Source organism: Rhipicephalus microplus, chromosome 2 (assembly GCF_043290135.1).
Source record: "Rhipicephalus microplus isolate Deutch F79 chromosome 2, USDA_Rmic, whole genome shotgun sequence".
NCBI classification, from domain to species: Eukaryota; Metazoa; Arthropoda; class Arachnida; order Ixodida; family Ixodidae; genus Rhipicephalus; species Rhipicephalus microplus.
Window position 1 is genome coordinate 189,279,850 of NC_134701.1, and position 72,089 is coordinate 189,351,938.

The window sequence follows — 72,089 nt, forward strand, 5'->3', positions numbered from 1 at the left end:
AATTTTTTTTTTGAAAAGCACATTACAATAAATTTACTTTCTGTGCTTTTCAATAAACATAACTGAATATAAATATCTAGAAATTTATATGTGCACCTTTGGATTTCTAAAAAAAGGTGTATGCAATACACTATCACATCTAGCAATTTTTTGTAATACAAACTTCTCATAAACAACTGAAAATTAACAAGGTTTTGTTCCTTACTTTATTGCAACTTTATTTCCGCCAAGCTATTTCAGCCTCAGCACAAGGCTCTGTGTGAATACGGGTTATAAAAAATCTGTATTGTAAAAAAAAAGACATGTATTGTATGGCATACATGGAGTACGAAAACACATTTGACACTTAGTATTGGTTGTTGGAGCTAAGCTCGTGAAAGATTAATAATTATCCTACTCAATCGTTTATGTTGTTGTTTTTTCCACAGTACCCATGCACCTATTTTATCTAATGTAGTTTCATTTTTTTATTGACATTGAGGAATCTATCTTTACAAAGCCAAGAATCAAGCCTTCAAGAACCACAATTAGCCAACTAACTTTTAACTTTGCTTACCCGTTACAGCTATGCCCATTGCATTTCTGGGCTAAGCCACAACTTATACTTCTAAGTAATTTGGAAATGCTGCACCTAAACATTTCCCCTTTTTCTTGTTTTCTTTTTTTTTTTAACCAGGCACCACACCGAATGCAAGCTCAAGGCCCACACAGTGATGTTCCGTGCAGGGAATTTTCTTTTTTTCAGGGAATTTTTACCTGTCATTTTGAGCCAAAAGAAAAAAGGGAATCCTTGTGATATTGCAGGGAATTTCCGTAATGGTTAAATTCTTCTATGACGACTGATAATTATTGGTCACAGTGCGCCGTCGTCTGCTGTATTCCGTTCTAATACATGCACCAGGCAAGCTAAGCTTTTGAGATTTGTTTCTGAAATTTATGTGAAGCAATGTCTATCTTAGTGTTAGACTTGAAGGCCACAATGTGCAGTGTATTAAGAGTATATGAATTAATAAAGTCATGCTTTTGTTGTGTGGCAGTGGAGGGGTTAGTCACGATTTAAAAAGTCGCTAGTACGTTAGACACGTGTAATTAAAGGCTGCGTGTGCGTGGATGGAGGCGGAAATTAGTGCTTTTGAGCAGGGAAATATGCTGGGAATTTCGTCAGCATTTGCATGGAAAAATCTCCAAAATAGATGATTTTCATCTCTCTGAATGTGAATTCTGCAGCGTAGTACGGACCATCACTGAGCCCACATTCAGATACTCTCAAGACGGCAACCAAATTTTCTATACAGATTTCTTCGAAGACCCACCTCCAACACCACTGAACACTTGCACAAGTATATATCTACAAAGGCGTACATTAACATACATAGTTTAGGCTTTTAATAGGACATCAACCTCAACCCCATTTGCTCAATGTATCGAAAATACTTTCAGAGACATTTAACTCCCAAAAACAAGGCCCAACCACAAGTAAATGCATTACGAGTGCAGCGTTTACTTTTCCAGTCTATGTTTACCATCCTTCATTACAAGGAAGCACAGGGACTCGATATTTCATGGCATTGCATTGTATTCCTATTGACCACACAAAGTTTATTCAAATGTGCCCAGTTCTAAAATATAATCATAGTCCTAAAATCAAAAAATGCACATTAACATATACTGTACTGTCTTACCCGTATCAATTAACATACACAAGGAAACTAAATTTAAGGGCTCGTTTGTCTTTGTCAAGAAAAGTATAGTGTATGTGTATTAGCAGTAATTATAAAAAAATAAATCTGAAGAAAAAATTGTGGACAAAAAGATAACTTGCTGCTGGCACGGACCAAATTTGGGACCTCTGGATTGCACGTATTTGAAGGCCACAAGTTTGGTCACTGCCAATATTTTTCACCTTCCTTTCTTCACCATTGCATTAAAATTATTACTAACATCCCCTATACTTTCTCGACAACACTTTCCACAGGTTCTCATCACTATTATATATACACTGTAACAGGAGGAAGGCACAGTTTCAAGTAGTGTGCCCTTTTCCTGTCAACGAATCAGCCAGTGACAGCTCTCATGGGAATCTGTACAATTGCTTCGGTGGCTGCCCACCACCTTCATTCACAAACGGCAACAATGGTATTTTGAAAAGAGCTTTCAATTATGCTTGTGAAATTCACAACTTGCGCACAACCAAAAATTTTTTCCGAAGTGCTCGCGAATAAGTCTTCTGTCTATAGAACAAACTTTCTTGTCAAGCCCGAGGGTTGGTTCAAAGGCCCCTCTACGATTTACTATTTCGCACTGGTCAGGATATCCGATACCCAACAATGCAGTTAGCAGCCGGTACGCATACAGCATCGTGCAACAGTAGCTCACCCCATTCAGTTGCAATATTTTCAGTCATGGAAGTTTGCTTCATGTTAGAGTCTCTAGCAACATCTACACTGCTGCGGAGAACCCCCCCCCCCCTCCACCACTTAAGGCTACACTACAATAAAGCAAAAAACTCAAGTGCTTACAGGCAGGACTTTCATAAGCAGAACTTCAGGCATGAAGGCCCGTATCACATGCATGTGGATGCTAACGGCGTTTACAGCAGCATCGCACTAAAGGAACTTGGTTCATAGAGCATCTCTGGAGCTTAAGCGCTTAAATTGCAACAAGCTGCTTACTAAGCTTCCTAAAGAGTAATAAAAGATTACTACACTAAATTCATTCCTTCCACCTTAACCATAAGGTGCTCTGCTGCCCTCTCTCCCTCAATGCAAACATCTATGCCCTATGCATGCAAATGTCCTGCGCATACCAGATGGTCTGTTCCTACGCAGTTTTTAAAAAAGGCAGACAAGGGCTCGTTTTGGATCGCAGCCAGACACACAGCCACATTTATTAAAAAAATGACAATGACTTAAACAAAAAATACAGAACCACAATAGACAGATTTCTATTAAACCCTTTCTGCATATCGTTTAGTGCTCCAGAAAGAATAAAAATATGAAAAATGAGAAACAAACACACACCCCAAAATACTCTCAATGGCACCAAAGCAGGCTCGAAGAGGCACATCCTGATGAAGAGCACTAATTACATCTTCCACAGTGAATACATGTGTGCACGCAGTGCACACCACTCATTCCACCAAGAGCGAAGCTGCCAGTACGGGTCCCGTAGAAATTGTCTGTGTGGCAGCATCCGGCAACACTGCCCGTGGCACAGCTTTACGCCACAGTGGCTGCAGCTTGATGACCAGAAGGAGGGTAGAATCTTCAATGTTGCCCACAGCACGAGCTGCAACCTTTTTCCCAACATGAAGCTCTGACCATTCATGACAAGTGGTAGCTGCGGGGTCTGCAATAAGGCTGACGGGAATGCCTCGGACATAGGATTCAAGTATTGCAACAGCAGGCGTGACGAGAGCGACAGTCGCAGGTATCGAGTACACCACATCGGGCTTGTTGCACGTGGCATTGGCAAAAGGCAGGGCTTCATCAAAGCACCACTCCAAGCGAGATACATCAGTGTCACCATGTGACACAAGCACATTATCACCTGATGCAAGGTGGTAACCTTCAGACTTCACAGACTGCGTTCTTGGCGAGCTACTCGGGGAGGTTTCGTAGTCTGTCTCCAGCTCAGACTCAGACAGCTCAGATCCAGAGCTGTCATCAGCAGACAGCTCTGGATCTATGTCGCTTGAAGCTACTTGGCTGCTGCTAGTGCTGCTTTCATCACTATAGGCTGTTTTCACTGTGCATGCCTCGCGATAGAACCTGCTACCACTCTTAGGGTCTTCATGCATACTGGAATCTGTGAACGGGCCAGTGAAAGGGAATGTGGATTTCACCGAGGCAGGCGGCAATGTAGATGTTGCACTCGTCACATTCTTTTCTGGAACCTTTTGGGTGTTGAAATCTTCCGCTTTTTTTTCTTTCAGTTTTGTGTTTTCATTGGCTGGTGGGGGCCTAGGCATTTGCTGCAGCTCTTTTGAAGCTGCTGGGAGTGGTTCAATATCCCAAATTCCAGTTCCAGCCCACGCAGTCAGGCTCTCCTTGGGTGCGTCATTCCTGGCAGCATTACTCTGAATGGTAGCAGGTTCAGCAATCGCTGGTAATGTCGTACACTGCACATTATTGTTCTTTTTAGGCATGACTGCATCAAGCACATGCTGTGGTGCATGGTGTGCCATTGATGAGATTTCGGTCAGCCCAAGTACACCTTGTGGATTCTTCTCCTCAGATTTGTCACACTTGATAGTTTTTTCACACAGCTCAGATGCTTCTGTCTTTGGGATAAGGGTCAAGTCCATTGTTCTCCGATCATATGGAGTGTCCCATTCGAACGCATCATAACCATTGTCAACAATGGTAACGTCAGCACTGTCCTGCAAAGCACTTTCCTGAATTAATGCATCTTCATTTTGAACTATTTCTTTAGAAGTCACATCTTTGAATTTGGGAGATTTCGCCTTTTCTGTATTGCGGTCACTAGATGGTGGAGCTGCCACCTTCACCAGTTCGGAGTCTGAGGCACTGGAGTAGAATATGCAGTCATCCCCATTGACGGATGCATTGCCTTCACTTGCAGTGTCAGACAAGTCCATGTGAAGCTTCCCACCACTGCTAGGGTGAGCTCGTTCACCCTCTTTACTGCGTCCCTTCTCCTCTTCACCACTAGGTGTACTGCCAGCACTTTTCAATTCTACGATTACCCACTCAGATTCACCATCGTCTTTGACGGCAATGAATTCCACTTCCTGACCAACTATCAGTTCATTGTAATTGGTCGATGTGGCACTGAGAGCATCTCTCTTGAATGAAACTTCAGCATAATCATCAGAGCTACCAAAGGTAGCGGCGAGCAGTCCACTTACTCCATCTAAGCTAATTATCCAGCCCATGCCAGTGACTGGTGTACAGTTTGTCTTCTTTGGCTTCATAGCTTTCCCAGTGTCTCCAGAACCCATGTCACCATGGTCACCAGAACTGCACTTCCCAAAGCTTTTCTTCTGCTCTTCAATGAGAAGCAAAATATTATCACAAATTTTAAACCTGTCCTTGCGCATAAGAATGGCCTTGAGAACAGTGCTGCTACTGAAATGATGATCGAATCCTTCATCTTTTAAGTTTTCAAGGACAGACAAAAGTGGTGCCTTTTTGTCTGCACACTTCAGCAACTCTTTCACCAACATCTGTGAAATTTCTTCAGTATACTCAGGCTCCAACAACTTGGGAACAACAATAAAGTGTGCCTTATCTAGAACAAAGAATTCCTCCTTGTGGTGAAAGAACTCCAGCAATGCTTTGATATCGGGAACGAGACACTGGAACAGCCTTTCAGTGTTACGCCGTAATGTGCCATGAAAGTTGCACACTTCCACAATATCTTCACCCGCTAGCTTCACACAAACTTCAGCCAATGCATCTTCCAGGGCAGAAAGCAGAGAGCTGGCATATTTGAGAGGCCACGACAAAATGGTATTGTCCTTAACAATCTTAAACATGTCAAAGCAATTGCTAACTAACGAGCAAAGCTTTTCAGTTTTGCTCTTTCCTGGCTGTTTGTTAAGTTCTTGGCTGTACTGGTCTTTGACTATGTTCAGATGCCCAAGAATTGTTGAGAATGGCTTGGGACTTTTCACCAGTAATGCAGCTGCAACGACACCAACCACCAACCTGAATGAGATGGGCATGGTGTCAAGAGGGCACACTTCATTGTCAAGATCAGAAGCATTTCCTCCATCAATTTTTGTAAGCCATACGACATTAATTGGCCGTAGCACATAAAAAAAGCCATCATACTTTAAGAAAAAGTTGATGAACTTCTCTTGTGGGTAGACATCTTCAAAATATTCCTTCACAAATGATGAAGCCTTGTGAAGGTGCTCTTGCAGCATACCTATGGGCACAGGATAGGTGTTCACACGGAGAGATTTGATAAGATCAACAAAATGCTCTAGTGCAGAAGCTTCATGTGTATTTTCAGAGGCACCCTCAAAGTCGTATTCATCCACATCACTGGAATCCCATTTTGAACACACACTGCCAGAAGCAAGGTAGATATTCTTATTCTTGGACATTGCAAACTTGGTTGGAGCCTTGAGAAAAAATGACGTGAAGTTATCTTTTGTGTAGACTTTGCATAAGCAGCCTTGCACTTTCGGTGGAGTCAGGGGAAGAAAGCTCCAAAGAACTTCTGGAGAGATGGCCTTGACTTGATGGGCCTCCAAAAGCTGTATCAAAGCAACATAAAACTCAACAGCCAATACACTTGGTTGCTTTTTCGCTGTTGTTGTGTCCGTGCTCAAGTCCTTTTCAACAGCAAGACATATGTTGCCGTTTTTGCTCACCCTGAAACGGCTCTGGTGATGCTGAAAGAATTCCACCACGTTTTTGCCATAGTTGTCAGCCAGGTAGCCAGTAAGTCTGCGATTGAGACATGACGAAATCTCCAGAGCAGTTTCTGGTTTTACTACACGCACACCATAGCTGTAAGCCAAGTGGAAGAGATCAGCAAAATATTTCTCAAGCAGCTTTTCGATTTGCACATTCTTTGCATGCAACGTGCCTGCATTGTCCTCACAGCCAGAGACCCTTCCTTCTGAGGTGCTACTGGCGGAACTAGGCTGGACCAGTTCATAACTCTCTGCATTGGATGCTCGTCCCTTGGCTGCTGAAGCAAGCATAACTACCCCCTTGCTCTCAAGGGTAAAGTGGTCAGGGTGATCCAAGAAAAATGTATCAAATTTACCGTAAGGGTACTCATCACTGAAGTATGAAAATACGATCAGAGGTGCCTCAGCTAGGAGCTCCCGCAGCTTGTAAACATGCATCAACTCATTGTCTTGCGTTCTTATGACGTCCTCGAAGTACTTGATCGCAGCTGCCTCTGGATCGGTGGGACTGCCGTTGTCAGGCGAAGTCTCCCAGGCATTCCCTGAAGACTTCTCCGGGTAAGCACTTTCTTGAGTTTGCAATGGAGGAAACTCCTCTTCTTCAGACCCTTCATCATCGTTTCTATCAAGCCTTTCCGGCGGAGTGCTGCCAGTGGCTACTGAAAACTCCGCCTTGTGCGCCCTGAAGAAGTCCAGAAAGTTAACCTCTGTGTAATTACTTTTAATAAAATGCTGAACATTATCAGGAGCCTCACAAACTTGTGCAAACAGAGAGTCCACACTGCAACTCGCAAGCTCAATTCCAGGACTGTTGAGAACATGGCGAAAGAAGCGCACAGCATCAGCTTCGTCCCGCGATATCTCGACATCCAGACAGCTGGTATCAGATAACCAGCGATTTCGGAAATCGCCATCATCCAAAGCTCTCCGTGCCTCCCCTAAAAGGTACACGTTGCCAGAGTGTGAAACACCAAATATGTCGGAGTAGGCCTGCAACAGGCGCTTCATGTCCTTTGCCGGATAGTTTCTGGCCATCAATGCTTGAACACCAAGTGGTGCTTCCCCAAGGCATTTCCGAAGAGCCCTCAAGGGCACAGGAGAGAAATGGTAGGCATTCATGTCCTTCAGCTTGTTTTTGAGGAAATCAACGGCCATCTTTTCAAGCTCGTCAACTCCATACTTCTTCATGATGTCCGAGGTCAGGTAGACATGTGTAGTTCCTCCAAGTTGAAACATTTCTGGAAAACACTTGAAGAATTCAACCAAGTCACCACCGTAGACACTCTTGATGTGCCTCCGTATATTCACCTGGGCACTTGACAAATAGCTTCCCAGATTGGCAATACTGACAGGAGACAGTTCCGTCTGTTTTTCCCCTTGGATGGCATTGGTGAAGTAAACAAGGCACTGATTTTCGATGTTGGTCATGGTGAGCGGTTCTTGATCACCACCTTAAAGAAAAAAAAAAGAGGGGAGTGGAGGAGGGTGTGTAAACTTGAGTCGGCAACTCACCAATAGGCTGAGAAACACTTCAATTTGTTTCACTGTACGAAAATATTCTAAATGCAAAGCGTGCCAATAATGTCAACGAAGTGTGAAATCGCACCTACTTGATTGTTGTCCTGGTCTCAGTTTTTTTTTTTATTCTTTCCCTCTCAAGAGCATTAGTTTAACGGCAAGGCCTAACGACGTTTCCCCTCTAAGGAAAGCTGCGGTCCAGCTGTCGTGCAAGAGCGGGATTTCATTCCACGCGATTACAATTCCACACGATTCCACGCGTCATTACAATTTTGCTCCAACAATGTTATAATGCAGTCAGTTGAACACACGACTATGTTACATTCTTGATTTTGTCAGAGCTGTGCCTTCGGTCAGAGCCAATGTTCCGCTGTCACTTGAGAAAAGGGGGCCCCACCGGTTACATCATGGTTTCAGTTTTCCGGAACACTACGCCAATCACACGTGAACACAACCAGAAGAACGAACGCGTTACCCTGAATGCGGCTGTTCGTTGCACAGGACAGAAAAAAAAATATACTTGTAGTTCAGGCTCACCTGCAGTGCTGATTATGTTGCAACTGCCAAACGTAGCCGAACATGAGAACGTTCGAAAGCAGTAGCGCGCGTCGGAGCATTCTCCTAACACACTCTCTACAGGAATATGTGCGATATCACAGACAGCTGAACAACTCACATTGTGGGCTTAGCGCAGCGTGAAATTCCGAAACTTTGAGGCCTCCGCACTCTGTTTAGGGCGACGACGACAGCAAGAACGACGTCCGAGCAAACGCTGAGCGCTGCACTACATCTTCGAATGTTTCGAAGAAGAAGTGACAAGCGCCGCTGTTGCCGCTTTTTCTTTCGTCGGTAACCGCCGCATACTGTAGGAGAGCGCTGCAGGCATGAGCGATAGGGCGTACATTCGCCTCTCAGCAGCATTCAGATGTTCGATGAAAAAAAAATGGACGATTTCTCAAACGCATATTCACAACCTTCAGCCACATGAGAGCGTTCTCGGTCGCTGTTCATTCGATCTTCCAAACTAAATAGACCAAATCGTGGAAGACTGGTGTCTCACGTGCAATTTTTTTTTTTTTTTTTTTTGCAGAATCAGATCAGATTTCACGATCCAAATTAACACGCATGGAGCTTAACGAAGGCGTCACTCAAATCTCTGTCAAGCCTGATTGCTATTTAAATTGACCGGTGCACCACCGTGCACCTAATATGCGGATATAACCCAGGTGTAACGTGTAGCGTTAACTCTATGGTGTAACGACCGCTATCAAAATTTCCCACGTGACACCTGCAGTCAGGTGTCTGACTGTGCATTTTCAATCGCGATGAAGCTAAAATGGAAGTGTGGGGCGGTCGGAGACTGCCATTTGTTCCGCGTGGGCAGCATTTCTTTGCAGAAAAAAAAAACATTTTTGGAAAGTCGAATAAATCCTTCTATTCTATCACTCTTCCCTCACTGGTGTTTAATTTATTATATTTTTTAAATGGCTGTATGGCTTTTAAACATTTGAAATACACTTTTAAGGGTGTACAAATAAACCACTGACGGTTAATATTTATTAAACACAGTTTCAAAATATTCATTTCATAAAAAAAACTGCTCAGTGTAAAAAAATAATCTGTGGCATGATTTTCAATTCTTCACTTGTACTTATACTGCGTTGCTACAGTACATGCTACACTCGGCAGGTCGTCTTTAGTTGGCTTTTTAATATGGCAGTGCAACGACCAAGCAATTGGACTGTAGAGCTACACACATTATTAGGAATTCCATGAAATTGTTAAACAGTAACTGATTAGGCATACCCAAACAGAGGTCGTCAAAATGCTTGAGGTCATATAGGGTGCCATCGTGAGAACTTGAATGTGGTGTTGGTAGCCATTTGTCATATTTCTTTTTTTTTTTTGCTAAGTAAATTTAAGTTAATGTGGTGAATCTTAAGTTATCGCGGAAATAAGTCTGATTGTTACACTAGGTAGTGCTTTTTTGTTTCTCTTTAAGGGAGCTTTATATACAAGCAAGAGACCAATGCAAAATACACGCGCATCCTGTTTATTATCGGTTAATGTCGCAAAGTCCATCACACATGTGCTGGGGATATTTGTTCCAAATCTAGCTTTAACTATCACATGCCTTTGTCTTAGATGGAGACATTAGCTAACTTTGGCAATGGCATACAAGATGCAAGGAGCAGTCTGTGTCTAAAAAAAAATCACCATGGTATTTCCTACAAGCACAACAAAATGCACAGAATATTCCAGCGTTACAAGACAGTCTCTCTCCAAACAGACAACATATAAAGGTCTGTGCACACACAATGAGAGCTGCCCATACATATACTACTTTGACTGTCCATGAGCCAGAACCTTCACAAAAATGCTCATTGCCACAATATATTACAGAAGGGAAATACAGAACTTTTTGTTGCAATACAAACAGTCGGCCCTACACAAGTCCAGACAATTTCAAAAATCATTTCCATACTGCCGGGTTCTGCATACTGCAGCCACAGGTCTTTTTTTGTGTGTGTGCATGTGTTGTGTAAGCAGTGGGAGTTTGTAGTAACCACTAAGCGAATTAAATTTGGACACTATTGCCATGATTCTTTTGACGGTGGAATTTTTTACAAGTACCGTCAGTTAGCAAGAAAACAAAATGTCAAGGCTTGTATGCTTTATCATATTGCAAAATCTGAGCAATATGTGTTATAGCCCTAATGAAATCTGTCATACCGTATGGTCTCACATGCGCTCATGGTCTCACATGCACTATTGGGTGCATATCATACACATGCACTTAATAGCTTGCATATAAAGCAACAACAGCACTCCCTTTCAGGGATTTGCTCACTTGTCCTTATGTCACCATAACATACTATGTCCTTCTAAGGCCGATGAAACTTTCTGGAGTATGGAGTTTAACCTTAAAACACTTGCCGAAACATCAGTTTTGGCTGCTTTTCGTATGGCATGCATATTTTTTTATGTTATTGACCACTAATTACCAGTGCATTGCACTAGGAAACAGCAGGGAAGTTCCACAGGAAGAACAGTTAAACCTCAATATAAAGAATGTGGCCGAATTACCAATTTACTTCTATTATATGTTAAATTAAAATCGTGGATAACCCTGCTTTGTTATATTGAGGCTAAAAATACCTGTTTTATGAGTATGAGGTTAGATAGATACATATATAGAAAACTTTATTGAGGTCTTGAAGGCATCCACCCCTGTTTTATATGGGGATGATCATGGGCCGCTCCCATATAGGGACGGGGAGGCCCAGCCACACCCGGCAGCCGTGAGTTATGTCTGAGCTGCACAAGTGCCAGCGTCGCAAGTGAGAGCTTGCACCTTGGAGTGGGTTAGCTCGTTGAGACTGGAAAGACCCTCGATCTTCGAGCTAAGATGAGCAGGGAATTAAGTTATAGTGTGGTGTGCAAGCTCCGTGAGGGAGAGAGTTCTAAAGGTTCCTTGCACACGGAACCAGAAGTGAAGTCATTTAAAAGTACATCGCTATATGAAGAATGTCTTTGTACCAAACTTTTTCATATAAAGGTTTAATCGTGTAACACACTCTCACAACTTAGTGTGACTACAAAAAAAAGGAGGGGGGCAAGTTTTTACTCCAAAGCGACAAATTAAATTATTTCAAGAACCTTATTTTTGGGGACTGTGCAAGTATTGAAAATTGAAAAAAAAAAAAGACATTTCCCTTCTCTAGTCCACCAATGTACAATGACTGACTATCATGAGAAGATTTTTCAAGTGAAAACACCTGGAATTGAGTGAACATGGCAGAAGCCACAAATCAATCCTAAGTTCTGAAAGAGTGTATGGACACACCAAGCTTAACTTAAATATTTTTATTATGCCGTAAACAGCAGGAACTTCATCAATGTGCAAGGGCTTCATGAAAGTCAGACTAAAAATGCAAGACTGTCAATAAACAACATAGGCAATGTCAACTGGTGCTTTAAACAAACACCAAGGATACAATTGTCTGCTTGCATCTGTGGTACACGCTGTTGTGCAAAAGTTACTGTTTTGACAATTGAAATTCGGCAACGAATTTCTGTTACTTGAACTGCAGTGAAGTGTTTATGAGCGACTGCTCCATTGCCAACTCGTATCCTTTGGCATGGGTGCCTGGAAACTGGTGAAGGGAGTCGCATAACGCGGCATGGTGATTCACCTTACGCTTGTGTATCCCGCAAACTCCCGCGATCAACAGTACATGCTAGACCCTCAAACATTCATACATTATTGCAGTCCAAACAAGTTTCGATATCACATAAACATGCAAGAATGTGTGAAACAAGAATGTGTGTGTCAAAAGTTAGTTTACTCCATCAGTCAATAATAGACCTATTGAACGAAAGTGAAAGAAAGCAAATAAAATGCATGGTAGCAACATTAAAATAATAAAAAAAGCAGCTCATCAGATCTATTTGCGGATCACTTCAACCAGCCTACAGTAAACATGGTTTTGCAGAAATAAATGCCATCTTTTCCAGATCTTCCTGCTACACTTGTCTCAGATAATGTGAAAATTTACACTGTGCCTAGTGCTTTAATAACCAGTGCTACATCCCACAAAAATAATTTATTCTTTTCAAAAGAAACAAGAAGTTCTCGAGGAGCCATTGTAGAAGTCATAAACAACACGGAGATATACAAAAGCAATAAGAAAGGCTTTCCCCATAGCACTGCCTCACGATGCGGCAGCAACATTAGCGAATATCAAATATTTTGTGCAACTTAATATATTAAGAGCCATATGCACAAGCCAGAGGCACAAGCAATGAAACGCCTGTCAACACTGGAAATGCAAGCTGACCACAAAGCACAGTGCATGTGTGCAAGGAAACTCAAGCCTTTTTTTTTTTTCATTGGATTTTCAGAACCCAGACATTCCACCACTAGAAATCTACACAACACAGTCAAAGCAACTGGTATATACCTTTATAAAGGGCCAGTAAACAGGCTCCGGCTTTTTTTTTACATCCCGCAAACAAGCTCGGTAATTCGTAGAGAAGACCGCAGTGATTACATTTTCTGAATATTACAAAGCTGCGCGCCACACAGAGCCTCCATTTCAAAAAACAATTTCCGCAATTCTTTCCTACACCTGGCCAGTGCTCCTTGCACACGCAGTGACGACAACTCAGCGATCAGCGACGTGACGCAGCACGCAGCTCGTCTATTGGTCTAAACCAGGTCTCAACAAACAGTAGTGAAGTCAACGACAGTTCCTGTTCCCACCACAGCTACGATAGAGCTATTCAATCATATGAGTTGCAAAACTCCCCATAGGCTCCATGCATCATAATTGGGACACTTCACTGACCCAGTTTTTGGAAGTAAGCAGATTGTCGTGCCACCTGTTGATCAGCACACCCACTATTAAGCGCATTATTTTTGTTTTTTGTGTTGCTGCTTCCAGGTGGCGCCACAGTCCACTCCCAAAAAATCAAACTCCATAAAAATCGGGCCAACTTCATGTCCAGTTTTGGAATGCAGTTTTGCTGCAAATCATTGTCGGCTGCAAATCGAATGACTGGGCTGCGAAGAAGCATCGGCACTAGGTAAACAGTAAACAACCAGGCATCACAGCAAGCGCACGTGCGACGTTGCGACTGATCAAGTTCACCAATGACGTCAATCGCTGACGTCTTGTCACATTGCCGAAGCCGACAGAGTCATGAGGATGGGCCATGCCTTCCCCTCCCTCTGAAGGAGAAGGATGGCGAGGCCGCGTGAAAATTTGAAACCAGCCGAACGCGATGTTCTAGCCCCTGTAGCTTCCTTAATATAGCACGAATTTGTGAAATTCTTGCGGCAGCATGTTCACGAAGTAAAAGTGCACATATTTCTCTTTACAACAATTTTTGGACCTTGGGGTTGTTTACTGGCCCTTTAATATGCATTTGTACATACATGTGAAAGAATGTAAAAATAGTGCAGGATGCATGACGCGAGAAAGACATTGCAAACCACTCTCCTACTGATTTCTTTGATATCACAACAAAAAATAAGAATAGCAGCCATCAAAACAGAAACGGTAGGCACACAACATGACCGATTGGGAACACTGCAAGAAATTATTATTCTAAGTGTCCTCCATTTGTTTGCGAGAATGCATGTTTTATCAACAACAGAAAAATAAAATGTTGATAGATATAAAATAAAACTATCTGAAGTTCCTTCTCATATTTACACACTCAAATAAATGTACCAATGCCATAACTGTGCATGCATGTTTTTTTTTTTCTCAATCAATTAGATCACAGCAATTCTTGGCCAAATTTCAACAACACAGGAAAGCTGCATAGCTGAACATTCAACCAAAACCTCTGCTATTAAATGACTTGTACACTAAGACAGCATTTTTATTTGGCCCAACATAAAATAATGAACATCAAGGCATACTATGCTTAAAAAGTTACCATCACAATTAAAAAAATTTGCTGCATAATTTATCAACATTCCATTGTTTAAACATGTTGCTATGCTAAAGTTTTTGAGTTTCATCGATCTTTTTCAACGAGCTATGATTGATCTCCAGGTAACACTGCTACACCATCTTTTTATGTTTACACCATTTCTGGTGCATGATAGTTATAGTCCCTATTTACAATTTTATACATGTGATGTGCTAATCCAGCACAATATTACACTTCTTACATTGTTGCAGTGAATGCTCTACCTTTTGACAACATTAAATGAAATGGTTTAACATATTAAACCTACAGAAGAAGCAAAATCCGATTGAAAAAAAGAGGGTGCTTCCCATGCAGAATTACAGCCAACATTTGTTGGAAGTTTGTTTTTGTCATCCTATTTCATGTGAAATATAGAATGAAGGCCGTACCCCATAATATAGGGTTGACATATTTCAGCAACAGTCATTCTATAGCTGCAAGTACATTGCAGTATAGTGTCATATCCTCTCCTGTGTTTCCCTAACCATAACATCCATAGTGGGAATACCGTAAACTACATGCAATCTGTTCTATGCATTACGAAGGCTGCCAATTTTATACCTAAATTTTGATGAATGTTTCAGCAACCAACATTTGCTCCATAATGCCTACTTCCACTTGCTTATCTATCAGCATCACGCCTGCCATATTTTCTTTCATCTGCCCTTCTGAATGAAATGACATAATGTCCCAGTTAAAAATGGTAATTAAAAGCTTGCTGTTACCTTCGCTCACCTATATTTTAAATAGAATAGAATTGTTGTGGAAGGCCAACAAAAACAATAATGGAAAAAGGAGGAGCAGGCAGATTAGGCTCTCAACGAAACTTATAACAGTGTCACACGGGCACTTTTAATCGTGATCAGTTGCAATCTGGATTAACCACAATCAAGATTAGGTGCTGCTACAAGTTCACATTTAATCACGATCAGACATGATCGGGATCTAGACTATCGTGATCTGCCAGAGAGATCGCGATTTTGCTGTCATCTGCACCCACTAGCCGAGCTTGTTGAAAGCACAATAAACAAGAAATCGAGGATAGTTCAATAAAAGCACATTAAAACAGCTAGATGCTCATAAAGAAAAACAAATTCTAAACTGTGTAAATTAAAATAATATCTCAAGTAATGCATATTTTAAGATTCGCATCGACCGCATGTATACATTACGAGAGAAGCAGACGACAAGCAGACGACCAGCAGTCGACCGTTGCCTTCGGCGCTTATTTCAACTCTTGCCCTGTCAAAGCTGTTGGAGCACCTAGAAGCAAACTGATTATGAGTGTGGCAAGCCTTTCGACTACATCGCAATGTACATGCACTTCGTGGTCGAATGAAGAGACCTTTAAAGTGATTGGCCGCTGGCAGGAGCGACTGGAACAGACTTGAGGAGACAGAAGTAAAACACTGGCGCGTACAACGAAGGTGAAGCTTCACTGTTACTACACGGCTACAAGCGGGGGCCATCAGAAATAAAAGCGAAGGTTAAGAATCTCACACAGCAATACAAGTAAGTGCTAAGAAAATTTTATCGAATGATGGATTTATGAAATCACATTCTAGTGGCATGCAAACGTTTTGACGTTCGAGCGGTTCTTGCACAATAGGTAACATTGCTGATAAAGGGCTCTATAGATATACAGCATGCCGAGTTTTGTCAGTGGCATGGTTTACGGCACGCAAATGCCACTTGAGGCATTTCATCTGACCCAAGCTCGAACCGGATTAGCTTGGGCCATGTAGCAGCGGTCATAAAGTTGATAGCGATCAAGAAAACTGATCCGGATCGCCCTGATCGTGATTAAAAGTGCCCGTGTGACACCGGTATTAGAGGGTTACTTGGTTCTACACCACAGTAGACTACATTCATACTATCAATGAGGTGATAGAGAAATGCGCAGAATACAACCAACCCCTATACATAGCCTTCATAGATTATGAGGTGTTTGACTCAGTTAAGACATCAGCAGTGATGCAGGCGCTACAGAATCAAGGCATCGACGAACCCTATATAAGCATACTGGAATAAATCTACAGCGGATCCACAGCCGCCATAGTTCTCCGTAAAGAAAGTGAAAGAGTCCAAATTAGCAAGGGTGTAAGGCAGGGAAACACAATCTCTCCAATACTATTCGCTGCCTGTTTACAGGAGGTCTTCAGTGCCCTATATTGGGAAGAGCTAGGGATAAGAGTTAATAGAGAGTGCCTTAACAACCTGCAATTCGCTGATGACATTGCCTTCATGAGTGACTCAGGAAGCGAATTACAGCTCATGATTAGTGAACTGGACATGGAAAGCAGAAAGATAGGTCTGAAAATCAATATGCACAAAACTAAAGTAATGTGCAACAGTCTTGGAAAAAAAATAAAAGGGCTTTGCGATAGGTGGAGAGACGCTGAAAGTTCTAAAGGAATATATCTACTTCGGACAGGTAGTAACTGTGTAGCCGAACCATGAGAGTGAAATAACTATAAGAATATGAATGGGCCGAATCACATTCATCAAGCATTTCCAAATGATGAATGACAATCTACCAGTAGTCCTTAAGAGGAAGGTATATAACAGCTGCATCTTGCCGGTACTTACCAAAGGAGCAGAAAACTGGAGGCTCACAAAGAGGGTTCAGCTTAAATTGATAACAATGCAGCGAGCGATGGAAAAGAAAATGACAGGTGTAACCTTAAGAGACAAGAAGAGAGCAGAGTGGGTCAGGGAACGAACAGGGGTTCAGGATATCATAACTGAAATCAACAAGAAGAAATGGACATGAACCGGGCAAGTAGCGCGTAGACAGGATAACCGCTGGTCATTAAGGGTAACTAACTGGATTCCCAGAGAAGACAAACGCACTGTTAGGTGAACCGATGAGATTAAAAAGTTCGCAGGTATAACGTGGCAGCGGAAAGCACAAGATCGGGTTGATTGCCGGCTCATGAGAGAGGCCTTTGCTCTGCAGTGGGTGTAGTCAGGCTGATGATGATGGTGAAATTTTAAGATGATGAAAACTTTAAGGATTAGTACCTATTTTCAAACCAAGCTGCTGGTTCAAAAAGGGGCTAAAAATGAAGCACAGCTCGATCTGTAGCATCTGCTGCAACCATTTTGAGAACATGCCAACAATGCCTGTGCTCCGTATTTACAATACAACTACTTGCACATGTGCACACACATTATCAAAATTTATGCCTTTCTAACAAGCGTCCATGCTGAACAGTCTCTGCACGTAATGTTAAAATAAAGGCTATTAAAGAAGTAACACTGAAAGAAGCCATGGTGCAGATATAATCATACGCACATAAAATAATTGCTACTTTTGCCAGAGGAAAAGAAAAAAAATGAGAATCTTCGAGGCCATTTGGGATGAGAGTATTTCACTCTACAGACAACAATGCGTGTTTTGCCAACCGACTTAGAGTTATAGCGCATAGTTGTAATCGCTCACTTGAAGCAGGTTACTCGAGCAATCACCTCTCGAGCTTCTTGAAATGCCTGCTTAGAGGTTGTACACAGTCATGCGAATAATTGTTGCTAAAAGTTATAATAACGCTGGCCTGCTCTCCTTGCAGAATAGATGTTACAAAACATAACAAAATGTGTAACACTTCAGACAACACTTAATTGCATGGTTCTATGTCAACACAAATACGGCGCTCTTTGTTTTAAATGTCAATTGCAAAACTGTCCAAGCCGTAGTTGAAACATTTCGCTTGAGTTACCTACGAATGGCATCACTGGAGATAGCTACAACCATCTGCCAGCCCCTGATATGAGTCACGTATCATGTTTTACTCATTCAATGAGGACATGCCAATTATGTGCTCTAACTGATGCCTCTCTTCCTGGTACAGAGTACAGTAGACTGCTGATTGACCACCGAAATTCAACCATAGACATGATTTTTAAATTAATACAACAATAAATCTCTACACTAAGCAAAATATATAGAATGCAAATGTGTAAACTGTTTCCAAAGTACAAAAACACGCAGCAGTGAAAGGTGACACCCGGTGGCAGACAAAGTTCACTGTAACAGTGCACACCATCGGGTCACATGTTCTATGACCTAATGACTAGTGTGACAGTCATTTAAAATTAATTACATGCATTAACGAGAGATTCTAAAAAAATGCATTGGGTATAAAAATGCAGGAGACAAAAGTGCTGACATTACTGCGGTGAAAATCCCGACAGGCAAACAGCTTTCGTGCGAAACTTTGAGAAAAGTAGAGGACGCGTGCGATAGCCACGCTACCAAGAACACTTCAGCAGTGTAAGAGATTTAACTAATGCAACGAATGCATTACTGTGCGCTCTAAAAACCGAAATGTGCTTGTGCACTTAACGAGCAAAGCTTTGAAAGCTGTTATTAGGACGAGGCCGAGGAACCCAGTGTCACGTGTATAAAGAATGTCCGTTGGTATCACAGTACATTGGCAAGAACACGATTTTCTCTCCCGCAAGAGTCGGAGAGAAAAAAAAAATCAATGAGCACCAACGAAGCAGGCCATTATCCTCATCCCCACTGTGTGGTGCAGTGATGGATACTGTCGATGTCAAGTGGATCGTGTAGCCTTCGAGCCCTCTAGTGGATCGTCATTGAGGAGTTCGTCGCTTGCAATGAGCACAGCCCCCTGGTTCTGGAAAGAGGTCACCGGCGCGTGGGCCCAGGGCTGCACTTCCGCCGTGCCGAACATCAAGAACGCCAGGCATCCCAGCATGCACACCGCGGCGGCAATGTAAAACACTGCGTTCCATCGCTCAATGGTCTCCTGCGATTTGCACAGAAAGCACGGTAACTGCAGTCATCATACTGTATTGAGCACAGCAAGACATACATACTTTTCGTAACATGTGCACGAATCATGTTTGCCAATTTTTTAATAAAGAACCGCAGGAGAGATGGTGAAAAGCGTCGCACAAGACGAGCATTTCACCTCTCATTTTTTTCCTTCATCTATGTTCTTGACAAACAGATACAATTTGTATTAGGCCAACTATCCATTCCAGCACCTGACAGTGGCTCTCGAAACTTGATGGGGCCAAACATCTGCTCTATCACCATGTATCACACTGCCCTTAAGTCTTAATTTACACTGGGTGAATGATACACTAGCCAGTACAATGCAGAAACTCTGCTGGCAGATCCCATAAAGCAAGAAAGCCTCGAAAACTTGACTTGCTTTGCAAGGTAAAGGAAAACCAGAGGGGATACAGGCTCTTTCCTGGCTCTGTTCTCGTTTCCCTTCAGCTTGGGCAGCAAGTCAAGTTTTCAAGTATGAACCAACTTGTCTGCAAAGAAATATTGCTTTGAGAAAGCCTCCTTAATAATACAGAAACAGATATCAGAACTTGACACCCTTTATCTCCCTCTCCCATTTCTTATTATGCCTCTAATAGCACCTGACATGAACTATTACTGCGAGATGTTAAAAAATGAGGGAGAGAACATCAGCCAATAAAATGCCAAGAATCACAAGGTTGTCTTCCGAGTGGCTTGAAATGAGTTAAGTTGAATGCTTGTCCGATAATATGAGCTGTACAACGAGGAATCCTTTTTGTCTCGCCCTATTTTATTATTCTACGGTGATCAACATTTACAACAAAGTACAGCAAAACCTCACTTGAGCGAAACTAAAAAAACCTCAGGAAAAAAGTCTTTAAAATGAACGTTGGCCAGCTGAAATAGCTGGTTGCAGCTTGATATCAGGAGCTAAAGATCAGTCATTGAAAAAAAGTTTGAACCCTTTTATTTGCAATGTCACTTATTTGAATGCAAATTTCTACTTATTTAGTACATTTGAAAAATCTTTTGCCGCACTTGGGCTTTCAGTGGTCATGAATTGAGCCACTGTGTCTAAGCTCTCTCATAAACCTTCACCGGCACAACACTCAATTGGGAAGCAAAAGGCTTCACTTTTTTTTCAAGTATACATCAGGGCTTCTCATCAGAACATATTCGTGCTTCCTCTACAAGGGTTAGTTCTTGCTTCTCATCGCCTTCTTCCTGAAGTAGGACACTTGCTACAATCTCTTCTGAAAACACAGTAGCACATGCGTCAATGCGAAAGTCACGGATGACATAGCCCTCAAAACATAAAGCGCTGTCTGTACCCAGTCTTTCCGACAAGTTCTGGTCAATATGATAAGATAGGCATTGGATAGTATCACAGAATATGTTTGAAGAACTGAAATGTACTCTGCACTAATTTCGTTGAACTAGAACACGTTAGCATTGCGTCCAGTGGTGCCTCGGCTGGGGACCTAAAAAAAAAGTTCATACAAGTAAGCTCTTCCCGCCAGGCAACGCTAGTCGTGGTCCATCGGCAATCCGGCATATGCCAACCTAATTTTTGGTGGTACCACTACTAATTTGTTTTCTTAGAAAAATGCTAATATAGCTAATGCTGCAGAGAACTTATAAAGTGTGGTTCGACAGTGATGTTCACGAGCGAGATCACAAGTATGACGACTGTCAGGCTAGCACCCCTTGCAGATGATGTCACGTCCTGTAAAAAACCAGCACTGGAGTTTTGGCGGTTCGGTCAGCGCCACGCTGGTGGTCAAATCGCACACTTCCCCACCTTTCCCACAGATGAAAGCAGCGACTAGTAGAGGCGGTGTGGGCGCGCATCGCTGTAACAAAACCAAAGGACGCTGGCTGTACTGCTGCGCACTTAGGAGCCACAATATATAGAAATAAGGGAGGACGTATTCGTCAGCATGGTTCTTTGTAATTCATATGAATAAGAGCATCAAGCGGTCAGGCGAAGAAACTATGTTCTGCTCTTGCTTTCCTGGCTACTGGCATCGGGCTAGTTTCTAAACTAAATTGCGCATGTCTGCTACATTTATACAATTGTCAAAACAGCCACGAGCGGAAACCAGAGCCAAACAGCCAAATTTAACCAGGGGTTTGTCGGAAATAAAACAAGTCTATTAGGCAGCATGGGGCACACATAATTTTTTTTTTTTTTTTTTTCAATATCTGACCATCACCCCCAAGCTCCTTCTGATGTCACCGCTCGCCTAAGCTGCTAAACTAGCTCTTTCAAAATACGCATGTGATGCATACTCGATGCTGAGATGTCCCCATTTAACTGAAATTGTGCTACAGAGATGGTTCTTATTACGAATAAAGCAGCGGAGTACTGAAGCGTAGCTTTCTGGAGTGAGATGATCCAGTAAAGCTTCTACCTGCATCGGCTGCCGTGCCCACACGAGTTGAGTTGAATAACTTTATTTGTCCAACGGTTGTTACTGTGCCCGGGACTAGGCTGCCAGGGACGCATCGTTTGAGAAACATCTTCCGAGGTTCTCGGCGACGGCCCACACCTGGTCTTCGAGGGCCTCACTGAGAAGGGCGGCTTGCATCGCTCAGCAAGGTGCCCCATTTCGGAAAGTCCCTCAGTTGACGTTGTCCTTTCTCGTGGCCCATCTTCATCTCTTGGGCATTGCCAAAGTATATGTGCCATATCAGCCTGTTCGTGCGCGCACCACCGGCAGCCAGGTGACGAGTGCAGCGTGGGCCATAGATTGGTGAACATGCCCATTGCAGCCTTCTTAGGTTTACCGCCTGCGACCTGTCCAGGCACACATGGGGTTGCGGAAATTTCTTCCGGTCTTTCCTATAGTGCTCAAGCACGTCGTGGTATGTAGCAGGAAATTCTTCTGCATAGCAGTTGGCGCACCTCTGTTGCCTTGCCTCTTCTGCCCCAAATTCATTTGAATTTATGCCTCGCTAAAGAATTGTCAAGTGTCTTGGGATGTTTACTCGGTGTTTAAATTGCGTAACTTAGTGTGTCAGCTTTCCCGCTAACCTGTGTCGCCTTAAGATAAAAGTGTTTGATCAACATGAATAATTGATAGGTTATTATGTGCCAAACAAGGTACCATTATGAGACACATCGTAGTGTGCGTAAATTTGACCGCTTGGTGTACATAAATGTGCGCACAAATATAAGTACACGGGTGTTCTTTGTATTTAGCCCCATTGAAATGCGGCCACCACGGCTAGGAAACCATACCACGCCCTCGCGCATAGCAGTGCAACACCATACGCGCTATGCTACCACGGTAGTTTGCTTGATTGAAGTCCGCATCATATATACCGTGCATTGAGAATACACAACACAGAGCGAAAAATTCACACAGTTCTCTTTGCCTGTATTTTTATAACTGCAGAAGTGGGAGGCGTGGTATCAATGCAGCACATTGATACTGCCTTCTGGGATACAAATCCCAGAAGGCAGTCACAAAATGTTGACGAGGGAATCGCCATCACAGCACAGCACTGTCTCTTTGGCCCCATCAGCATATATAGGTGCAGAATACTTGGCGGAACTCCTCTCCGTTTTCTAGTGATTTCCAGTGTGAACAACCTTCGGACCAATTTTTTTTTTTTAATCTACAGCACAGTATTGTAATGGCTTCTCGAGCTGTTTGTGCTAAAATCAAGCACGGGAAGAACGCGTGCGCGTGCTTCCACCGCAATACAATGCAAGTGGTGGTCGGGGCACAAGTGGCTGAATTGTGTCGCTACTCGTCATGAGGTGCTCTTTTTCGGTGTGCCACCTATTCAGCGCTGGTCTCCCATAGTTAGTTTAGCTGACATTCATTCAAGTGGGAATTCACTGTATACTGAACATCCTAAACATGCCATCATATAGACGTGCGACTGTGCTGTGTAGCAAGAAAGTAGAATTTAACTAAATTGCCCACAATCAACAATTTAATATATATATATTTTTTGATGAGATGATGTGGGTTGAACATTCAGTGAGTGACTCACAAATAAAGACGAGATCATGCATTACCAGTTACCATAAGTCACTACACAGCAAATGTGTCTCAAGCTAACAATGTTAGCCTGCACTTCACCATTAAGTCGTGAGCCACAACGTGATAATTCCAGCGAAAACACCAAATATTTGCAATAGTACACACTTTCCAGCGCTCTTCCATGTTAACAAAAAAAAAATGCACTCCTACGACCACACAAGCGAAAAATACAAGATACAACATGGTGCAATGTGGCCGTAACTGGCCAAAGTGTTACTGGAGATGCGTGTATCCCTTTCCACCTGAGCTATTCGTAGAATAAAACAAAACTTTTTTTGTGTTCTTTTCTAGCAAACAGGCTATCCAAAGCATGTAAAAAGATGAATGAGACAGTAAGTACAATGGTTTTTACAGGAGAACCATGTCAAATATACTGGGCCATAAGACTTCAACGTTTCACTTATGGTTACACACATTCTTCTTTTTTTCTTGATAGAATGTAGTGTTTTGTCCTGTGAGAAGGTTAACTGTCCCATAAACCACAGCAGCGGTTCGTTTGACCTCAAGCAAAGGTTTTGTGTGGATATCAAGGTTTTGTGTGGATATCTGTCCCTCACGATATTCAACAGCATGAAAGTTAAAGTAAAAAAAAAACTTGGGTGGGAGTGTGCCTGGCCTTCACGAACCTATTTCTCCCAAAGCACCTTTTCACGCTCTCATCATGGACCCTTTTCCTTTTCTTTAATGCCGCACGGACTCGGGGAAAAAAAACAAAAATTGACCCGCACACGTGCCTCGTGTCCTCCTCCTTCAACGTCGCTCCCTTCTTGCACTAAATGCTCTTGGCAAACTTTGCAGCTTGCTCCTGTTTCGCTTCTTTTAGGGGCGAAGCTCCTTAGGGCGTGGGCTGTGCGTCCCCTGTAGCCTGTATGTAGCCACCTCTAGTTTAGTTCTTGCAGTGTTCACTAGATGGCGGTACCGTCCCCTGTATGTAGCCACCTCTAGTTTAGTTCTTGCAGTGTTCACTAGATGGCGGTACCGTCTCCTGTATGTAGCCACCTCTCGTTTAGTTCTTGTAGTGTTTACTAGATGGTGGTACTTGTAGCTGATGATGAAAAGATGCAAGATGTTATAAACTAGAAAGCGGTACTTGTAGTTGATGAAAGACGCGAGATCTTATAAAATACGAATGATGTCACATATGGCGCGTGTCATTGGTTGAAGGCAATCGTTCGATTTAGTGCGGCGACGTACGCTAGGGGGAGCGTTGTAATAAAATCCGTTTGCTGTTGGCGTGCGCTCGGAGTCGCCGGATGGATAAGGCTGCACAGCGGAGAGAGCGCAAGGCGGCAGCAGCGCGCGCTCGCAGACAGAATCCCGATGTGCGAGCGTGCGAGGCAAGGGACATCGCAAGCCATCCATCATCTAAGAACAAATAAAAGTTGATTTGTGTATATACACACACAGCGTTTCTCACGTCTTTACATGATGATCGACTGGGCGAATTACACGGAAGATTCACAGTTTACCGATGAATCCCTCCGGAGCTTCGCCCATTCATCATCATTCACCCCGTGAATATGCCGTAATTTTTTTTTTAATGTCTGGGCTAAGAGATTGGCACGTGATGCTCCCTTCTAATTTTACTTTTTTTCTCACCATGCTTAGGATGATATCCACTAATTGCTTCCTGTTGTCCAGTACACTAGACGTGATTGCCTTCTCGCTAGGCTTGCACGAATATTTGAGCATTTTTAATATTGAAACAAATATTAAAATATTCAAGTTTAAATTATGATTCAAATTATTGAAGATTTTGAACTATTCAGAATAAACGAATTGGTGCATATCAGTCCGCATGCAAACCTCTTGTGAATGTGGTTTCACTGCAGTGAAGGCCTACTCTACCATGAATACACTTTTTCACACACAAAAAAAAAAAAGTTGGCACTATTGCAAAGCTCCACTTTTAAAGTTAAACTAACATATCACCCTCCCATTGATTCTTCTCTTTTTAAGTTTAAAATCTTGGTACGCTGGCTTGTGTGCTCCAAGTAAATTTAAATTTTTTATGTATTTTACAGATTATCACTTGAATTCTAACGAAAGCCGAATCCCACTTATATTCAAAGTTGCTTCCCCTTCTGTTGAACCAAAAAGAATTACATTTGCATGTGTCTTGCTTCAAGTTTAAAAAAAAATGGTGCTGGTTAGGTGGCTCATGACAAATGTGCTCATTTTTCTTTATAATATGTGATGTATACTATCCGAATTCGATTCAATGTTATTCAAACCAAATCACTATTCGCTTCGAATTCACTTCGAAGCTAAACTTTACTATTAGCACAAGCCTACTTATGGCATTGCAAGCAAGCATCCGATTCCAAAGGCTACCTCTTCACGATAATTTTTCAAGGAGACAAGCTAGCACATAAGATTTAGGTTATTTGAATAGTGCGATGATAAATCCTAAATCTTCGCCTCTACTTGAATGCACTGAGCACACGAGTTCGCTTGCGGATGACACCACTGCTTTGAGGCATCTCAATAAGAAAATGCAGCAGAGAGACAAAGCACATTATTGCTCGTCCCTCAGAGAAGCTGCAAAAGTGGCTTCAGTTTTTATTTTAGTTTTTCTTGCTTTCCTGCAGCGAATTTTTTTTTCCTACGTCCTCTACACTGGTCGCAGGGCCAGAAAGAGATACACTTACATTGTTTTCCGTTAGGTATCCAACCACAAGTGGCGCGAAAATGCCGGCGGTATTGGAAATGCAGTTTGCGAGCCCCATGACAGCACCTAATAAGGCAAAAAAAAAAAGAAAAGGTAAAGACAAGTAAAAATGGGCTCTTTCCAATCACTCTATATGCATATTGCCACACAACAAGTGGGGTATATGTGCATGTGCACCCCACTGCCAAAATCATTATTATTATTATTATTAGGGGTATTATATAAAGCATCTAGCGACTCTAAAAATTTACCAGACGCAGTATTGGAAGCGACATTTTACTTTTTGGAGCAGATTTTGGAGCAGAAAAAATGTAGCTTCAGAGCAGCTATTGCTGTTTTTTGAGCACATGGCGCAATATTAATAACAACTCCTGGAGTCTAAAGCATCATTTAAACATGTCGTAAATATTCATAAAGATATTGTATGTGCAATAATCATAGCCAATTGCAAGAAAACAAGTGATTAAGCAGATGAGTGGTCGCTAAACACTAAGTAAGATGAGCTTCCTATATTTAAAAGGTCAGTACTTGCGGCACGAATGACATCAAAGCGATAAAGCTGAGCACCAAATTACAAAACTATCACCAAAGTAGCAGCTTAAAATTCGTACGCATCAATTCTCACATTTCAAAAAGATAGCCAGCATAAAAAATTAAGTGAACGCTACTTATATAATACACCAGGGGTGCAATGCAGGATGGCCCGAGCTTCTCGGGCAGCAAAGCTTGCTCTGAGCACGCTTGCGGTGATCGTGGCATGAAAACAGTGCAGAGCACGTAATAGCAGCGCTTATAAAAATGGCTACACGAACATGCGTGACGTTGGAAACGCATGTGGGACATTTACAGTGGTTATCAAAGAAACACCGTGCACAAGCACGTCAGCGCCGCCGCTCACTCAACATTTTAGCAGTGCAGCGACGTCAGCGTGATTGTCGTGCTGTTTTTTCGCCAACTCAACACGCGCCTCCCACAGGTGTGTTTGTGGGCGTATGTCCTCTTTCGCACCAGTTCTTTCGTTTCACCTGCAGCATGGAAATTTCCACTTTCAAAGACCACAAGGGTGCACACGCAGCACTCTTGAGCTGCTCGTTTTGCTCCTATCAAGTATTGCGGATAAATGTACGGACAGGTGGTCACCAGGGGCGCTCGCAGCTTGTCGACAATGTGGCTGTGATTGGATACGTCCTGAGCGCGGTTAAATTGAATAGGGACGTTTAGAATAATGTTCGCAGGTGTTGCAGACGTTGCTTTAGTTGTGGCTGCCATACTAGCTTTAGAATAGCATTTGCTCCCCCTAGGGAAAAGTCTAGGGACTTTCGCCCCGACTGCAATCCCAAATGCATGAAAGCTACACACCGCACTTCGAGGGCCTCGGGGGCCGCGATTGCAGCAAGCTATTTCGGATTTTCTGCGGGCGGGCCGTGAACACAAACAGATGCGCATTGGCAGCGACCGCACCCCAAGGGCTCGCGGTGCACTGTTCTAAACCTCCCTTATAGTAGCCACATGGTGACATAACCTTTACATGCATGCGTGCATAGTTTGCGCGATAAAGCTGGTACATGAACTATGCGCTAGCTGGCTTTGCGGCGTGAGCACTGCTCCTCGGTAAGGGCAAGAGTGGTGGACAAACTCAACATTTGCCGGGGGCGTCTGTCAATCAAACTGATGGACGCATGAACTCGGATACAAACTCGTTGATTCTGAGAAGGCCCGAGTTCAACTCGTGACTGTGATGGTGCCGGTGTGACTGTTGAGCGTTTTATGCGGTGAACGCTACACGGCCACAGAGTGAGAGCACCCCTGCGCACATGCAATGCGCTTTTTATTTCCCTCTATCTGTGCACTGCGCTTCTCTTGAAACGCCAACTGCATGTCACAGCGGTCGTGTGCAGCGCGGACCGTGTGTCACTGGCACGCCGGTGCGCGTTTCTTGCAGTGCATTTTGGAGTGTTCCCATGCTCTTGTGGGACGCAGACAGCGTTCTTGTCGACGAGCACCGCTTGAGAGAGCTCAGCTGATGGGCGTCTCTTGCACTGCCAGTCCCCAGTCATGACAAGGTGCACTTCTGTCCTAAGTGGAACGACCAACAAATGAAAGAAGATGCCTCTGGTTTGAAAACACCGCCCAACTTAGTAGACCGTCCTTGACACGATGACTAGCTCCATCGTAACCAATGAAATGCAGCGCGCTGAGGGGTAGATTTGACTTTCTCGTACCGTTGGCTCGTTCATAAGGGGGTGTCGGCAGAGCTCGGGAAGATCCCGAGTTTTATGAACTCGGGTGAAACTTGGCCTATTCTGCATAGTGCCCCAGTTCTTGTGGCATTAATGAGGTAAAAGTTGATCTAATATTAAATTTAGTCGGTCACACAACAAAGTCATCACAGCAGAAGTTAGTAACCATTATTACATCAAATCATCATCATATACATTTCACCAAAATAATCTGCTTGTCAGAATCAGATATACAGCTAAATCAGACATATATAGTAGTACCATAACTTCTGGCATTGCTAGTACACTCACGTGCAGCCAGTATGCAGTTAGTAAGCAAGCTGTATACTAGGATCATGGTACCTGTATACGTCTTGTTTTGGGTTTTGTGTGAGTGTGCTGAACGATCATACAATAATTGTTCATTGTTTTCTGTTACCCGATACCATTTCGGAGCAAGTTAGGAGCAATTACTAACACTTATGACACTTCGGAGAAGCACGTAGCAGCATTTCTCTTTTGGAGCAGCTTGGAGCAATTGGAGCGGCACATTCATCGCTGCCAGATGTGCAGCCACGCAGAAGTTCATCAGAACAGTCTACTGCAGACTTGCCAAGCCACTAGACTATACTGCCATGACCATGCACGTACAGTGCTGTTCCTGCAGTTCCAGTCATTACTGGAGCTATCTCACAGTCTTATTTGAAAGAACACTCGCCTTTTATTAACTTCCTGTACTGCGAGCCCCCCACCCCCATCTCATCACCCCTCCTCACTTTCCATGCATATTCCAATGCACAGTCAATGTGACAGACATTGCTCAGATTTTTGCTGACGTTATTACTAAGCACTGCGTCAGACCACAAGGTACTGTGTCAGACCACACAATGCAATGGTGAATCAGATCAATGCAATGCAGAAAAATCAGATCCCACTATGCAACAAAGACGACACGATATTGAGATGATGCAAAAGCAACAGCTCAGCACAAAGACAAGCAAAACATGGTGTGGTTATCTGACCATGGCAGCCAGGCTTTGAGCACAGCTTAAGCGAAGAAAAGATAGGGTGTAAAGAAGCACTGCCTAGAGAACACAGTCAGAGATCAAATTTCCCGTTGACACTGAGAGGTGTTTACGGTGCAGGGGCCAAATGCGGCCGATGACTTTGAGCTACAGCAAGCGCATCTGTGACCTAGGCCGATTGTCTCTGTTTATGAGCCAAGCAGATACATTGGAACCCCAGCAGACATACCCAAGTTACGTCAGTCGACTCGTCACTGTTACCTCATTTGCCTCGCAATGTCTTTGTTTATATATACCAATTCGTATTGTAGATAGGCCTTTATTTGTGTTTACTTGTAAATTATTTTGCAAGCAATACCTGCTATGTCTACAGGTATGCCTTTGACAACGCAAAAGCAGTAAAAATATTTGTTAGCAGATCATTCCTTTCAAATGAGACATATTTAGAAAACCTTTTTGTAGTGGAAGATTCGATAACCCTTCAATTGTGGCGACATTTCACATTATACACATTATAATCACATAGGACAGATAAGAATGCCAAGCACCAAAAGCAAACACATTTTATAAGTTTAAAAGAAGCCAAATGTTTTGTTTATGTCTTTTATTGACAGAAACACCAATTCTACTTCCCTGTCATCACCACTGGTGCAGTGCTGTGTGTGGTGGTGTATTTGCGGCAATGTAAAATGTAGCGAGGCACTTCCAACAAGAGCATCTAATTAGAACTCAAGTACATTAAATGTTAATTATATTCCTTATTCTTTTCAACTGAAGAAAGACTTGTATCAGAATGATAACAATATATCCACCATATACATAGAACGCAAATAGTTTCTCATACAAAAGCGAACTGAGAAAACATTCTACTACATGATTAAATAATATTCACAGAGTAAAAAAGCGACGTGTCACTTGCCAGCAAAATCAGGTGCAAGGTCAATGGGCAAGACAGCATCACCACCATAGAGAACACCAGCACACGTGTTGGAGAGCAGAAGCATCACATAGGCCGCAACCCAATTGCACCGAGCAAACGTCAATCCAACAAGTCCGACACTAACTGCACAAAGACCTGCAAAGCAGGAAGGGTTCAGAGTGTAAAGAAAAATGAAACAATCTCGAGTTAGGCAGAAGGCATCACACTCCCGTGACAGTCACATGAGCAGGCGCTGTATTTACAGTAAAACTGCAGTTCTGTCACTGTTCTCTCAGTTTAATGCAAGCTAAAGACAAGTTTGGAGTAAGTGAGAGGGCTCGAATTGTAAAGGAAATATACAGTACTTCAAATATTGACAGGACCCATGGCCAATGAATATGCATCATTCCACTTTATTTTTACACATGCCACCCAAACACGCTCATGCCTTGATATGTATCTCGATGATTACCAATCCACGTCATAATGTGCACAATAATTAAAAGCCTACATAAACACCCAAGCACCAAAGACATTTTTGGTAGGTGCAAAGCTTCCATTTAACTGGAATACCACGTGCCAATGCACTTTGCAATAATCTTCCCAAAGTCATCATCACAGCCACCAACCATGACCATTATAATAAACAAATGAACATACATTTTAATACTGTATAATGATTTCACTTCTTTTTCATTGCACACAATTTGAATTAGGCCTGTAAAGAACTTCTAGGCCTGAATTAGGCCTGTATAGCCCATTGCTGGCTATCTTTCGGCAAGATTCTTATATGACAGTGCAAAAATCCTCTCCACCCTTAGTTTTTTATGAGATGCGAAGCAGCTCTTTGACTAGCCTGTGTAATGCTGTCTGTCCATGTCTCTGTGCCAGTGAGTCGCAGATGTTGGGGCGATGTCAAGTAGGTCACGCCTCCCCTCGCACTGCATGGTGACAGCACTCTCTCGTTCGCCTTCCAGCCCTCCCCGTGTGTCACCTCTCTCTCGCTTCACCCTTTTCACCGCTCGCAACATTTGAGTGAACATTGAGTGAACACTCTTTAGGCTTGTTTATTTACAATGAAGAGGACGACAGAAAGCGAAGCTTCTCTTCCCGCTAAAACATGCGCTGAAGCGGTTTGACCTAACCCGGCCGTGCCCGGCATTACGAGGGTTAGCAGAGCCGATCGTGTTTGTGAATTGCAACATGGCGCGAGCGAGGGAAGCCGAATGCAAGCATCGGCAGTAGAAGACGAACGACACTGACGAGGTACGAGTCAAGCACGCCGATCACGTTCGACAACGTCAGCAACATCTCAAAAGCGCCGCGCGCCCAATGGCAAAGTGCCCGCCCGCAGGCACCGGGCTCCGCCAGCCAATCGAAAGGCGACCTGGAGAGACGATCTGGAACTTCTGGAAGACACTCCTGCCCCGAGTGCATTGCCGTGCACATCGGTGACGTCGCAATCCTCACGTTGTGCCTCGCTCCCAACCTGCCGAAGGAATGAGTTCAGCGCTGTCTGGAGGAGACGCTGGCTGATTGCGGCGAGGCGTATCAACGCACACTTTTTATAGTAGCGGGAGACTTCAATATTGACGTCAGCGGAAGAGGAGGAGAATGGCTCATCGATTACATGCACGACGTGCGCTCGCTGAGGTGCGTGTCAGTGGAACGGAGACTACCCACCATGATAAGGGGAACATGCATAGATCTGGTCTTTGCCAATTTCGACATCGAATGTCTGCAGGAACCTCTCAGCGTGCACTTCACCGATCACAAGGCCGCGGTAGTCAAGGCAAAACGCGCCAGCTCCGGTCCAGCACCCATGTTCACTCTGAAGACACCAGCCATCACTTCAAACGAATCTTCCAGCACTCGCCGCAGCACCTGCATTAGGGCCGTTAAACCCGTGACGCCACCCGTGCACAACACTGCTGCTTCGCATCCCATCAGGGTTCCCTTTGGGAAGATGTCCTTCATATTTTATAGCAAGGATCTCAGATGTGAAGTAGCAGTAATAATTGCGAAACCAGGTAAATATAAACTGTTATCAACATACCTACGCCCTCAAAAGTCTTTCTTATGGCAGTTACACTGAGGACTTCTTTCTTGCGAAGCCTGTCAGCCAGACAGCCACATAGAATCCCGACAAACGCCTGGCCCAGGTATATGCTGGCATTCATATAACCATTCTAGAATGAAAAGTTGTAGCATGTAACATACTTCAAAGAAACACCAAAAGTAGAGTTGAATAGATGGATTTACTCATTTAGAAATCTACCACCTTTTTCTGTCTGCCCGTGCACAACTTTGTGGCACAGAAAATTGCCATTGAAATGCAGTAGTAAGGAAAGCCGAGCTAGTTGGTACGAACACATTGCAGAATAGTGCCAATAACAGACAAGGACACTGGTGGGAGAGTCGTCTTAATTGCCTGTGTCCCTATCTGTTATTTGTGATATTTCGCAATGCCTTTGAAAGCATGCTGCTCCTGAATTTGAGCTGGACACACAGAAATTAACAAGTTGGCGTTATCCATATGTGACCCTCATGTCGGTAGCTAGCTTTCCGTAATTGAGCCCTGACATCATGACAAACAGCACAACCCCAAAATAAATGGCCCTGCAGCAGCTCAGTTTTCAAAATCTTCCAATGATTCATATTTATGCAAGTCTTACCTCTTTATCTAGCTCAATTTATTACAATCAATGGCCAATTTTCGTATGCGCAATTTTCACAACACATCTCATAGTTAGAGTGTATTAGCAGCACAGCTGCATATTTCATGGAGCCAACGTACAAGCACATCTGAAATCTCGCACGCTAAAACCCTTCTCCACCTGATTTTTATGACTTTCCTGTTGTGACAGGAAGTCTTAAATTACATTTATCACCACCACCATCATGCTGATTATTTTGCTAATGTATGGCTAACAGTCACATGATGGAGACACTTCAATAACGACATGCATTGATGAATGTTACTTTATTGCATGATGCATGCGAGGAATCGAAAGATACGGTTAGTGGCACATACCTTTTGAATATCAAAGTGTAGCACGTTAGAAAGATAGCTCGGAAGCTCCGTGAGCAAGGTGTAAAATGTCCAGCTTGCACAAAACTTGACAAAAGCACAGAGCCACACTCCCCTCGATGTCAGTATGCTAAGCCAGGGCACAGGCTGTAATTAAAAGAAAAAACTATTCATCAACTGAAAAGAGAAAAACTGCCTGCCCTGGCCATGCACACATGATATAAAATGCAGTTGTATAAAATTAGTGCCATTGACGTACAGGGGCACAGTCACAGTTTATGCCCTTCGTATATAAAACATGACTATTTTCCATTAGTAGAATTCTCTGCTGTTGCAACACAACAATGTTGTGCATACAAGGTCTGTTAAAAAAGTATCCGACCCTTGGTGAAAAAAAAAAAAAAAAAACTGGCATAATTGGAGCTTTGGAAACCTAATTTTCCTCAAAGTAGTTCCCTTGGGACTCCACACAGTTTTCTGCCAAAAAAGTCTGAGCCAAGTGTGAGGCATATGCAGGAGTATGGTCGTGATGGGTGCGCCAGTTTCCATTTGACCACAACTCAGGTTTCTTACGTAGCACACCATCACGTAGGTGACAGAGGACATCCCTGTAGTACTCTTTAATGATTGTTTGACCCTGCAGTGGGTACTCATGGTGTACCACACCGTGGGAGTCACAGAAAGCACTCAGCATCACTTTGACGTTGCTGTGCACTTTGTGGACCTTTTTTGACCTTAGTGACATGGAATGCTTCCACTGTGAATACTGGAGTTTGGTTTCCGGGTCATACCCATACACCCAAGACTCATTACCAGTGATAATGGTGTTCATGAAGAAAGGGTCACTGCTAGTAAAATCCAGCATGTCCAGTAAGGCTTCAACACAAAGTTGCTTTCGCTCCACCGTGAGCAGTTTTGGCACGAATTTTACCGCAACTCTCTTCATGGCCAAATCTTCTATCATAATGGAATGCGCACAGAAAGTGCTTATGCCCACCTCACCCGCAATTTCCCAGATAGTCACACGACAGTCCCAACGCATCACCACAGCGTTCACTTCGGCAATGGCCTGGTCATTTCGGCATGTTGATGACCGATTGGAGCGTGGCTCGCTCCCCACGAATATGGGACCGTCTTTAACCAGATTGTACCACTTCTTAATCTGTGTGAGGCTCATAGCGTCGCCACCGAAAGTCGTCTTGATCTTTCGAATGGTTTCCACATGGCTGTTGCCCAGTTTCTGGCAAAATTTGATGCAGTAGTGCTGCTCCAGTCACTCGGTCATTTTCCTTGCAATGAAAAACCAACGAGAGCACTGCGCACTAGCTCACTCAAACGCTGCATCCCAACGACTGATGCTATTGGCAGGCGGGGAAAAATTCACGCATGCGCACAAAGGTTCAAGGTCGGCTAATGCAAGCGTGCTTGTTTCAAATCCATCAAGTACTCGCAAAAAAAAAAGGTAGATACTTTTCTAACAGGCCTCGTGTATTAGAAAAATAATAGAACTTCGCGTCCGGATCATTACATGCTAATTATGCCTCAACCAACGGGAACAATTTTCCGTCACATTTGCATTCTGGCTGTCGGCCAGGGTCCTGCAGCCATGTCACGAGCAACCTAAATTGATGCCACGAAGGTTGCTCACACTAATTAGAAGAGCCAACATTCACAGGGCAAATGGCTTGCAAGGTATGGGGTAGGTAATGGTTTCAACATCAGTGTCTCAGTAGCAGAAATTCACAGGCAACAAAACCTGTGATCTTGTAGGCCATGTAATAAGGTTATTTGCGCCGTACTTTGGCTAAATCCCCCCGTGATACCAAATTACTTTTGTATAAAACGTTGATTCGCTCTATTCAAGAATACCCATCTGTCGTTTGGTACCCTCACAAACAAGGTGACCTAAATATCCTTGATAGCGTTCAGCGTAAGGCCATCCGCTTCATATGCCGTAACTACAGCCACAACTTCTCACTAACACAGGCTCTGCAATCACTGAACATTGTACCATTACATTTTCGTTATTGCATCGAATCTTTAAAACTATTATATACAGTCATCAACTCCTCTCCTGGCATCTTTGGTCGTAACTGCATCGTATTTATGGAAGAATATTGCACCCGCAGCTCCCACATCTTGAACATAAAGCCTTTATTTGCTCATACTAACACATTCAAATTTAGTTTTTTCCCACGTACTATAGACCTCTGGAATTCCCTATCGGGCTCATCCACTCCTGCTATAACTCATCCACTCCTGCTATAGCCCTGCATTAGAGCTGCAGTATATTCAAATAAATAAAACAAATACATAATATTATTTGCAGGGGTTTAACAACCCAAAACCATGGCATTGCCGTGACTGAAAGCTGGCAGGATGGACGAGGACAAAGAAATGACGAGCACGAGCAGCAACTACGGTTCAGATCTGAGGAAGACGACGTCGAGTCTTCTGCTCTTGTTTTTCGATCTGTGATTGCATACCTTGTTTTTCCTTGTCTCACCGTGGTCCTGTCTCCTGTTATTTCCACGTTGCAACAATATGATTATGAGAGACGTAGTAGTGGAGGGATCTTGAAATTCCACCGCCTGGGGATCTTTAAAGTGCACCTAAAAAGTACGCAGGCCTCTAACATTTCGATTCCATCGATAATGTGGTCGCCGCGGCCGGAATTTGATCTCCCGATGTACGGGTGAGCAGTCGAGCACCACAAAAACTAGACCACTGTGGCGGGTGTAAGCTATTTATGAACAAGTGCACGGACAATTTGCTGTATGGAAAAAACAATGTCAAACCCATCTATAAAAACCACAACTTGAGTTTAGAACACTGAAATGTGAGGATCAAGCTATGCCAGTAGCATGCAAAACAACAGGAATTATCAAACCTTCTGGCCTCACAAAACTCCACCAGCTTTTCCAGAATGCCACACAACCGATAACTTGTTTGTGTACTTACAGCGTGAGGAAAATCAGAATGAGGAAATGGGGAGAGTGTTGCCTCTCTTCAATGTGAGCAACAACAGTACAAACACGAACGCATCGACCCATTATATATAATCTCACAGGCCATCACTACAGAACTTTCGATAATACATAGATAAACTAGTGATACACCTCTTCTCCCCCTTCTGGCCGCTACATGAGCTGCGCAATGCACCAGCTGACTGTACTGTGCATGCTTTAAGTACCGTGCACCGTAAGCAACAAATGCACACCAATCAAATACCGCAGAAACAAAAGCCTGTTTCAGATCTTGAATATCAAAAATGTCAAATACGCTAGTCGCACGGTGAAACGGCCACCAGCGAACCAGTGGTGAGGCTGAGCCAAAATACTTGTGCAGCCCACCCACAGCTGCCGCGCAGAAATGCCTCGCACTCATAACAAAACACTCGTCGCGCATTTCCTTTACCAAGCCAACGCAGTTTAGTGGCAGATCAGCATGTATGAAAACTGAGCCACCTGAAAGCCAGCATACCGTGAGCCACAAATAAAGCATGCCTGCTATTGTTGTTTGAACAGCCACTATCTTCCATATCTGCTTGCAACACTGCTGCATTCATACCTACACGAGTGTTACGAACTACACTCACGAGCATGAATTACCATCACTTCAGGCGCTCTGTCACTGCAAGTCCGAAAGCTTCATGGTGTGCACCAGGCAACGAGTTTTCGGTGCCCGTACATCCTAATTACGCTCACCTTGTGCACCGAGAAGATGGCGTCTCGAGAAGTAATTATATGGTATTTTTCCTCTGCTGAAATGAACTTGTGCTTTTCAGGACTGCCAGAGGCAAGGAGGATCCAAAATATGCACCATACTACACCTAAGAGGCCTGGAGAGAAAAAACGTTGAAGGCAAATATAAACAGGAAAGTTTGATGTGGTGACCCCCAGGCGCATTTATTTTTTCAAAAGCTGGGGTACGTTCATTATTAATAAGGCTGCTCATTTAACCTCAGTCAGGAAAATGGCCACGCAACCAGCATCAAACAGAAACGTACCAGCATCATACAGAAAATGCAGAACACACAAGTTGAATAATGGAATTTGTGGCACACAGTTAGTCCAAATGTGATTGCCACGCGTGTTACTTTGATCATACGTATTTCACCCGCAAGGAATGTTTGCAATGCTCGGAGCTCTAAACTGCAAGGTTGTTCCGGACGGCGTTACGAACTTTCACCGCTACAGCAAACAACCTGATGCCATCACACCAAGCGCCTTAAGCCATTCTATGCATGTTAATAAAACTGAGGACTTCAGTTTTGCATGCTTTATAATTGATCTTTCGTATTGCACACATTTTTATGTTCTGTTTTAAGCATCGGGGCGATGCTACTATCAGAGAGAGGCATTGCCACGCAGGTTATTTTGATGCGTATTCAGATTTCAAATGTTTGGCAAAGGCCGCCCTGCAATGTTTCAGAAGCTTCACGATCATTTAAGATCATTTTGTTAAGATAGCACACAGGACACATATGATACAGTATAGTCGAACGCTTGCACAAGCACCAGCAATATCACTGGAATGTTTGGTGGCTACTGTTTGAAATACAACGAGTTCTGCCGATGATCAGATTAGCGATGGCCGATGTCCTGTCCACCGCTGTCAGTGTAGTGTGTGTACTGCTTGTAGTTTGAGTTTCCATTTCTCGGGCTCAGGTTCACCCAAATAAAAAAAGTTTTGTCTTAAAACCAACGTCAGCTGCTTTCTACAATATTATGACCAGCGACAGTATCATAATATTATACAATTAGTCTTTTGAAAGCCAAGACTTGGTTCTAGGGTAACAAGAAGAAAAATATGTGTTTCAAGCTACATGTACAGCTGAGCATAAAAAGCTGCACATACCTGTGAGATAAAAGACAGATGGCCAGCCTCCCGCAAAACCATGCTTGCAGAGCACAGCTGCTAGGGGTAGCGTGACCACGGTACCCAGAAGGCTGCCAATGTTGCTCACGCTGGTCATCATACTTCGCTCACCAATTGGTGACCACCGGGCAAGCAAGGCGTACATGGACGGGTAGGTCACGCCCTGCACAACGATCATACCACCCCATAATAAACCCTTCAGAAAATTCAGTCAAGCAACATGGCTCTTCTGCCATATCTTGTTCACTCGTGCGAGCTGTGTGTCCCAGCGACACCGATGAGCCTTTCCTGCAGCGCACACGGACACCGCTTGCGTTCCTGCAGGACATGTATTGTGTTTGGACGGTACGCTAATGAGCACCCCTTGGGTGAACAAGACATGGCAAAAAAAAATGTGTTTTCGGCTTTGTTCGATAGATGGCGCTGGATTTCGAAAAAAGTCTGTACAGAATTAAAATACATGAAACCCTGGAGTGGGAACTTTAAATAAAAGAAAAATTCTGAGTGAAAAACAACAATGTCTTACATTTGCAAGTAAAATTAACACTGGTACAATGACCAAAGCTTTTCACTGGACAGCCTGATTGCAAGTGCCAAGCCTCGCATTTGTACAGCTTCAACATGTTTTTTATTTTTTTTATTCACAATGTATATATCTTCTTGAGTAATGCAGACTTTCAACATTTCGAATAACCATCACAAACAGGTATAGTTCAACTTGTTTATGAGAGTTAAAGTGATGACTCAGGACGATATGTAACATTTAAATCATAACTGCCATCGTCATCTACGTCCACGGCAGGACAAAGGCTATGTAGAGCCACAACATACCGTGCCATAATCTAACACATTTAACTACGTATCCACACTACGTGCGGACTACCAGGGGTGCCATAGTAAGGAAATGAATGCTACCTGCTGGAGTCATGTACAATGCACTAGAAATCCTAACACACATGCTTTCACTGTGACCTATTTACTTGCACCAAAAACAACGGAACCAATCTTTAGACAAATCTTCTCTGTTAGGTTTCTTGCATTAGTAAACATGTCTCAGCAAATTCACCCCAACAAACTAACCCACTTCATATATTGCACGTATTAGGCCAGGCACATTAAGTCAATACATTATACCTGCTAGGCTGAGCTTATTAAGCTAACCTTCAGTGGGGTAAGGAAAGCAAAGGAAAGAAATCTGTTAAGGAGGGGAGAAGGTCACAGTGTGCAACCACTGCCTCGTTCAACCAGAGCATCTGTATCAAAAATAGCCTCCAAGAATAATCTCTACAACTAAGCAAAAAAATGTGGCCCCGTTCTTTCCCAATGCTAATTATATTTACATGCCAGCTGCTTAGTGCGATTGGAACAGAAAGTTTTTTTGGCAACGCTGCTATTTATTTCACACACTCTAGATTACTGCTTATCGAGGACACTCGACGCTACATTTCGCACCTTTTGAGGGCTGCAAATGTCACAAGATGTCGGTAAAAAGGGTGGCAAGAGCCTTTGGCACATGCACAATCAACTCAATACTTTTCACAAAGCTTAAGTGACTGCTCCTATCAACAAACGGTAAAAAAACTGAGGCAGCTGTTGGTTACCTCTGCTATTCCTTCAAGAACTCGAAGGACGAGGAATGCAGCAAAGCTGGCTCGCGCAACTAAGGCTGTGGCAAGCGTGAGAAGAGAAGTGACGCCGATTCCTCCAACAAAGATCCATCCCGGATCTATAACTTCGGAGAGCCAGCCTCCAGGGATTTGAGTCACAATGTACCCATAAAAGAAGGCATTGAGCACATAGCTTTGTGTTTCTTGGTCCCAGAGGAACTCCCCAATCTAAATGCAAAAGGAGAGAGACAGAAAAAAAATTAATTTGTATTAGTGATGCTGGGGCCTAGCAAACTAAACTTATAATAAATAAAAAATACAAGAGATTTTGACGGAGATGGGACACTGATTTTACAGGGGTTTAAGCTTGTGTGTTCCCATTTATATCAAGTAAACTAACCCTCGCCAGGCTTTCACATCATATATGTGAATCAATGCAGACACCTGACTGTACGTGAAAATTTCGACATGCTGGCCCGTTTTTGTGAGGGTGCCCTTTGTCGTACTTGGCACGGCTTAAGTTCGCTTCCACAATGCTCAGGTGAAGCCATTCTATACAAAAAGATAGTGGCAGGATAACACTCAGGGCAAAAGGCAATTGCAGTAAATTGATGTACAATAATTAAACACAGAGGAGAAGCGTGTACCTCCACACACAATCGTGCTAAACTAAGATGTTTCAACAGTGTTCAAACCTCTGTCAGTTTCCCTATTACCAATCATATTGTTGCTCTTGAGCTTCGTTCTTATGATTGACTCTCACTGACAGTTCTGTAGTGAAACGCAAATGGAAAGTGAATTACTCACTTTCAATACCCCTCAAATGCTTTCTGATTCTCATGTAGCTGTGAGCTACAAATTTTACGACTTCCAAGATCTGTTCTTACTTTGTGATGCGACAAGCAATATTTCTAGGCTTTGTCGTAGCTATGACATGCCATGCATAAAAAAGGGTCAACCAAAAGGGAAGCGGTTCCCTTTTGGTTGACCACAGCGTTCACTTAAACGAATTAACATTTATTCGTACGCTTTGTACGAAATTAGAAGTTTAACATAGCCTTCAGCCATGGGTAGTCCCACGGCAAAACGCCAAAAAGACGGGTTACCACCCGCAGAAGCTTGCGAAAGACGCAATTCATCACCCCAACTTATTTAAGTGTTTGGTACTCATTTTGTAACAAGTACGCACAAACACGTAGCACAAGTGCACGAGCATTTCATGCTAGCAGGGAAACAGATAAGGATAGAGGTGGAGAAAAAATGAGCGCTATTTACAGGAATGTCGCTTTGATTGGAGAGCGAAGAGCCACTGGCAGGCGAAAGGGGACACTCAGACGTCAACACTTTGCTCTGATTGCCCTGCGTGGCTGTGGTGTTGACCATGGCAATGATGGTCACACTGAGATTCACCCTCATGGAGTAAACCAAGAAAATGCCGAAAGAGATCATGAACAGCATGAGATGACGCACTTGAAGCCCTGCAACAACGAAGTTACGCAACGCATTCAAGCATCATCAGCTGACGAAAACGCACGGCACAAGGACAGGAAGAGAGCCCAGTAACGCAACCCGTACAAATGAGTCAGTGATGCATAGAAATGAATTTAAGCTGCTCACGTCTCCGTTGTGTGAGAACAGCGATGTTAGGAACGTCTTCTTGCGATTCCATCGCTCTTCGCAGATGGCCCCAAGAACGCTGAAACGATGCTGTTTTTACCTCGGTGCTGTTCAACTGTGCTTCCCGGAACAATCGCGCGCTTACGCGGCCTTGGACGGTTGTTTGGGTCTGCGGTACACACCTAACGTTATCGCACGAATCCCTAACAAACACATGCGTGCACTGGTAGCAGCAGTGGCAAGGTTCCATTTGGCGTTGCATAAGTTTGTTGCCAGACTTTGGGGTGGCTGTTGCCAGACTGCCGCTAAATTTGGCAGAAAATTTTTCTTCTGTAGTTGTGGCTTTTTCGTAAGAGTTTGGTGCTATCCGCGGTGCACTTCTTGGCTGAAAACTTTTCTCCTGTAGTTGTGGCTTCTCCGTAAGAGTTTGGTGCTATCCGCGGTGAATTTCGCGAGTGCATGAGCGACGCTGGCCGTTTTAATTAACGGAATGGACTGAGCCTAGCAGAAGTCGAGCGCGGCGCTGCTGCGCAATTAAGAGGCCGTTTTAATTCCGTTTTAATTAACGGAATGAACCGCGCATTACAGAATTCGTTTTCTTTACGGAATATACCGCGCCTAGCAGAAGTCGAGCGCGGTGCTGCCGTGCAATTAAGAGGCCGTCTCAATTCCGTTTTAATTAACGGAAGGAACCGAGCCTAGCAAAAGTCGAGCACAGGATATCGGCGAGCGATCACCTTAATCGAAGGAAAAGGTCTTTCACGTTGAGACGTGCAACGACCAAGTACGTCTCGAGAGGGGAAAAAAAAAGGGGGAGCGTTGCCCCTGCCTACCCAGCATTGTGAGTGTCCCGCGGAGCTGGGACAGCTAGCTGTTTCCTGCAACCATTGTACCTGAAATGTGGGTCTGCTCGTTTTTTTTTTTTTTTTTCCGGGGCGATTGTACGTGACGACTTACTGCATCGTGGGTCACCATAATTAAGCCGAGGTCCTTGCGAATTCCCCATCACTCGGATGTCGGCGGCCGCTTCTGTGCTGTTCCCGACTGTCTGTCTGGCGGAGAAGCCACAACTACAGGAGAAAAATTTTCAGCCAAGAAGTGCACCGCGGATAACACCAAACTCTTGCAAAAAAGCCACAACTACAGAAAAAACATTTTCTGCCAAATTTAGCGGCAGTCTGGCAACAGCCACCCTTCCAGTCTGGCAACCACTTATGCAACGCCAAATAGAACCTTGCCAGCAGCAGTAGCAGACCCAAGCAGACGTTTAGCAGTTCACGTGACCATGCGTTGATGGTTCTTATCCCGACGTGCTGGTGGCGCTAACAAACGTGCTTAACATCTATCTACATATTTATCCAGTATCAGAAAAGCGCCAATTTCAAACGGCGATGATAGCCACCCGACACACGAGCGTAGCTGCGGTGGCTAAAACGCAGCTACATATTCGTCATTGGAACACGTAACTGTTGAAATAGTTTACACTTACCACTGAGGACTCATTATTCATCTTTACAGAAACAAAGGATGAGCCGAGATAATATATTTGTCTCCAAGTGTGATCCAAAAAAAGAAGCTTTACTCGAGATTATTCAGTCTGTTCATTTAAAAAATAGTCGAAATGTTCATTATGGCATCATATTTTACGAGCCAATGCCCAAGTATCATCATTCAAATTACTTTAATTAGCTCATTATTTACGCGTTTTTCACGCTCATATGCATTACACTGGAGACTACTCTGCCATACTGTCACCAATGTTACACTAAACATTAGTTAAAAACACTGGTACTTTTTAATCCAATTGACTAAACTAATGGCAGATAGAAAAAGCTATAGGTAATCCTAATTAAGTTAATCTATCGGTTAACAGAAAACGTGCATGTTAAAATTTGGTATACTACAATGTATAAAAGTATAAGTTACAAACACATCATTAATTCTTCATTTTACAAAAATACCTAGTGTGCTTTAGGGAAAGAATCATTCAAACAAAAATTCTTGGTAAAGTATTGTTTGCGAAATAACCCTTATTATTTCTGTATTCACTGCAGAAAACTTGGAGAGAGCCAGGATTATATATTGCTGTACATAGAGTTCGCTGTCATTTTACCAGCCAACCATCACTATCAACTATTGCAAATTAAGAGTGACCCTGTTTCACTCAGCCGACTCTTCATGACATCCTGGTGCTTTCTGCAAACAAACACTTACCCAAATCCTAGGGGCACATCACATTATTTGCATGTATATACAAATAAATGCAAGTTTTGCCAAAAAAGGGCACAGGCTCAATCACATAAACTGGGATTTCTCTCGAGCGCCCACACAGAACAAAGCATATTGTCTGATAGAGAGCAGTGGGAGACCATGCAACACAGCTTGGATCTAGATGACAGACTCGAAAGAAGTTCGGCAAGACAAATATGCCGCCAGGGCCCAAGAGCTATTGCACAAGCAGCCTTCAACTATTGAAGAAGGAGCTTTGCCTCATAATTATACTGATTCACAATAAGGTTGCCTCTCCCTTCTTCATGAGAAGTGTGTTATTGTAACTGGTGAAGGCAGGTGCATTTTCATTCTCTCATTTGTCGTATATTTACTTACAGCATTAAGATAACTTTCAAAACAGCGATACCTTTGTGAGAATGTAGGTAATGCACATTTCATTTCAAGTTCTAGAATGTATGTGAAAACGTGCATTCCACTGAAAAGTAAAAACACATGGTGAGAATAAGAATTTCAGTACAGAAATAGATTGCCTTTGGTCCACATAATACAAATATTTTTTTGAGAGTGATGTTACATAAATCACAAAGTTTATCTGGCAGATCAATAAGATAATTTTGCTTCTAAGAAACTTTAGTGCAGTGTTCACTGCAGTGTTCTGCTGTGGACACATGAGAGACATGAATTCTTTATGAGCATACACAAACTTTTATTTATCGCAAAATAAGTGTACATTCATAATTCAGAAAAGATGCACACCCCATTTAGTTTTTTTTTTTTTTACGTAAAACTCATTGTAGAAAGAACTGCATAAATGGTAAAGATGGCTCAACAAAAGCATACAATTAACAAACTCTCACCACAATTACTTTACAGCAAGGGTATACAAACGGTCACTGAAAATACAGTTAAAAATAGATGTAGCGAAACCTGATTTTACAAAGTTTCCATTCTAATGAAGAAATTTTGATTTTCCAACTGATAACCACTGAGCTCGCCATTATATTCACTCCAAACTAACGAACTAGCTTAACCAATATGCTGCTAAACTCAGTTTAACAAAGTTTTTTTCTTGAAATACATCAGCAAAAAGCAGTGATTTCCGTCCAATTTAGTGGATACAGGTCTTTCTTTGAGTGTGCGCTCTAAAGCTATCAAATCAAAATGTCCATCCTACTAACGGCCCTGCTTTTAGTTTGATGAGGCTGCGCACCACACCAATGTATGGAGCAACGGACTCAGCAGTCGGTAGCACTCCTACGTACTGGATGGTGCTACAGGTGGCGGTGGTTGGTTTTGTGGTGTCATGGCACTAATTGCCTCCTTGCCACTTTCTCTTTCGGCCTGTTTGTACATTTGCTTCATTCCTTCTCCGTGTCTCAGCACACTATATTGCTCGCCCATCATTGCTTCACGTGACCATCTTTCTGGCCAGAATAGCCTAGACATGGTGCCATCCATGCCTGGGTGACGTGGGAGGCTTCAGGTCAGGGCTGCCCTCACAGAATTTGTGATATGCACAGGAGTAGATTTGTGGCAAGAACAATGGCCTGGTGGATTTTGGTTGTGGTTACACTGGAATTTTAGGTTTTTGAAGAACCTGGAAATTTTTTTTTTCAATTTTATGAACTTCCTCATTCAACTAAATAATTGTAGCATCACAATCACTTCGTTATATCAGGTTTCAATTACATATACAAATGTAAATAGTCACAGCAAGGTAAAGAGGTAGAAAGAATTTCACTTATATTGAAAAACCATATGGCCATATTCTATGGCACGACTTGAGCTTTTCCATCTAAGCATAACTTGAATGTGCCAAACTGCTGTACAGTACCAGTAATCCAGTGATGTTTTCATGATACGCCCATACTGACAGAAATGTCTGCTTGTAATGTTAGTGTAAGCTTCATCGCAGCAACTTGCACAAACAAACCCAAGTGTAATGACAGGGATGGTTCGTAACGTTTGCCTGTGTGTGGTCAATGAAACAAACTATACGAGATGATGCAGGAGTAGTTCTCGAACAACATTTATAACAACAAGAGGCTCTATCGACTATCACAAAGACAAGCATATAAATACGGACATAAACTGCTTTAAGTCCAAGCAGCCACTGTTCTATCTACATGGCAACACGAACGCTGATGGTTTTGCTGAACCAACGTCTCAAGGAGGCAAAAGTCCATGCACAGCGACGCTCTTGTCCGTAGCGAGCTCAGGCACGCGGGTGGCACGTTTCGCGTGCAGTCTCAGCAGGAGCCAAGGCCTCCAACAGGCCTCACGTTAGTAGACGGCTTTCAGCTGTCTCACGTGGTGGCGGTGATGATGTGGAACCCGTCGTCCCTGTCATGCACGCCGACGTAGCAGGAGCCACACCCAGTGTCGGTGCCACTGCTGCACCCGGTGTCGATGCAACAGGTGCCACTGCCATACGTGCTACCTGTTGCCACGTGTCACTGGCTCGGCTTCTTGTCACCATCCTTCTCTTTCTCGGACACCCGCACAAACATTTCAAAATTCCGCCAAAGTTCACACGCACACGTGTTTACGCCACACAAAGCTCGTCCATGCATTACACCAAGGAATTAAATGAAAGTATTTAAAAATGCTCAGCAAACGTCTTGCGGCCAAGAATGTGACCTTGAGATTGTCTGTACAGCTCTAGTATGTTGAACAAGCCAGAACAGATTAATCTCGGGTTTGATTTCATGCACATTACAACTCATATACTACTGCATAAGCCTGTTATGAAAGTGCTGTAACATACCGCATCATTATAAACGCGATAGCGTTAAAGAGCTTGTTTCGCAGAAATTCCGGTGTTGGTGTCGGTGTTGGCATCCGAGTGGGGATCGAACCTGGGTTGTTTGCATGGCAAGTGGATGTTCTTCCACACGGAACCGCCTGTGCTTGTTAAACAGTGAAAAGAACTTCCTGAGCTTGGAAATGCAGTGAAAGTCGCTTTCATGCTTCACAAACACATGCGTCCTGTGCTTCACAATGCCACATGAAATATTGCAGTAATAATGCCTGGTACAAGATTCCATTTCCAATGGGCATTAGACTGATATGTGATTATCATAATGGATTCATGGTTTAAAGCCGGTCACTCACTACAGAAGGCATGCACGCTAATGCGCCTATTTTCTTAAGAGCACGTAGTCGGTGCATTGAAAATTCGAAAAGGTTTCATGCACTAAGTGTTAGAAAGGTGCACTAGGAACAAGATGTCACTATCGCGTTCAACTCCAAAAGTCGAAGCTCTAGGGTCCTCTAATTTATCTGCAGTAAAGAGAGTTAAATATATTCAAATTCAATGTACATATTAACCTGCATTGAAAAAATCGCGTGCATTTGGCCATGAACCTTGCATAAAGCTCGAACTACATTATTTTACATGAGCAAAAAGACAATAAGACTAATATTTTCCCAGGTGAAAATTGTGCAATAAGCTTTATTCACTCCTTTTTTTACTCCTATAGATATGGTATCTGTATGATACCATATCTATAGCTCCATACCATTACTGTACCACATCTGCACCTCATCTATACGTCAATACAGCAGCCGCATCTTTAGTAGTGATATCACAGATATATGTTTACACAAACTATTTGCCTTGTCAGAATCTTATTACTTGACTGGCTAAAAGTATACATAGCCACAGGACGTACTATACAACAATCTCTAAGATCATCAACAGAGAATATGTTCTAGTAAAGTGTGGCAGTTGCTGGCCTGTTGTACCATCAATGATAACAATTAAACACTGAAAACATTGGCAGTATTTCCAATAACTGCATTCGAAGTACAGAGTAAGCATCCAATAAAATAGATTTGTTTCAAGTCTGTATAAAAATAAAGCCACTTTTCAATGACAGTGAGTGCATGAGTACACTACACACTATAAAACAAACCTTATTTTGGGAGTCTTTAAAAACCTTACTTCTTCTGTAAAAAACATTACAGCAACTTGTGCTGAGTCACGAGGCTGGATCACAGCAGAGCTAGCGACCACCTTGCTGGTCCTGTCTTGGCTCAACTTTTACCCTTTCACTTCTCGGTTTTCCACCCCTTGGATATCACATATGTATACAGTACATGACTATCTTTGCTCTTCTCTTCTATCCTTCTTGGGCCTGTTTCTATTTTGTGGTGGCAACCAACAAACGAAGCAAAGAAGACGCCGTAGTTCTCCTCTCCATAACAACTAGTTCTCCCCTTGCCAACTCAGCTCACTCACCACGCCGGCAAGGATCGAAAGGCAAGAAGCGCAAAGAGACGAGAATAAAGTCAGTTGAGAGTTGGCATTCACGCTGTCCGGGTGTCTCAGCGACGTACCTGCGTCCGAACAATTCAGCGACGTACACGCGTCCGAACAATTTTTTTCCTATGTGTGTTTGTTTCTCTGTCTTTCTGTCTTTTTTTCTCTTTCTTCCCTTTCTTTCTATATCTCTACTATATCTCTTTCCCTCCTCACTCTAAAATCTGTCCTCCTAACCTTCACTTCCGCTACTCATTCTCTAGCTACACTACACTATACAAGGCTATGCTACCCTCTGCTAGCGTGCCTGGATAGCCAAATGGTTACGATGCTCGCCTTCGTATTGAGCGGATGTGGATTTGAATCTCGCTTCTTTGAGAATTTCTCTTCTCCTTTATCTTTCTTTCCAACTCTTTCTCCGTTCCCTTTTTTTCACATTTTTTTTTACATTGGACAGATCTAGGCATGTGTTCTGGGAGTTAAGCAGAAGGAAGACTATGAAGAAGAGGATTAAGAAAGCGTGTGCCGATTCATGATGATAATTTTCTATCTATGATACACGGCTAACCTCGAGAAACAGCCCGCAGCTCTGCTGTAAACAGATTTAAACGCACATAAGATGAATCTGGCCTCACATGAGTAGATCTTATGAACCCCGAACCAGTCACAGCAGTGTTATCGGGTGTAATGAAAAAATATATTACAAAAGGTGATTGATGCAAGTGATAAAATGCAGTGATAAATGGCATATTCGTTGTTTGAGTATTCACACTATGTAGTACACTATACCTAACCATCCAGCACTAATATATACGAAATATGGCATGCCAATCAACAGTTTACCAGTTCTATTTTTCATGATGCTCTAGCATGAATTCTTAAGTGAACCACAAACAGTTAATCTCATGAGATGCTCATACCCAGGCTTAAATCAGCAATATAGAAAATAGCATTAGTTTTTGGAAGAGTTCATAGGACCACATCTTTGTTAGACTGATGGATTGTGAAAATCCCAAAAGTTGAATGGAATATGATGCTTGCTAAAGTCTAGACTGGTAACTTTGTATCAGTCACCCCGTTAGATTGTGCTAATGTGAACCACACATCAACTTTACACTTGGTAAAATGACTAGTGTACATATAGATACATACTCATACAAGCAAGCTAATCTAAGTCTGCCTGTCTTCAGGCATAGAATGTTTAGAAAAACACCAAATGACTAATTTTATGCAGGCACACCCATAATAATTGGTAATTATAAAATACTATGTAAATACTACCCCATTGCTGCCTTATATGTGCGTGAAATTATGACACGCTACGTCAAACTCTGTTTTTTTCCTTCTTATTAAATTGTGTGTTGAAAGCCGAGAATTAAACCCAAAAGGTGAGAGCCAGTTAAAAGTAAATTAAGCAGTTGTAAAGGGTCTGTACCATGCAAATTTGATGCAGTGCCCTGCTTTGCATCACAGGTGTGAGACAAGTGTCAGGCACCATGACATGGCCAAGTGTTTTTTCTAACTGCAGGAAAACGACCAGGTTCTCACATCAAGTTCACTTGATCATGGCTGTGACACACAAAGCTTACCTTCAATAATGCTGCGCAGCTTGCTATGAAGCATTGTCAATGATTTCTTTGTAATTTCATCAGATTGATCAGCTAATCTAATTTATAAAATTGCAGGGAAGGAATTTAGAACAGCAGCGCTGAAGTATTTAACCTTCTTTGTAAATCTCTTGGTTTTCACCAATGAACTCAGCGACCATAAAGTCTATAGGCATACAGTGGATTACGTAACAGAGAACATCACAATAATAATCAAGATAAAGTATAATGCCTTAAATATTTTGTACACACAGAATGCTACGGTAGCTTCTGAAGTCCGAACGTTCTTAAACAGAAAAATGTCATCGAATTTGAGCTTGCTGTAGATTCTGAACACTGTAAAACGGAAAAGCATTCTTCTATACCAGGATACATCAGTTCTAAATTGGGGCATACAAAGCACATGACACAATACTTACATCTGTCAAGCAATATTTGTTATCCATATTGCACTTTATCTTTTCAGTGCTGAAACACTGCTAAAAGAGGAGGTACAAATATGTGCCTAGTGTACCACATGTACTCCATGTATATAATGAAGCACTGTATCACGTAGAATTTCTATGCTATTTTACACAGTCTTCCCAAGCACTCAGCACTGCTCCATCTATATCAATCAGCGTAGCACCATGGTTCACACGTTGGTAATTCTTGAATGATCAACAAGCAATTCTTTTTATATACAATAGATGTCATGGCTGACATGCAGCTCTATAGCCAGCTATGGCTGATTCTGTAACATTACATACAATGCCCTATCAATAATAAAAATTGCTGAGGTTTGGCTTAACAAAACCACTATATGATTTATGAGGCATGCCACAGAGGGGGACTGGATATTAATTTTGACCACCTGGCATTCTTGTGCATGCAACTCATGTGCACATAGTCAAGGCGCATGGGTGTCCAAGTTTTTTCCCCATCCAAATGTGGCTCAGCAGCATGAGCTTTAGCGGTGTGACAATCTACGTGTTATGTTACAATCGCGGGTGCAAACAGTATTATACGAGGACTAGTTACGTAGTTCCTGCACTTTTTAAGACAGAAATGCTGTCTTCTGCCTGCTCATTGGCGGGGAACAGAAGCGAGGACGAGTCGTTGATGGAGCCGCATGGCTGACGTGCCCAGGGTTCCACCTCGGCCTTGCCAAGTAGGAGGAATGATACTGCCCCAAAGACAACAACACCGGCGGATATGAAGAAGACCTTGTTCCACTGTTCGATGCTTTCCTGCAGATTTAATCCCGAGATGTTTGCAGCTTTCTATCTATTATTACATGCATACACAAAAAAATTTCATTTGGAGTTGACAAATTATCAGTGCACCACCTTCCGTCATGCCTAATGAAACATCCTCTATATCATCCCAATGAATCCGTATGAATTTTGCATAATTCTTAGAGGATACACATAGCGCAAAGAATTTCATTGAATTTCTCTAGCAACTTCACATACACCTCGTCGAATTGCAGTAAATAAATTCCTACAGAATTTTTCAATTGGGATACGAGTATGCGTATTCATGCGCTGGAAACATTGACCAGATTGTAGCTGTTCATGGTGGTGTTCAGTGCACTGCACGAATAAGTGTTTTTTTTTTTGGCAGAAAAAAATAATTCAACATAGTAGAAAACAGAGCAAGTAACGCCTGATTCAGTTCATTTATTTATTTATTTTTGTTATCCTCAATCGTCGAAGCATTACAGAGGAGAGTGGTTTACAACATAAAAAAGACAAAACAACAAAACAAAACAAAAGTAATAATATGAGGGGCTTAACATCCCAAAACCACGATATGATTATGAGAGATGCCGTAGTGAAAGGTCCCGGAAATTTCGACTACTTGGGGTTCTTTAACGTGCACCTAAATCTAAGCACATGCACCTCATGCATTTTCCCCTTCATTGGAAATGTGGCCGCCGCAGCAGGGATTTGATCCCGTGGCCTGAGGGTCAACAGCAGAGTGCCTTAGCCACTAGACCACGATGACGGGTTGTCTGGTTCACTTAATTAACACTACCTGTTATGAGCACAAAGCAGCTTATACTGTTTTACCATATAATTATGGTGCTCAAATATAATATAGCACTATTTGTTCTGATTGTTCCAGAGGAGCCATCTGAATCCTTGAAAAATTGATTCTCTAAACCTCTCGGTTTTCACCAATTCAAGGGTGCCATGTAAAACACAACGTGTCAACAAAAGGTGTGGGCAAGGTATGTGCACAACATATTAGCAAGGTGCACACAACCTAGTGCAAATGACAGAGAACAGAAGACAATTTTTTTGCAGTGTGAGATGATTCAAAATGGCCAGATAACAATGTAAACAAATTAGAAAAAAGTTTATAAACATGAAAATACTGATTCAAATCAGCCAGTCTAACCGGTTTGAAATTGTCTACAGTCTTATTCACAAAGAAAGCAAGAGCGCAGTTTCAAGTGACTGACAGCAGCAGTGGAACCCAAGCTCTAATTAAAATAAGCAGCATAATAATTCATAACTGGTATTATATAAAACACATCACTGTTTTTTTCTTAGTATTCAAACAGAAAACTACCAGTACTATAATGAAATATGCGTACACTTACACTGCTTTCCGTGAGGTAGCCAACAACAAGAGGGGTAAATATGCCAGCGCTGTTTGAAATACAATTGGCAAATCCCATAACAGCACCTGAATATTGATAAGAGAATGAGCATCGTTACACTTCTTCCTCACATGGGAAATCTACAAAATTTTAAACTAACACTGTTTCTCCTGCTCTGCAAATATTCATGCATATTATTTTGTTTTATGCCATGCACCACTTTATTTACCCTGATTATAAATAGCTAAACATAAAACTCAATCCTGCTTTCATTTTATCAGATAATTAAACCTGTTTACCAACCAGTGTATGCCTGCTAGCATGCTTCATAAAATGCAAATGAGCTAGCTTAAGGCGAGTGTGATGTAAGGTCCAAACAATCAATTAGGGTATATCTATTTTACATACTACTAGAAGCTGCTGGTGTAGGCAATGAATGGAGTAGGCAATAAGCTACAACAGTAACAAATTAATACATCTTCCTCTCATTTAGTGCAAGTTTTTTTTTACTGCTTGCTAGACATAACTAAACAAAGAAAAAGCAAGAAATCAGGAAATTGAACATGAATATATGCAAACTTACCAGCAAACTGAGCAGCAATATCTACGGGCAGCACACTTTCGCTGCCGTATAGTGCACCAGAAGACGTGGAGGCAACTAAGAGCATCGCAAAAGCCAACATCCAGTCGCAGCCCGCAAAAGTGGCGCCAATCATGCCTACAGCCTGTCCAAGCAATCCTGAATGCAAAATAAAAATGCGAACAGAGCTATCAGATGGCTGGGGTACAAAATTACGATCGACACAAAGCTTTCCAGCTGTCAGTGCCTCATTGATCACGCAGTTTAATATGCTCCAAGCATTATGCATATCTGCATTTATGAAACCTGACAGCTGTGAAATGATGAGTGTGCGAATTGTGAAACTGAATAGAATATGCATACCAAAAGAAAACATGCAGCTCTCTTAACGTTGAATTTACTATAGAATATTTTCACATTTCTGAAATGATATCAAATACAAAGCTATGCTGCAGAAACACACAGGCGGGGCTATCTATGCCACAAGGTGCACATTCAGAAACTGTCATTGCGTTCGTGGTTCTGTCTCTTGTAAACCTCCAATTATAGTGTCGTTATTCATTATTTATTAAAGAAAACAATATTTGACAACTCTGAATGATGACTTCTCAAATCAAATATGAAATTAATAAAATACAGGGCTGTTTTATTAATGCATTCAATATTTAGAATTTTCGCTTGCTTCTACGTAAGCATATTCACAGGCCAACGACGTCGTTGGTAGTTGGTAGTCAAAATATTTATTAGTGGTACGGCGACTGTTTTCAGCATTTGCTTATGGTCGCTGCACCACCATTGGCAGTTGTTGTTTATTGAAACTGCCAATGGCAGCTGTAAAAAACGCCAGAAACTTATGATAGATATATCAAATAGTGATTAGACAAACACACAAGTGGCACATACATTTGTAGAGACACGCTCCCACTCAAACTTGTTTGTATCTTTAAAAATCTTAAAAAGTGAAATTATTTATCACATTGTAATACTATATATATCAGTATTTCTCCACAGACAATTCCAAGGAGTTATTTAAGCTAAGAATTGTAGAGAATGGTTTCACTGACCTATCTCGTGCAACAAATGCCATCTTGCCAACACTTTATGTGCAGCTTTGTACAATTAACAAGAAAAAAATTGGGTTACTGAATTGCCAGAAAAAGCTGAATTAGGCTGAATGGTTCCTTCACATAGATGTTTTTCATACCTGATGTGGAAAAAAAAGGCACACACTCAGGGTAAGGGCTATTGTGGCAGAAACACAGATGAGAAAAACTCAAGGTAGAAGCATGGCACGACAGAAAAGAAAGGTATGCCACAGTTGAGGTAATTTTTTTACACAAATGGCTTTTGCAATCTCGACCCGTCATTGATAAGATGCTGTGCTCTGCAATCTTATGCATCAAGCAAATCTCACAGTACCTCTCAAATGGGCACTGCAAATTTACTCAGTATGTTTCACCGTATTATGATGTCCTATTTTGCAAATGTACAAAGAAGGTGCTATTATGTAATTGCTACAGCACTGTGGCAAGGGACAAGGCAAGTTTGGTAAATAAGAGAACTGGCTCAATGTTAGCAAAGCATTAGAAAACTCACCCACACTTTCAAAGACTTTTCTCACATTTGTCACTCCCAGAATTTCTTTCTTTCGCAAGTAATCAGCCAAGTAGCTGCTGCCAAGGCCCACGAGCAGCTGACTCAAGTAGACGCTAGCATTGAGAGATCCGTTCTGGAATTTAGAGGTGAAAGAAAGCGCGAGTGCAAAGCAGAATCCATCAATTCCATCACTCATACTTGGGAGGTATTTATAACATGAATACATAAATTACGCTAGGGATACCACAGATTGCTGTTCTCATTTCAACATCAGAGAGGGTATCTTTAACTTATTTTTGAGAGCTTAGCTTTATCTGGATGTTGTCAATATGTATGATAGCATCCCAGAATGAGCACTCTGAAAATACAGAACTTGAAAGAAATGTACTTGCAAGTTTCATAAACATGATAACAGTGGGTATAGCATGTACGAAAAGTATACTGCTTGTACGAAGTGTATACTAACACCTGTATCGGCTAACATCACACTGCCACTCATCTCGTAAGTCCGCACATTAAAGTAATCCAGCTTCTGCCACAGAATTGTGACATCTACTTTGGGAGATGTATGTTCAGTCTGTTTCTATTAAAAACTCTGCATAAGTACAGAGCGGACACTTGAGAGCAGCACAATAATTGCACGTACACTCCGGATGTTAAAGTGCAGTATGTCAGCTAGGTAGCTGGGCAGTTCGGTCAGCAGCGTGTAGAAGCTCCATGCTCCACAAAACTTGATCAGGACAATCATCCAGACAGCTCGGGATGTCACTATGCTTCCCCATGGCACAGACTAAGGGAAAGAAAAGCGAAGGATACAATGTCACTCAGAATGAGTAAGCTAAGAAGTGTACAATTTAAAAAAAATGATGCATGCACACATATCAAACTCGGTCCCATTTTTTTCTAACGAGGCAAGGAAAACAATAAAAACATAAGCATGCAGTAAACAGAACTCACTCTAAACACTGATATATATATAATGTTGGCAACTGTTTACATATATCATTGTTCACATGAACAATTAATAACTATGCCTTAGGGACTATGCCCTTAGTATGAATGAATTATAACATAAAGTAAAATGAGTGCCCTGAATGCGATGTAACCACGTGAAGGAAAGCTAATGCAACTGTTCATATGGTGCACATTTATATCCCTATGCATGCTGCTAAAACAGGAATAACAGAAAGAAATTTTCTATTAAGCTTTATACAATTTAATATTTATTGCATCTTTGTTATTCTTTTTTCTCTACATTCAAACACATGCATGAATTTACATTATATTCTAGACATTTGATGTATTGAAAAGCTGATTTACTGTATTCGACTTTATTTGTATAATGAATTTCCTTGTTTCCCTTCATATCAGCATCTCTGGCCAAAGATGCTACAAACTGCACATTTGGAATGCACTCATTGGCAGTGTATACACATATTCCTTCTGGTTCATTAAATTGGCTAGCCTGTAGAGGCCAACTTTCAAAGATATTGCAACTGAGTTTAATAGCGATGCCAAGTATTCTACACTACAGCTATCAAGAAAACACAGCTTTTAGCTAGTATGGCAATGCCATCTGAACAGTGTATGTTGTAATACATTCTTGATAATAATGCACCTTGATTAAATATGACGTTTGATGTTTGCAAGATTCTGGCTAATTCCAGCACAAATAGGCATAACTTGTTCTGGTCCGGCATGCTATCACCATAATTAAATAGCATAAATTAGCTGAAGAAGAGTATATGGCCACATAAAAGAATATACAACAGGCCAAGTTTAATTTCAATGAAACATAGAATATACAAAGCAGCATAAATGAGAAATGTGAACAGCGCAGATTGCCAATGCTTCCCAAGACATCACCAGAATAGTACTAGAGGGACACTTAACTGACTGCAAGACACTTAGAGTTTACCCAGTTTGCAAGCATGTACATTCTGGGTAGACTGAACTGTTGATATCTAATGCTGCTGATTTGATGAAGCCAGACACATGACATCCTTAAGACTTGTTTGTCGCCCTGGTGCCAGTGATGAAAAAATCTGTAAACAGGAGTTGTGTGCCCGAGCCAATGTTTCGAAAAGTGGACTTGCCTTCTTCATGGCTAAAACTGATTTCCTTAGCACTAGCCCGTACATGCTTCGTACCCTCTCCTCCATCTTAACAAGCAGGGGGAGAGGGCAACTGTGGATGCAGGGAGAGGGGGGCGCTGTGACGAATGGTGCGAGTGAAAAGGTAACTGGTCATCCGCGAATAAAAAAAAAAAAGAAGCAGAGGGGATATGGGGGTGTAGACGTTTTGCTGAATCGTGGTTGTCTGGGTTCCTGTGTAGTCTTTAGACGGTTTCCCCCGCCTTCATGACAACCTTTTTTTTCCCAAGACAAAAAGGAGGCAACCATGCACTTTCACAAGCAAACAAAACACAAACTACTACTGACGAAAAAAGACTGAATATTCTAAAAAAAATCTTTCACAAAGGTATACAAACTTGGAAATTAATTTGTGAAAAATGACAAAGCCGCAAAAGTGAGCTTTGATTCCCCTTATAAGTCTTAGGGGTCTTTTCACTGGCTGACAACCTTGAGTGCACAATGTGCAGACTATGTTCCATAACCCAACTGCCTTAGTCTTCCCTACCGCAACCACAAAAAGCTTCCAGGTGACTTCCAACGTGGGGTAACTATAATGCAACGTGAGAAAAAAAGAAAGACCAAGAAAAACAATATATTGCTGGTTTAACATGTTCTATTTAAATTTGATATCAACCACATTGTCCCATATGCCAGTCTCCACTGCCTTATCAAAAATGCTGCAGAATATCCCATAACAGTGCTGTGAAAAAAAAAAATCAGCATTTGCACTTGAGTGCAAGAACAAAAGGTACAATGCTTACTTACTTCAAATCTATGTGGAAAGAAAAATATATATAATAAGAAAATCGATAAAATGATAACCTATGGATGCCTATAATATCTGTGAGAGCTTTGGCCAAATACTAGAAATCATTTAGGGGAACGCAGCATGGGCACGTTGATGATAAACCAGTTTAAAATACTTAGTGCTGTGGTCTGCAAGCATTCCAAGTCATGTTTAACTATTGTTCTCAGAAGGCTGCAAATTAGCTCTGAAGATGACATAAAAAGAAAAGATTAGTGTGCAGCTGCAGCTGAACCCTCATCCTGTGTCCTCGTTATTTCCAGAAATATTTACCTGTAGCATTATTTATGGCTGCTGTTACTCATAGGTGTAGTAACGTGTTAGTAGTACAACTGTAAACATCAGTTAATTACAAAAAAATGCAAATGGCCAAAATCTAAACTAGTGTGGTGTTCTTTCGCAGTGTCCAATAAGAAAGCAATAGATGTAAAATGTCACTCTATGCACAGTGCTGTTAGATACAATAATCTGTGTGTTGTACTGTAAAGCAATACCTAAACTCTGAGGCAGCCCTACCTACGGTAATAGCTTTAGAGCAGCTCAAATGCAGTTTAAACCCTTTATAGGAGACATTTATATAGGAGATGAATGTAGTAAAATACACGTTCATAGGAAAATGCATAAATAGTGCCCTGCTTATAAGAGACATTTCATATAAAAGACAAAAAAATTACTGCCCAGAGCATACCTCTTATAAAGGGGTTCAACTGTACTTAATTTTCTTAATCTACAGGTGTGGTCAATCAGCGGCAAGCTGTGGCTAAAGTTCTGACTTTATCTTTTCCCACTTAAACTTTGTTCATTGTAGAAAGTGTGTTACAGCTGAGAACCATTTGGATTAGCACAAAATGAGATGTTGTCTGTGTTGTATACAGGGATTTCTTAACTCCAGCCCCAAGAAATAGCAACAAGAAAATATGTGGTGGGACCTATAAATGGCCATGTCCTTCAGTAAACAAGTAATAGCAGTGAATAATTCAGTAGATGCACCTGCGTTTACCCAAAAAAGTTCACATTGTTAATGCTTCATGTCAATATGCTCAAGTTACCACTTTTAATCTGAAGCATGTGGCATCAAAGTTTCATACGAGAGGTACAGATCAGAATATGTGTCCTGTATTCAGCAGAGGTAGCCAGAATGCAACATGATTACAAACACATAAGTTAACAAAGGCATAAATGTAAACATTAAGTAGTATTTGGTTATGCACGTATGCTATAAAGATCGACGGGGCACTTGACACCATATGTGGAGTGCTTTTTAACCATGCAAAAATGAGCAGAATTTTGAAGCAGCGTTGGATACCAGTATGGTGAAATAACTTACCTTGCGCACAGCAAATGTCGCATCACGTGATTCTATGATGTACTTTTTCTCCTCTTCAGAAATGAAGTGATGCTTTTCTGGCGTGCCAGATGCAAGAAGAACCCAAAATACAAACCACACACAGCCTAAGAGACCTGCGAAGCCAAAGTTAGGCACATCATACCAGGTAAAAATATCTATGTGTTTATGTCTGCAGTCTATTGTAATCTAGGACGAATTTTAGCTGCGAGGAAAATAAAGCCTGTATATCTCATGTCGCTACTAAATTATATTGAAGGACGCAGCTTGCTGCTATCATTACTACAGAGTGAAACTGCAGTAGACTTTTGGAATACTGTAGCACATACCAACAGCAACACAAGAAAATCACATGAAAACATTCACAATTCCAATCATGGTGCTACACATGAACACACTCAGCATGTGTTTTACATGCCATGCTTGTGTACTGGTCAATAATATTATTCCAAGATGCTCTAGAAACAAACCCACATTGCAAACAGTTGTGATGATATTTTTTAAAATGCAAGCTTACAGCAATGTTATAAGTTTATTTTATGCAGTTTAGACACACAAAAGTACTGATTGAATCTATCAAAGGCTGAAAAGGAGAACAAGAGTAGAAACTTGGTTGAGTTGGTTTTGGTTCATGATGGCTTTAGTGCATGAACATAGAAAAAAAAAGGACAGAGTAGAAAAAGAGTGTGAATAAAGTATTAGGACGATCGAGACCAGGGACTGCTTTGAACGAATACAGTTTATTAGAAGAAGCGAAGTAGCACGAGCTCGCTCCAGGCAGCAGTCTTTTTTTTTCTTCTTCTGGCATTTGATAATGATATTTTATAGGCTCCCGCCCGCCCAAGTTGAAATGTGATAAGCTCTCACGGGCTATTTGAAACAACCTTCCATAGAGTATATGTGGTTCCCCGATCTTCTTAGAAGCTCATTTTTGCCTGCGCGAAGGAGACAAGCTCTTGTTATTCCGTCTCGCCCAGGGTAGAGTTTTTCAATCCGGCACATTTTCCAAAAGGTTCTTGGAGCATTGTCCTCAACCAACACGATGTCACTCTGTGAGAGTGGTTTTGCTTGCTGCGTCTTGGCTTTGACAGTAGCTCCTATTTCCTTGATGTATTCTTGATGCCATCTTTTCCATCAAGCGCGCACGAGTTTGCGTCTGCGTCGCCATGCGTCTTCAATGTCACTGTTGTACAGTCTTGTTTGTCCGTCTTGAAGCTGTCGCCGTCTACCTATGATGCCTGACGGCGTTAGTGGCATTGGCTCGTCAGGTTCTCCATATACGTAAGTCAATGGTCGATTGTTGATTGTTCTTTCAACTTCTGCTACAATAGTGCGTAGCTCCTCTACCGAAGCTGTGCTTTTCGATATTATTTTTCGCATCGACGTCTTCAAGCTTCTTATGAGGCGCTCGTAAAATCCTCCCCACCATGGCGCGCACTCGGCTATCGTTTTCCATTGAATTTGTTGGCCACTACAGTAATTCTTTAAGACCTCGTTTTTAATTGTTTCGAGCATTCTGTTGATTTCCTTTCCAGCTTTTATAAATGTTTTGGCGTTGTCCGAGTATATTATTGCTGGTATTCCCTGTCGAGCTGTAAATCGTCGGAATGCTTGTAGAAAACTTGACGATGACAAATCGTTGGTAACTTCCAAGTGTACTCCTCTTGTTGCCGCGCAGGTGAATATCAGTACATATTGCTTCACAATCTGGTACTTGTCCTTTGCGTAAAGAGGTCCTGTGAAGTCAACTCCCGTAACTTTGAATGGCTCTGCTTCAGTGACTCTGTCTGCCGGAAGTGGAGGTATGTCTTGAGTCGCCGGTCTGGAGTTATGCCTCTTGCAGACGACAGATTTATTTAGAAGTCTTTTCGCTGCTTGTCTACCCTGCAATATCCAGAACTTGATTCGAAGTTGCACTAGCGTCACTTGCACTCCTCCGTGTGATACCATTTTATGCACGTGACGTATTAGCAGTTCCGTGAAATGCTAATCCTTTGGAATTACCATTACGTGCTTGTTGAATTCTTGGCTGCACTGCAATCGTCCCTTCTGTCTGATGATTCCATCGTCATCAAGGTAGACTTCATGTCCATTAATTTCAAATGATTGAGTGTTTGAATAGGCCTCACCCTTTGTTTGTCTCAGTGATATTTGGGTCTGTCTTATCCAGTATTTCTCTGCATTTGTTACCTCTTTTCCTGTCAACGGCCCTTTGTGATTTTCCTTTCTTGTGTTGTTTATGAATCTGAACACCCATGCTGTCACTCTTATAAGCCGTCCGTATGATGAATACTTTTCGATTTCCAAGATTGGCTCAATTTCGGCTCTTCCCATGCATTGGTGACATTGTGTTTTATGCTGGTCTTCCACGTCTGTATTTGTGCCAATTATGCTTACTAAGTTCATTTACAGTGATGTTATCCATTCTGGACCGTTCCACCATAACTTTGATGTTATCAATGCCTTTGCGCTTATTCCTCGTGTAAGTAGGTCAGCAGGGTTGTCGTCACTTTGAACGAATGACCAGCTTGCTTGAAGTGTTTTTTCTCTGACTTCTGCGATTCTGTTGGCAATAAACGAATCCCTTTTGCTTGTTCTCTTGATCCAGTGAGGCACAATCATTGAGTCCGTCCAGCAGTGTATTTCCTGAATTCTTTCGTTGAAGTGACCTTTGATGTAGTCGCATAATCTTGATGCTATCACCGCTGCCATCAGTTCATGTCGCGCCAATGTCAGCTCTTTAATTGGAGCTACGCGGCTTTTTGTTGTTACCAGCCTTGATTCTTTGCTTCCATCGTGGTATACTGCTATCAAGTATGCTGCCGCTCTGTATGCTAATGGGCTCGCGTCGGCAAATACATGCTGCTTGTATGCTTGTACTGGTTGATTCTTGCTTGCGTAGCATCGTGGGATTTCTAAAACTCGAAAGTCCTCCACTTCAGACATAAGGTTCTTCCATTTGTCGCATTCATCTTTAGGGAGCTGGTCGTCCCACGTGACGTTCATTTTCCACAGTCTCTGCAGTTCTATTTTCGCACGTACTGTGAATGGCGACAACAAGCCGAGTGGGTCAAATATCTTTGCTGTGGTTTGTAACACAGCCCTTTTTGTCAAGTACGTTGTATCTGTTAATAAATTCCACTTTTCTATAGGGAAGCAAATCATGTCCTTTGAGTGTTTCCATATCAAGCCCAGAAGCATTGTAAATCCTCTAGATCAAATATCTATGTGAGAATTGTCCCTTTCGTTTTCATCAATTATTTTGTTTAATCGCTCTTCATTGGATGTCCATTTTCTCAAATTCATCGCTGCCTCTCTGAACACTTGCTTTGCCTCTTTGTACAACTTGACTGCTTCATCAAGCGTTGCTGCTCCCAAAATGACATCATCTACGTAGATCGCTTTCTGCAGGGTCCTTATCGTATCAGAAAACTGGTCTTCCACTTGTTTCAAATGGTGTTTAATTGTAGCTGCCAGTATAAACGTGCTTGGTGTTGTTCCGAACGTTACTCTTGTCATGCGCCATGTTTGCACTTCATTCATTAACCTTCCTTCAGCATCATGCTTCCACCATAGAAATCTGATTGCATCTCTATCCTCTTCGTGTATAGAGATTTGTAGAAATGCCTTTTGAACATCTCTAACTAATGCCACCTTTTCTTTTCGGAAATTAATTAGCAGCGATAGCATGTCCTCATTCGAATTGGGTCTTGCCTCTAGGTTCTCGTTTAAAGACATGCCTTTTCGAGAATGTGATGAGGCGTCAAACACTACTCGAACCTTTGTTGTGGCTCGGTCCTCTCTAATGATCGCATGATGTGGCATGATGTGGAAAGTGCATTTGGCTGTTCTGATGGCTCTTCGACCTCCTCTGCGACTCCTAATGCTATATACTCTGATATAGCTCTGTCGTAGCGATACAGCATGTCTTCATTTTTCTGCAGCCTTTTAGTCAGTTGCTGTAGTCTTTTTATCGCATTTTCCTTGTTGCTTTCCAAGTTTACTTCCTGTTTCCATGGCAAGCTGACTTGATAGCGACCATTTTGTTGTACAATCTTGCGCTCGAATTCTTTGACCACTTCATTTCCAGTGTTATCCGAACTATTTCTTGTGATCCCCATTGACTCCAGGCTTCAGAACTTCTGTAGCTCTTGCTGGAGTTCTGTCTCCGCAGCTTCGACCTTCAGAACCATGACTGCTTGATTATGTGTTAGTTTTGTCTCGCTCTGCTCTGACGGCCCTTGCAGTACCCATCCCAGTATAGTTTCTACAGCCATCAGTCTGTCCTCGATTCTTTGAGTTATACCAGTAAAGAATTCCCAATAATAGTCTGAGCCGATCAGTAGTTCTACAGAATCTGTTGCAGTCGTCTTGGTCCTGTGATCAGCCACTTGCATATTTAGCTGTTTCATTTTCTCGTTGAGTTTTTTAGTTGGAGTGGGTAAACAACTGTGCGAGGTGAGGTCGACTTGTAACGCTTCAAACACTGTTGTCGTGCTTGTTTCTCGTGATCCTACAGTCACTTGCACCACGTTCATTAGTTTGACCTTTTCATCTCCTCCAAATGAACCAATCGTCAGCCTTTCCTGTCGCAACACCTTTGCACCTATTTTTTCGCTAATCCTGCTTCAATAAATGAACGTTGACTTCCGCTGTCTAATAACAAACGGCAATGTCGGCCACATGTTTCTCCTTCTACGCATGCTACAGCCGTCTGCAAAAGCACAAACTTATGCTTGATGTTTTTGGTTGTGTGTAGTGTAGACGTCGTCGCTTCGGCTTGCGCTGTCGAGATAAGCTCTGCTCTTGTTTTTTGCATCACCGTTCTACACACTGACGTGGCATGTCGTCCCTTGCATTGCTTGCATTTTACTTGTGCCTTGCAAATGCGTGCAGTGTGGTTTGGTCGCGTGCATCTGAAGCATGCTCTATTTTCGGTAAGCATAGCTTTCTTTTCATCCATTGGAATGCTCCTACGACAGTTTTCGGTTACGTGGGTTTTCTACTTGCAGAATAAGCATATTCTGTCTGCTGAGCTATAGAAGCTTGAAGTTGTGCGCATCTGTCCGCAGTTCTCTCTTGGTTTTGCAGTTATCCTCTCTGTTCACGTTGTGTTTCTTCACGAAAAGTCGCTTGCTCTCTTAAGAATAACATAAGCCTGCCCAGCTTTTCATCGCACGCTTTTCCCGTTGTGTTGTTTTGCTCGCCAATTTCTGAAGCTGAGCTGTTTCTCATAGCCTCTTTTGACTTGAACTGCACTGATAATTCTGGTGGAATTGCTCTTTTCAATACCGGTAACAACATCGACGCATAGCTCTTGGTTTCCACTTTTAGTGACTTGAGTGCCAATATGTTAACTTGTACTCTCTGTACTAGCCTATTTAAGTCATCGGTATCTTGAACAGACCTCACTTTCTCCAAACTCAATAGCTCATTCATGTGCATTTCAATGGTATGTTCTCGATTGCCGAACGTTTTTTGCAGTATTTTGATTGCGTCATCATAATTTTCCTCTGCCGAGTACTGAAGTTTTTCAATAGCAGCCGCCGTTTTTCCGGTTAGTGATGCTAACAAGTAATTGAACTTCTGTCCCTTGCTCATGTTCAGTCTCAGGTAAACTGCCGACTCGTACTGAGACGAAAAGCGGTTCCAATCCAAAGTTTTTCTCCCAAACTTTATCATTTCAAGCTTTGGTAGCTTAACTAGTTCCGTTGCTTCTTGTCCTGTATTTGAGGGTGTCACCTGCCTTGTCCTATCGCTTAAATCCGATTGCTCAGGCTGCCGAAGTCTGCATTCTATTGCAGATAAAATCGTCGTTAATTTCATGTTGTACTTTATGACGCTTTCGAATTCAGCTTCGGCATTGTCTTCTGTTAGAAACTTTTCCATTTGCTCGTTAGTGCTCTTGAGACTGTCGCTTATTGCTTTAATCTGCGCCTGCGTTGTAAGCAGCTGCTCCCGGTTAGCTCCATCATTAATTTTCTGCTCGGCTGTGTTAATCAGTCGCGTGATCTGGGAGCGAAGCGCTTTTCTTTTCTTCGATATCACTTCTTTGCTCATATTGAGGCGGTTACAATGACTCCTTACTTGTCAATTGTTCGTTCTGATGCTCGTACTGTCCACCGTGGTCTCGTCACTCGATCCAGGTCGATTCTCTGCTCCTCCGTCGTTTTCTTCTCTGCTGCTTCGTGGCAGGTTGACCTTTCTTGCCGGCGAGGAGGTAGTATCCTGGTTCACAGCATCATTATTAAGACAATCGAGACTAGGGACTGCTTTGAACGAATACGGTTTATTAGAAGAAGCGAAGTAGCACGAGCTCGCTCCAGGCAGCAGTCTTCTTTCTTCTTCTTCTGGGGTTTGATGATGATATTTTATATAAAGCAGATAACGAAGGCTCATATCTTGAAAAGAGTCAATCACGTGTTAGACTTATGAGCATGTGATTAAACAGAGACGAAGCACAGCACACTCTTTCAATAAATTGAGTTGCAAACACTTACTTAAAATTGAATTGCAATTATACATAAACACTGCCTGAAAAAGTTCCTAACTTTCATGTAGTAGTAGCACATACATTTTCAAACGACCACAATCTTGACCCTTTTGACAAACGTGACTTCTTAGCTGAGTTTTGAAGGCCTTACATCGGTAGATAATCTCTTTTATATATCTCTTTTATATCCATGCATATTTTCCCACGAATTAATGAAATTGCACTTCTTATCATGGCAGATAAGCAGCTGCTTCAAAGCCATTGTCCTGTTGCATGTCTTTCACCTTGTATTGTCTACCAGCTTTGCCACGTGGGAAGTACGTCCTATTTGTTGGCATGACATACAAAAAACTGATGTTTCCACACTGTACCCATGCCAATTGCTTGAATTAGTGTCACAAACATCCTCAATCTGTGTCAGCGTGCCACTGGTATACCTCAAAAAGTGCATACTGCAGTCAAAGCATATATGGTGGTTTTAGAGTGACCATATCGAGAATTTCATAATTTTTGTGAGACTTACAAGATGATGCATTAAAGCAAGGTGCACTGAAGTATCGGGCATGGCCAACGTAATTCCTGGCACTGTAAAAAAAAAATTAAGGCAGCTTAACACTGCAGTGTTGCCAAGCCTGAGGAAGTGCGAAGTCAGGCAGCCTTCTTCGTTTCTCTTCAGTTTTCCATTTCTTTCTTCCTTACTTTCTTCCTTGTTTCTCATTTTCCATTTTTGTGTTTCTCTCTTAATTTCTCTGCATCCATTTGTTTCTCTTCCTGGCTATTTCTATCTTTCATCCTGTTTTTTTCCTTCTTTTCTTTATTTCTAGTTCACGCTTACTTCTTTTTCTCTTTCCATTTTTACATGCCGTTTTGCCAGTGTAACGCAAAGCACACTAGTTGTTTTTTGCAGATGATGAAACTTGAAGAACAAGAGGAAGGAGACTTCTTTTCGGCACAAGCATGTTCAGTATGCTCCACATAGAGTGTTATGCCAAGAGATGACAACAGCATACTATAACGCACGACAGCACAGCCCCCAAACGTCTTCACTCTTAAAAGCTTGGTGCAGCGCCAAGATCACTGTCATGCTGAGGCCCCTGTAATGCCATGTATTACAACATTTTTTCTCAAAGTCACTTCACCCACGAAAATAATCACTCAGGAATACTGTGCTTGCTTGATCAGCTTTTACCACATTTTCTACACATTTGCTCCTTTCCATCTTGACACAAACGATTATGATATCTGTAAGGATTATTGTTAAAATGAGATTATTACACACAATCATCAGAGACCAGTACCGTGTTGCTCGCACTCTAATGGCATCGATGTTCACTATGTCATTCTTTGATTCGCTGCTATGTATAGTACGCGTGCATACCCTGAGGTTGGGTCAAGTAATTATTGCTGGTGGCCATAGATGTGCACAGGGTTGCCCTTCAGTGGGGTACAAAGGTTTATCAAAGCTCCCCACTTCCTTATTAAGGCAATGTGTAAGGCAGACTTTACACCCCCCCTCCGCACCCTATTACTTGACTAAGGGGGCGGCTGTCCCTCTGCCCCGATGGGGGGGCTTCATGTATACGCTTATGCTGGTGTCAAGCAGTCACTTTTGATCGCAACTGGGCCTGATCAGGATAATTTACTTCTTTACCCAAGCTGCAGAAGGGAGCCAATCACTTTTGAGCATTTCGGTGAAAATTGGTCCTAACCGTGATCAGCAGTACACTGTGTGACATTGACATGATAAGACCCACACTTACCAGCTCAGGGCAAGACAAAGGTAGAGTAATATACAAGAATAGCACTAATCTCAATGAGGGTCCACTTGAAAATTGATATTAACATGTAGTACACACCTAGGTATCCTAAAGCTACACGGTGCAAGAGATGCTAGTGGGAGGCTCCATATTGAATTTGACATCAGTGGTTTTTAACATCCACCTACATACATATATAGGTGGATGTGCCCACTTACCAACATAGATAAGTGGGCACTTTCACATTTCAACTTTTTAAAAATGGAACTGTGAGAAAACAAGAAAAGTTAAGAAAAACAGGAGAAATATAAGTGGGCTCCCATGCAACCTATTCTATGGTCCAGGAGTAAACGTTGTCCCCCGAGCAGTTTTCTCTTTTCTTCTTATTACACATTACTTAAGTATTTGACACTTTAAGTACAAATGGAATACATTTTACTTTTCTGTTACTTGTTCGCACAGGTTATCCCCTCAGTTGTCACATTTAGAACAGTATGCATAAAAGGTAATTTGAACAGGTATGGAAATTTCAGCAGTATGCACCCACAATGATAATCGAAGTTATGCAATGGCATTCACAAAACAACCCCCCCACCCCCCCACATCTTTAACCCTACATTATTGTCCATATTCTTCCGTTGTACCCAAGAAAGAATGACGTGTGAAGTACAATAGTATGCACATTTCTGCAGTTCTTTAATAAAATGTTAGTATGTTATAGCTCATGGCTAGGCCATGAAGGGACGTGTACGATACAAGATTGTGTCCAAAGCATTCAGTCTGGTAGCTGTTGCCACACTAGCTTTACAGCAATGCTTTTTCTTATCAATGGTAAAAACGGTCCCCGAATAGAATACGCACCTGTGATATAGAATACTGAAGGCCAGCCACCAGCAAAGCCATACTGGCACAGCAGAGCAGAGACAGGCAATGTCACAGTAGTACCGAGAATGCTGCCAAGTGTACTGATGGCAAGAAGAAAGCTGCGTTCTTGCACGGGTGACCAGCGAGCCATGATGGCAAACATAGATGGAAAGGTCACACCCTGCAGACAGAAATGTAAGCAAATGTCAGGAAACATGGAAAGGAAGAAACTAGGGCTTCAAACACACAAGTTGAATGCAACACACCTTGTACATGACAGCGTACAAATGACTAAACACATTGTGTGCACTTCAGTATGTCTTTTCAGGCCATACTTGTATATCTCATTTAAGGTAAGCATAACTCTTAAGTCCCTCAAGCAATTAATTTATGCAGTGAATATAATATTTTGGCTATTGAAGAATACAATGAATAGAGATTGAATCAAAGCACACAAAGAATGCAGCATTGAGCACTCAGAGGTACCTGGCTGCATGTACTTAATGTTTCAATGTAAATGGTGATGCCGAATGTCACAAGTGATGCACCTGCAAATACCGAAGGTTAATCAATGGTTTATGTCAATTGTTTAGAACCCCATCAATCTAAATCAGCAGTAACAAATATGGCTGCATGATATTGCCGCGAGGAGTATTGAGGATAGTGTTGCGCGTGCCGGCGGTATCGGCATGCACAACGTGGACACAGAACACAAGACCTGGGACTTAATTCTGCCTTACGTGGTCTTCGTCTACAACACCGCGGTGCAGGAGACCACTAAAATGACACCATTTAATCTCGTCCATGGGAGGGATGCCGTTACTACCCTGGACGCCATGCTGCCTAATGTCACCGATGAAAACAACCTAGACGTGGCCACCTACCTTCAGCGCGCAGAAGAAGCCCGGCAGCTTGCTCGTCTGCGCATAAAAGACCAACAGCGAAACGAAGCAAGACGCTACAACCTGCGGAGACGTGATTTAACATACAGGCCAGGTGACATAGTCTGGGTTTGGACGCCCGTTCGCCACCGAGGATTAAGCGAAAAACTCATGCGCCGTTATTTCGGCCCATACAAAGTCATCCGTCAAGTGGGTGAAGTGGACTATGAAGTGGTCCCTGATGGGGCTTGCTCATCCCAACGACGCCACGCCCTGGAAAACGACCTTTGGCAATCGAAGACTACTTGCGCCATACAGAGTACTTGTCCAGCCGTTCTCCATCACCGCCATCCCCACGCTTCACGTCACCGAACCGCAGCAACAACGAACGAAGAAGGCCCCCAAGCCCCCAAGGGGAAACTAAAACCAGCAACTTTTGGAGGTGAGGTTGCTTCAAGAGGAAAAGCTGAAGACCCTCCACCGACGACCATATATGACGACAGCACATCATCTACGACGACGACGACGCACAACAACCCAAGCCGCGAGACGAAGCAAAACGAAGCAACAAGACGAAGCCGTGACCCGAACCCAAAACCAACGCGCAACTCCAGCCCACGTGCCACCGATTTTGAAGTATCTATCGACGGCCACCCGGTAACTGCCTTGATTGACACAGGAGCCGACTACTCGGTCATCAGCGGGCCATTGACAGCACAACTGAAGAAGGTTAAGACGGCTTGGGACGGCCCGCAGATCCGCACAGCGGGAGGCCACCTCCTCACCCCATCGGGGCGATGTACTGCAAGGGTGACATTCGATGGTCACACATACCTTGCCACTTTCTTGGTGCTCCCACAGTGCTCCCGTGACGTCATTCTCGGCATGGACTTCTTGACTCAACATCACGCGGTTATTGACCTGGCGTCCAGATCCATCAAACTTTCCTCGGATCAAGCCATAAATTCATACTCGGCACCACACAATCGCGCAGCCCTCCGTGTGCTCGAGAATGACGTGAGCGTCCCACCCCGATCAACGACCCTAATTCCCGTAACCACTGGTACTGCCGAAAATGCTCATGGCGTCGTCGAAGGTAACATACAGCTTTTGCTTGGCCGTGATATCGCAATCGCAAGAGGCATTGCGGACTTTCGGAATGGACAGGGCCCAGTGCTGCTAACAAATTTCAGCCAAGAACACCGTCACCTGGCAAGAGGCACGACCATTGCCTTTCTCGATGAAATCGCGGAAGTCAGTGACACCCTCGCCCTCTCGAATCCAGCGACCATCACCCCACAGACCCACAACTCGCAGCTGTCATTCGACATTAACCCTTCCTTGCCTCAATGCAAGCAGCAACTGCTCCAGAACCTCCTTCGACGTTATGACGACTGTTTCGCCTCTTCTTCACAGGTCCGGTCTTCACAGGTCTCTGGCAAAGCATCGAATCATAACACAAGAAGACATCCGCCCTCTCCATCAAAGCCCTTATCGTGTGTCGGCACGTGAACGTCAGGCCATCCGAGAGCAAGTTGAGGAAATGTTACACGACGATGTAATTCAGCCATCGAAAAGCCCATGGGCGGCACCAGTCGTCCTTGTCAAAAAGAAAGACGGAAGTCTTCGGTTTTGCGTCGATTACCGACGGTTGAATAGTGTAACCAAGAAGGACGTGTACCCTTTACCAAGGATCGACGATACCCTAGATCGTCTTAGTGATGCAAGGTACTTCTCGTCCATTGATCTGAAGACAGGGTATTGGCAAATTCAGGTTGATGAAAGAGACCGAGAAAAGACCGCCTTCATCACGCCGGATGGATTGTATGAGTTCAAAGTGATGCCATTTGGACTTTGTTCCGCTCCAGCCACCTTCCAGCGTCTAATGGACACAGTACTGGCAGGTCTCAAGTGGCAAATATGTCTCGTATACCTGGACGATGTGGTCGTCTTTGCCTCCAACTTTAGCGACCACCTGAAAAGACTCCGGACGGTACTGGACGCAATTAAGTCATCAGGGCTGACACTGAAGCAAGAAAAATGCCATTTTGCCTATGAAGAACTACAGTTCCTTGGCCATGTTATAAGCAAAGATGGCGTAAGACCAGATCCCGAGAAGACAGCTGCTATCGCACAGTTTCCTCAACCGCAAGATAAGAGAGCAGTGCGCTGATTCTTAGGACTGTGCACCTATTACCGACGCTTCGTCAAGAACTTCTCACACATTGCTGCCCCTTTGACGCAGCTCACCAAGTCGGACGCCCCTTTCGAATGGAAAGCTGAGCAACGTGAGGCATTCAAAGAACTTCAACAACGTTTACAGTCGCCGCCTGTGCTGGGTCACTTTGATGAAAATGCCGAAACTGAGATACATACAGACGCCAGCAGCATCGGCTTAGGTGCCGTTCTCGTTCAGAAGCACAAGGGCTGCGAGCGCGTCATCGCGTATGCAAGCCGCTCACTGTCGAAAGCGGAAGTGAACTATTCCACGTCTGAGAAGGTGTGTCTTGCGATAGTATGGGCCACCTCAAAATTCCGCCCATAATTATATGGCAGACCCTTCAAGGTCGTAACGGACCATCATGCGTTATGCTGGTTGGCCAGTTTGAAAGACCCTTCTGGCCACCTTGCTCGATGGAGCCTACGGCTTCAGGAGTTTGACGTGAAGGTAGTCCACACATCTGGCCGTAAGCACTCCGACGCAGACTGCCTCTCAAGAGCCCCTGTCGGCGCACCACCAGGCCATGAAGACGACGATGCCTTTCTTGGGCCTATTAGCAGCAGCACCTTTGCATTACAGCAGCGCTCAGACCCGATCCTACAACAGTTGATCAACTACATCGAAGGAAAGGCCTCCATACCGCCTGCACTGTTCAAGCGTGGGATATCCTCCTTCTGTGTGCAAAACGGGGTGGTAGTTAAAAAGAACTTCGCACCGAATAAGGCAGCTTACCTTCTTGTCGTCCCAAGCAGCCTCAGAGAAGAAATTTTACAAGCGTTGCGTGACGAACCCACTGCAGGCCACCTCGGTTTTACACGCACACTCCACAGAATTCAAGAACGATACTACTGGCCCCACCTCTCCTCAGATGTTGCGCGGTACGTCAAGAGTTGCCGCGAATGTCAGCGCCGGAAGAGACCTCCAACAAAACCAGCTGGATTTCTCAAGCCAATTGAACCCCCGTCGAGACCATTCCAACAGATTGGTATGGACCTGCTTGGACCTTTCCCCACGTCAACATCCGGTAACAAGTGGATCATAGTGGCCACTGATTACCTTACCCTATACGCTGAAGCTAAGGCCCTCCCGAACGGCACAGCCGTAGAAGTTGCCAAATTTTTTGTCGAATCAATTCTCCTCCGTGATGGCGCACCTGAGGTTTTAATAACAGACAGGGGAACAGCGTTTACGGCTGATCTTACTCAGGCAATCTTACATTACAGTCATACAGATCACCGAAGAACAACTGCGTACCATCCGCAGACAAATGGTCTCACGGAACGCTTGAACAAGACCATTGCCGATATGCTCGCTATGTACGTGGACACAGAACACAAGACCTGGGACTTAATTCTGCCTTACGTGGTCTTCGCCTACAACACCGCGGTGCAGGAGACCACTAAAATGGCACCATTTAATCTCGTCCATGGGAGGGATGCCGTTACTACCCTGGACGCCATGCTGCCTAATGTCACCGATGAAAACAACCTAGACGTGGCCGCCTACCTTCAGC

General features: G+C 42.8%; 3 protein-coding genes across 3 annotated transcripts in view; all 3 read right to left on the bottom strand.

Annotated features, from left to right (window-relative positions):
- Positions 1-2,855: 2,855 nt before the first annotated feature.
- LOC119169633 (uncharacterized) lies at positions 2,856-8,760 on the bottom strand. Its single transcript, XM_075887157.1, has 2 exons — positions 8,586-8,760; positions 2,856-7,842 (listed from the first exon to the last, which is right to left on the bottom strand). The coding sequence occupies exon 2, from the start codon at positions 7,817-7,819 to the stop codon at positions 3,131-3,133; it is 4,689 nt and encodes a 1,562-aa protein (XP_075743272.1). The 5' UTR covers positions 7,820-7,842; positions 8,586-8,760; the 3' UTR covers positions 2,856-3,130.
- A 3,001-nt stretch (positions 8,761-11,761) lies between these two features.
- Positions 11,762-41,459, bottom strand: LOC119170540 (sialin). Its single transcript, XM_037421729.2, has 10 exons — positions 41,207-41,459; positions 40,865-41,067; positions 39,584-39,817; positions 37,962-38,145; positions 36,809-36,942; positions 33,105-33,248; positions 32,127-32,259; positions 30,071-30,226; positions 25,888-25,973; positions 11,762-19,167 (listed from the first exon to the last, which is right to left on the bottom strand). The coding sequence occupies exons 1-10, from the start codon at positions 41,454-41,456 to the stop codon at positions 18,952-18,954; spliced, it is 1,740 nt and encodes a 579-aa protein (XP_037277626.2). The 5' UTR covers positions 41,457-41,459; the 3' UTR covers positions 11,762-18,951.
- Positions 41,460-44,120: 2,661 nt separating this feature from the next.
- The window catches only part of LOC119170539 (sialin), a 35,258-nt gene continuing 7,289 nt past the window's right edge, over positions 44,121-72,089 (bottom strand). The window contains exons 3-9 of the mRNA XM_075887159.1: positions 67,472-67,655; positions 58,343-58,476; positions 54,722-54,865; positions 54,076-54,208; positions 52,483-52,638; positions 51,900-51,985; positions 44,121-50,538 (exon numbers count right to left, since the gene is read on the bottom strand). Of these exons, the coding sequence (XP_075743274.1) occupies positions 50,326-50,538; positions 51,900-51,985; positions 52,483-52,638; positions 54,076-54,208; positions 54,722-54,865; positions 58,343-58,476; positions 67,472-67,655 (1,050 nt within the window). The 3' untranslated portion in view covers positions 44,121-50,325. The remainder of the gene's footprint in view (positions 50,539-51,899; positions 51,986-52,482; positions 52,639-54,075; positions 54,209-54,721; positions 54,866-58,342; positions 58,477-67,471; positions 67,656-72,089) is intronic.

Bases quoted from the DNA above. Each gene is read 5' to 3' on its own strand.
- LOC119170540 (XM_037421729.2), bottom strand. From the start codon at position 41,456: ATGGAACCTTGCCACTGCTGCTACCAGTGCACGCATGTGTTTGTTAGG. The intron at 39,818-40,864 runs GTAAATAGCGCT...TTTTGCATTTAG, and splicing joins CCAATCAAAGCGACATTCCT to ATTGGGGAGTTCCTCTGGGA. The intron at 32,260-33,104 runs GTATGTGCCACT...TTTTCATTCTAG, and splicing joins TACACTTTGATATTCAAAAG to AATGGTTATATGAATGCCAG.
- LOC119169633 (XM_075887157.1), bottom strand. From the start codon at position 7,819: ATGACCAACATCGAAAATCAGTGCCTTGTTTACTTCACCAATGCCATC.